The sequence below is a fragment of the Leopardus geoffroyi genome, chromosome C1 (genome assembly GCF_018350155.1).
Source record: "Leopardus geoffroyi isolate Oge1 chromosome C1, O.geoffroyi_Oge1_pat1.0, whole genome shotgun sequence".
NCBI lineage: Eukaryota > Metazoa > Chordata > Mammalia > Carnivora > Felidae > Leopardus > Leopardus geoffroyi.
In genome coordinates, this window is record NC_059328.1 from 89,351,076 (window position 1) to 89,423,164 (window position 72,089).

The window sequence follows — 72,089 nt, forward strand, 5'->3', positions numbered from 1 at the left end:
TGACATTCCCTGTGTTTCCTGCTATTACAATGGAGGATGGAAAAAGTGATCTTAAAGGCCAACTTCACCTGTTGGTTCTGGACCAGATCCCATTTAATTTATAAGAATTTCATTCTTGCGTGCATTGTGTATGCTATCATCAATTTTTCTAACTCTTCTGGATCATTCTGACTAGCATGAAAATAATCTTTATTATCCCTCAAATTAATAAGAATGTTCCCTTACCCTTTATCTTCTCCATCTACCAACTTGCTTATCTTCCCTCCTTGACAGCAAATTCATAGAAAGAGATTAGTTGTGGCAGATTACATATTCTTAAAATGTCTGTAGCAATATTTCTAGTTCCACTCCAAAATGTCATTGGTCCCATCGAAGAGATGGTTTGTTTCCCCTCTCTTTGAACTTAGGGGGATTTTGTTACTACCTCTATAAATAGAATGTAAGAAGTGATGTTACTCAGGCCATAGGTAATAAAAGATAATATGCGTTCACCTGACTCTCTTGGAATACTTACTTCTGTGGTCCAGTCATCCTGCAATGAAGAAGCCCTGGCTATATGAGAACGTCAGGTTTAGGCTCTCTGTTCAGCAGCTCCAACTAATATCAGTCTCCAACCAGCTTCATCCCCCAAACATGTGAATGAGTAAGTCTCTAGATAATTTCAGCCCCAACCTTTGGAATCTTCCAGTTCAAAGTCCCACATATTATGGAGCAGAGACAATCTACCCCTGTTATGATCTGTTCAAATTCCTGACCCACAAAATCCATGAGTACAATAAATAATTGTTTTACGCCACTGAGTCGTGGAATAATTTGTTATGCAGCTATAATAACTGGATCATTTGTTTATAATAAGAGAGTGACTACATTAGGGCTCAGCAATTTTCACAAAGAAATGCCAAATTGCTGGAGATAAGGAAATTATAAGAAAAATATTAAAATAAATGAAGAAATCATTCAGAAATTCTGAAATCCATCTAACAGAATTTCTAGGAAATGATTATGAAAAATGCAATTAAGAAATAAATAAATCAAAGAAGGAATCCTCTAAAGATGAAGAAAGACTCTTCATTTTCCTTGCACATACAGGTTTGTCCATTGTTATACTCCTAAATCAGCCAACTTATATAATCAGAAAATATATTGGTGATAATTTTCTTCTTCCTACTTTTTATTTAAACAGTTATTTTAAACTTTTTCAATATCAGGGTGTATTAAGCATATAAGATAAATTAAAATAAAAATTCAAAGCAAGCATAAAATGTTTTAAAACGGTTATGTCAGAGTTGTATATAAAATTTCTTTTCCTTGTAACATTGCCTTTTTAGATTGCTATGAATCTAAAAGAAACAATAAAACTAAACAACATTTCCTATAGGATTCATGACATTTGATATATTTATTATTTACATTGACAAGAAAATTAATTTTAGCTTTCAGAAAGTAGGATATTGTCTATTCATAATTTGAAAACACACTGTAATGCAATTTTTTTAAAGATTGCCCACCTTAGAGCAAATGTTGATGAATTGGTATAATTTTCTATTTTCTTTAAATAATACCTTTTTAACAAAATTTCACTTAACATTTTGGATGGGATGCTAGAAATTACATACTTTTCTGCTAGTTACAGATATGTGCTTAGTCATTACTTTTACCTCCATACAATTTTACAAATAAATGAAATTAGATACATCTTCCTACCTTGACATATGAACCATTTCAAGATTGGTATCATCCTAATCTTTGTCATTATCAACAAGAGCACCACCTACAGATTGGTGATTTTTAATATTCCTGTTTGTACACAGCTACATTTGTTTGTCCAGTTCCCTTTTGTTAATAACTATGTAACAATTCATTGACTTCCTGGGGACTTTCGATCCATCCACTTTGATCATGGTATTTTTTTTTCCCCTCTCATCCCTTCACACCCTTTGTTCTCTCTCATGTATTCATGTTTCATGAATATTGTCACTTTCTTGCATACTTTTACCTCTCCGGCTTCTTTATTCTTCCATTAATCACACCAGGCAAATACCTCCTACTTAGTAATTTGAAATCTGTGCCAACTTTATGTCTACACATGAAGAACAAGCTCAATATGGCTAGGAAAAAATCAAACACCCAAACATGATGGCTGATCTCATTTTATAAGTTAACCACATCAGGGGCACCTGGGTGGCTCAGTCAGTTAAGCATCCAACTTTGGCTCAGGTCATGATCTCAGGGTCCATGACTTCTAGTCCTACATCATGCTCTGTGCTGACAGCTCAGAGCCTGCAGCCTGCTTCAGATTCTGTCTCTCTCTCTGCCCCTCCCCCTCTCGTGCTCTGTCTCCTCTCTCTCTCTCTCCTTCAAAAAATAAATAAACATTAAAAAGAAAAAAAAAAATTTAAAGTTAACCACATCTCTCAGTGGCTCTCAGAAATTTCCACAAACCTTACTCCATTGCCCAATATAATCTATCATCAAATACTGTCAGCATTTTCACACATGTTCATCTTTACTCAAACTTCGATGTCCCCTCTCTTCTTTTCATTTTCAGTTATGATATAACTTACTTATTCACTGAAAACTTAGGCAGAGGATAAGATTCTCATCTTCACACCAACCGGTAATAACAACTGTTTGTATCTCTATTCAAAGTCTCCGTCTTCTCTCATATCACAATGAGCAGTCTCCTTCCCTTTTAGAAGTCAAGTTTTCCAACTATGTACTAAATTTCTCCTCTTTGCCCTCCCTACTTGTGGAATTTTTGTTCTGCACTCATTTCTTTTCTCTTCTGTTAGATTTCTGTACTGGATCATAATCACATAAACAAATATAAATCTCTTTTTTTTTCCTAAAAAAATCCCTTCTTTGGCCAGATGTAAAACCCCAACTATTGAAATGTTCCCCAGTTTCTTTATAGATCATAAACTTCAAAGTAGTTGGCTATATTTACAGTTTTCACTTCCTCATCTCTGTATTTATTTTGAATATACCACCAATTCCACAAAAATGACCCTTTCAAGATTGACAATAATGATTATGCTTCCTATATGGAAAATTCTCATTACTCACATAAGATGAGCAGCGGCTTTTGAAGAATTGGTTACATCCTCCTTCTAGACACACTTCTTTCACTTGATTGACAGGACACCAGCCTCTCCAAATGTTCTGTTTATTTGGCATATATTTAACAGCTCTGTGTATGAAATAAAGATAAGTTCAAACAAAAATATTTCCTATTCAATTAAAACATTTATAATCACTGCTTTCTTTTGCATTTTAGTTTACTCCTCTCAAGTTGTAAACTATTTACTAGATTATGAAATAATCTAGTCTTCTGCACAACACTATTCAAGAATATAAAATGTAAATTATGCTCATGTTTGAATATTTACAGTTTGATAATTGTTAAATTTGTCTGACTTTATTCTGACTTTAAAAAAATAATAACAATATGTCAAATAGTATGCTTTGTCATTGACGTTGTTGTTTTTATTATTTATTTTTGAAAGAAAATTGCATGTTTAACAAAGAAGATATAAGAGCATTTTTAAATTTCCAAATAAGGTTTCTACTCAAGCCCACTGTATTCAAATGATTTAGAATCCACTTGACTTTCATCTGTAATATGAAAGAGGCTTTTTTTTCTATAATTCAAACAAATTTGGCAAGCAGGCATGAAAGTCACATCCTTAGATTGCTCTCCACCTCTCCTTTTTTTCTTTTGCAAGGATTCAGATAGCAAGAAAATAATTCAATAGTGTCAAGAATCAATTTTTTTAAGTCTTCAGATTCAGTAGATTCTGCCAGATTTTCTGGTAGATTTATTCTCTCTGCTTCCTTTGTGCATAACCCTTATTACTCCTCAATGAAAATGTACTCGGCATGTATACACAATTCTGTTGCCTCTATGTTTATTATTATTATTACCAGTATTACATTTTTTTCTTTAGGATTGACTCATGAAACCACTTTGTAGATGTATATCCTTCTCAGGAGTTGGGGTAGGTGTCTTAAGAGGAACAAGAACCATGAATGGACACTAAAAATGTGAATATGAGAATAAACTAATAAAGAAGCATTCTACCTTAAGGATTTTGTATTTTAAAATAAGGAAAATCTGAAAATAAATGGGTTAATGATTCAACTTAGGAAAAAGTATCAAATAAAAAATAGAAGTCAGGAATTGATAATAAACAATCTGAATATAATGCATGAAAACAATAAAATCTTAGTTTAAAAACAGCAAAGAGATTTTCAAAATTTGTGTAACACTAAAACATACAAAAACCTAGAAAATATAAGTAAAAAATAAAAACATGGCATTTTAAATAAAAATGGGAAAAACTCAGATACTGAAAATATCTAAGACATTTAGTGTATCATTAATATTCCAGCCTGAACTTTGAAAATCTAGACAAATTAGATAATTTTCCAGCAAAGTATAAAATGTCAAAATTGGCCCAATTAAAAGTATTAAGTCTGAATAATAAAATAGTCTAAATAGATGGTCAAATGCAGAAGGCAGTAGATTCAGTTTCTAAACATTAAGTCAATGATATTTGATATTTCCTCAGATCTTAAAACAAAAGTTGACTTAAAAAATATGCAAACTTCTCCTAATATCTTTATTAAGATCACTTAACCTTAGCAGTGGAACCTGATCAAGATGGTAAAACATATATATATTCAAACTGGGGGATGATTTTTATGTGTAACTATAGAAGTTATAGTTCTAAATAAAAGAATAGCTAATTGAATTCAGCACTGTGTCAAAAGGATAATATATGGATGGTCAGAGAGATTATATTCTAGTATTATAAAGATTTTTCCACATTTAGAATTCTACAAGCATAATTTAAGAAACTATAATTTAGTTCAGAATTTACTTAGAACCAAAATCCTATAGGAAACTATAATTTAAACTATAAATCTAATTAAATAGCTTCAGAAGCTATAAAATTTCAATAAGGGACAGGAAACAAAACCTGGATATTGATTAAAAAAGTCAATCACCTCAGGGTGCCTCGGTGGCTCAGGCTCAGTCAGTTGAGCATCCAACTTTTGCTCAGGTCATGATCTCGCGGTCTATGGGATCGAGCCCCACATTGGGCTCTGTGCTGACAGCTCAGAGCCTGGAGCTTGCTTTGGGTTCTGTGTCTCCCTCTCTCTCTGCCCCTCCCCTGCTCATGCTTTGTCTCTCTCTGTGTCAAAAATAAATAAACATTAAAAAAAAATAAATCATCTCATTAAAATATCAATCACAAAAAAAACCATGATTTCAGTGCAACTTTTTTTTGGGTAAAATTATTTCAAATTTCTCATAGAAAGATAATTGTCTTAGTAGCTAAGAATTCATGGTTGAATTCCAAGAATTACATAGAGTGAACTGCACCAAATGAATTCCTAAATGCAGTGAACACCAGTAACAGCTAGACAGTCTTGGTTTTTTTGACAAATCACATACGCATATTCTACTGCAACACAGCATAAGGGTGGTGGCCTCCAAATAAAATTGTGGATGCTCTTTGGAAGAGGAAATTAGGAAAACCAATGGTTGATATACAACTACCAATGACCATTTGCCATGTTAAATGTTACATTTCCTTTTTTTTAATTTTTAATTAATTTTTTTTTCTCTTTTATTTTTTTATTTTTTATAATATATGAAATTTATTGTCCAAATTGGTTTCCATAAAACACCCAGTGCTCATCCCAAAAGGTGCCCTCCTCAATACCCATCACCCACCCTCTCCTCCCTCCCACCCCCCATCAACCCTCAGTTTGTTCTCAGTTTTTAACAGTCTCTTATGCTTTGGCTCTCTCCCACTCTAACCTCTTTTTTTTTTTTTTTTTTTTCCTTTTTTCCTCCCCCTCCCCCATGGGTTCCTGTTACGTTTCTCAGGATCCACATAAGAGTGAAACCATATGGTATCTGTCTTTCTCTGTATGGCTTATTTCACTTAGCATCACACTCTCCAGTTCCATCCACGTTGCTACAAAAGGCCATATTTCATTTTTTCTCATTGCCACGTAGTATTCCATTGTGTATATAAACCACAATTTCTTTATCCATTCATCAGTTGATGGACATTTAGGCTCTTTCCATAATTTGGCTATTGTTGAGAGTGCTGCTATGAACATTGGGGTACAAGTGCCCCTATGCATCAGTACTCCTGTATCCCTTGGATAAATTCCCAGCAGTGCTATTGCTGGGTCATAGGGTAGGTCTATTTTTAATTTTCTGAGGAACCTCCACACTGTTTTCCAGAGCGGCTGCACCAATTTGCATTCCCACCAACAGTGCAAGAGGGTTCCCGTTTCTCCACATCCTCGCCAGCATCTATAGTCTCCTGATTTGTTCATTTTGGCCACTCTGACTGGCGTGAGGTGATACCTGAGTGTGGTTTTGATTTGTATTTCCCTGATAAGGAGCGACGCTGAACATCTTTTCATGTGCCTGTTGGCCATCCGGATGTCTTCTTTAGAGAAGTGTCTATTCATGTTTTCTGCCCATTTCTTCACTGGGTTATTTGTTTTTCGGGTGTGGAGTTTGGTGAGCTCTTTATAGATTCTGGATACTAGCCCTTTGTCCGATATGTCATTTGCAAATATCTTTTCCCATTCCGTTGGTTGCCTTTTAGTTTTGTTGGTTGTTTCCTTTGCTGTGCAGAAGCTTTTTATCTTCATAAGGTCCCAGTAATTCACTTTTGCTTTTAATTCCCTTGCCTTTGGGGATGTGTCGAGTAAGAGATTGCTACGGCTGAGGTCAGAGAGGTCTTTTCCTGCTTTCTCCTCTAAGGTTTTGATGGTTTCCTGTCTCACATTCAGGTCCTTTATCCATTTTGAGTTTATTTTTGTGAATGGTGTGAGAAAGTGGTCTAGTTTCAACCTTCTGCATGTTGCTGTCCAGTTCTCCCAGCACCATTTGTTAAAGAGGCTGTCTTTTTTCCATTGGATGTTCTTTCCTGCTTTGTCAAAGATGAGTTGACCATATGTTTGTGGGTCTAGTTCTGGGGTTTCTATTCTATTCCATTGGTCTATGTGTCTGTTTTTGTGCCAATACCATGCTGTCTTGATGATGACAGCTTTGTAGTAGAGGCTAAAGTCTGGGATTGTGATGCCTCCTGCTTTGGTCTTCTTCTTCAAAATTCCTTTGGCTATTCGGGACCTTTTGTGGTTCCATATGAATTTTAGGATTGCTTGTTCTAGTTTCGAGAAGAATGCTGGTGCAATTTTGATTGGGATTGCATTGAATGTGTAGATAGCTTTGGGTAGTATTGACATTTTGACAATATTTATTTTTCCAATCCATGAGCAGGGAATGTCTTTCCATTTCTTTAAATCTTCTTCAATTTCCTTCGTAAGCTTTCTATAGTTTTCAGCATACAGATCCTTTACATCTTTGGTTAGATTTATTCCTAGGTATTTTATGCTTCTTGGTGCAATTGTGAATGGGATCAGTTTCTTTATTTGTCTTTCTGTTGCTTCATTGTTAGTGTATAAGAATGCAACTGATTTCTGTACATTGATTTTGTATCCTGCAACTTTGCTGAATTCATGTATCAATTCTAGCAGACTTTTGGTGGAGTCTATCGGATTTTCCATGTATAATATCATGTCATCTGCAAAGAGCGAAAGCTTGACTTCATCTTTGCCAATTTTGATGCCTTTGATTTCCTTTTGTTGTCTGATTGCTGATGCTAGAACTTCCAGCACTATGTTAAACAACAGCGGTGAGAGTGGGCATCCCTGTCATGTTCCTGATCTCAGGGGAAAAGTTCTCAGTTTTTCCCCGTTGAGGATGATGTTAGCTGTGGGCTTTTCATAAATGGCTTTTATGATCTTTAAGTATGTTCCTTCTATCCCGACTTTCTCAAGGGTTTTTATTAAGAAAGGGTGCTGGATTTTGTCAAAGGCCTTTTCTGCATCGATTGACAGGATCATATGGTTCTTCTCTTTTTTTTTGTTAATGTGATGGATCACGTTGATTGATTTGCGAATGTTGAACCAGCCCTGCATCCCAGGAATGAATCCCACTTGATCATGGTGAATAATTCTTTTTATATGCCGTTGAATTCGATTTGCTAGTATCTTATTGAGAATTTTTGCATCCGTATTCATCAGGGATATTGGCCGGTAGTTCTCTTTTTTTACTGGGTCTCTATCTGGTTTAGGAATCAAAGTAATACTGGCTTCATAGAATGAGTCTGGAAGTTTTCCTTCCCTTTCTATTTCTTGGAATAGCTTGAGAAGGATAGGTATTATCTCTGCTTTAAACGTCTGGTAGAACTCCCCTGGGAAGCCATCTGGTCCTGGACTCTTATTTGTTGGGAGATTTTTGATAACCGATTCAATTTCTTCGCTGGTTATGGGTCTGTTCAAGCTTTCTATTTCCTCCTGGTTGAGTTTTGGAAGAGTGTGGGTGTTCAGGAATTTGTCCATTTCTTCCAGGTTGTCCAATTTGTTGGCATATAATTTTTCATAGTATTCCCTGATAATTGTTTGTATCTCTGAGGGATTGGTTGTAATAATTCCATTTTCATTCATGATTTTATCTATTTGGGTCATCTCCCTTTTCTTTTTGAGAAGCCTGGCTAGAGGTTTGTCAATTTTGTTTATTTTTTCAAAAAACCAACTCTTGATTTCGTTGATCTGCTCTACAGTTTTTTTAGACTCTATATTGTTTATTTCTGCTCTGATCTTTATTATTTCTCTTCTTCTGCTGGGTTTAGGCTGCCTTTGCTGTTCTGCTTCCATTTCCTTTAGGTGTGCTGTTAGATTTTGTATTTGGGATTTTTCTTGTTTCTTGAGATAGGCCTGGATTGCAATGTATTTTCCTCTCAGGACTGCCTTCGCTGCGTCCCAAAGCGTTTGGATTGTTGTATTTTCATTTTCGTTTGTTTCCATATATTTTTTTATTTCTTCTCTAATTGCCTGGTTGACCCACTCATTCGTTAGTAGGGTGTTCTTTAACCTCCATGTTTTTGGAGGTTTTCCAGACTTTTTTCTGTGGTTGATTTCAAGCTTCATAGCATTGTGGTCTGAAAGTATGCATGGTATAATTTCAATTCTGGTAAACTTATGGAGGGCTGTTTTGTGACCCAGTATATGATCTATCTTGGAGAATGTTCCATGTGCACTCGAGAAGAAAGTATATTCTGTTGCTTTGGGATGCAGAGTTCTAAATATATCTGTCAAGTCCATCTGATCCAATGTCTCATTCAGGGCCCTTGTTTCTTTATTGACCGTGTGTCTAGATGATCTATCCATTTCTGTAAGTGGGGTGTTAAAGTCCCCTGCAATTACCACATTCTTATCAATAAGGTTGCTTATGTTTATGAGTAGTTGTTTTATATATTTGGGGGCTCCGGTATTCGGCGCATAGACATTTATAATTGTTAGCTCTTCCTGATGGATAGACCCTGTAACTATTATATAATGTCCTTCTTCATCTCTTGTTACAGCCTTTAATTTAAAGTCTAGTTTGTCTGATATAAGTATGGCTACTCCAGCTTTCTTTTGGCTTCCAGTAGCATGATAAATAGTTCTCCATCCCCTCACTCTCAATCTAAAGGTGTCCTCAGGTCTAAAATGAGTCTCTTGTAGACAGCAAATAGATGGGTCTTGTTTTTTTATCCATTCTGATACCCTATGTCTTTTGGTTGGCGCATTTAATCCATTTACATTCAGTGTTATTATAGAAAGATATGGGTTTAGAGTCATTGTGATGTCTGTATGTTTTATGCTTGTAGTGATGTCTCTGGTATTTTGTCTCACAGGGTCCCCCTTAGGATCTCTTGTAGGGCTGGTTTAGTGGTGACAAATTCCTTCAGTTTTTGTTTGTTTGGGAAGACCTTTATCTCTCCTTCTATTCTAAATGACAGACTTGCTGGATAAAGGATTCTCGGCTGCATATTTTTTCTGTCTAGCACACTGAAAATCTCGTGCCAATTCTTTCTGGCCTGCCAAGTTTCAAAAGAGAGATCCGTCACGAGTCTTATAGGTCTCCCTTTATATGTGAGGGCACGTTTACCCCTTGCTGCTTTCAGAATTTTCTCTTTATCCTTGTATTTTGCCAGTTTCACTATGATATGTCGTGCAGAAGATCGATTCAAGTTACGTCTGAAGGGAGTTCTCTGTGCCTCTTGGATTTCAATGCCTTTTTCTTTCCCCAGTTCAGGGAAGTTCTCAGCTATTATTTCTTCAAGTACCCCTTCAGCACCTTTCCCTCTCTCTTCCTCCTCTGGGATACCAATTATGCGTATATTATTTCTTTTTAGTGTATCACTTAGTTCTCTAATTTTCCCCTCATACTCCTGGATTTTTTTATCTCTCTTTTTCTCAGCTTCCTCTTTTTCCATAACTTTATCTTCTAGTTCACCTATTCTCTCCTCTGCCTCTTCAATCCGAGCCGTGGTGGTTTCCATTTTGTTTTGTATTTCATTTAAAGCGTTTTTCAGCTCCTCGTGACTGTTCCTTAGTCCCTTGATCTCTGTAGCAAGAGATTGTCTGCTGTCCTGTATACTGTTTTCAAGCCCGGCGATTAATTTTATGACTATTATTCTAAATTCACTTTCTGTTATATTATTTAAATCCTTTTTGATCAGCTCATTAGCTGTTGTTATTTCCTGGAGATTCTTCTGAGGGGAATTCTTCCGCTTGGTCATTTTGGATAGTCCCTGGAGTGGTGAGGACCTGCAGGGCACTTCCCCTGTGCTGTGGTGTATAACTGGAGTTGGTGGGCGGAGTCGCAGTCAGACCTGATGTCTGCCCCCGGCCCACCGCTGGGGCCACAGTCAAACTGGTGTGTGCCTTCTCTTCCCCTCTCCTAGGGGCGGGATTCACTGTGGGGTGGCGTGGCCCGTCTGGGCTACTTGCACACTGCCAGGCTTGTGATGCTGGGGATCTGGTGTATTAGCTGGGGTGGGTAGGCAAGGTGCACAGGGGCTGGAGGGGCAAGCTTAGCTCGCTTCTCCTTAGGTGATCCACTTCAGGAGGGGCCCTGTGGCAGCGGGAGGGAGTCAGATCCGCTGCCGGAGGTTTGGCTCCGCAGAAGCACAGAGTTGGGTGTTTGCGTGGAGCGAGCAAGTTCCCTGGCAGGAACTGGTTCTCTTTGGGATTTTGGCTGGGGGATGGGCGGGGGAGATGGCGCTGGCGAGCGCCTTTGTTCCCCACCAAACTGAGCTCTGTCGTCCGGGGGCTCAGCAGCTCTCCCTCCCTTTGTCCTCCAGCCTTCCCGCTTTCTGAGCAGAGCTGTTAACTTATGACCTCCCAGACGCTAAGTCGCGCTTGCTGTCGGAACACAGTCCGTCAGGCCCCTCCGCTTTTGCAGGCCAGACTCCGGGGCTCTGCTTGGCCGGCGAGCCGCCCCTCCGCCCAGGCTCCCTCCCGCCAGTCCGTGGAGCATGCACCGCCTCGCCGCCCTTCCTACTTCTTCTGTGGGCCTCTCGTCTGCGCTTTGCTCCGGCGACTCCGTTCTGCTAATCCTCTGGCGGTTTTCTGGGTTATTTAGGCAGGTGTAGGTGGAATCTAATTGATCAGCAGGACGCGCGGTGAGCCCAGCGTCCTCCTACGCCGCCATCTTCCTGGAATGTGCCCCTTAATTAATTTTTTTTAATTTACATACAAATTAGTTAGCATAGAGTGCAACAATGATTTCAGGAGTAGAATCCTTAGTGCCCCTTACCCATTTAGCCCATCCACCCTCCCATACCCCCTCCAGTAACCCTCTGTTTCTTCTCCATATTTATGAGTCTCTTCTGTTTTGTCCCCCTCCCTGTTTTTTATATTATTTTTGTTTCCCTTCCCTTATGTTCATCTGTTTTGCCTCTTAAAGTCCTCATATGAGTGAAGTCATATGATTTTTATTTTTCTCTGACTGACTAATTTCACTTAGCATCATACCCTCCAGTTCCATCCATGTAGTTGCAAATGGCAAGATTTCATTCTTTTTAATGGCTGAGTAATACTCCATTGTATATATATACCACATCTTCTTTATCCATTCATCCATTGATGGACATTTGGGCTCTTTCCATACTCTGGCTATTGTTGATAGTCTTGCTATAAACACGGGGGTGCATGTGTCCCTTCAAAACAGCATATCTGTATCCCTTGGATAAATACCTGGTAGTGCAATTGCTGGGTCGTAGGGTAGTTCTATTTTTAGTTTTTTGAGTAACCTCCACATTTCTATGGATTAAAAATCCACATATAAAATGTAAAACAAGAGAGTGATAAATACTAGGTATAAATGTAAGAGAGTTGTTGAATAAACTTGTGGTTTTAGAGATCTTCCTAGTATTTCTTTGCAATCACTTTTTTCTAGTTACACACTGAAAATACATAAATAATTCCTTTCTTACTTGCTGATTATGAATTTCACATTTAAATGTTTCTGTTGGATCATCATTATCTCTTTCAAGAAAAAAACATGAATGACAGTTGATTTCTTTTATCTGAAACAGACTAATTCTGTTAATATTTTTTATTGTGTGTATTTGGATATCTGGCTGGATATTTTGGTTACTGACAAATAATGAATTTAAAACAATTTAAAAATTAAAAAAGATAGCCCCCAAAATAAATGCATAAATATGCTGTATTATCAATTTTATCAATTTGTTTTTAAATTTTTAGCATTTTAAAAATCAGAATGGGTTTTTAATCAGTGATGTATCATATTTGAATTAGGAGAATGGTGTCCTTTCACTATAGAAGCCTAAATGGTATGTCCTACAATTGATAACATCTTTACTGATAGCTAAAATTTGGATATTTTGTAAAACATCAAGAAGACCATCAGAAGTTCTATAGAATGACACTCTGATTTGTAAAGATTAACATTTATTAAGAAATAAGTTAATTAAGGTAGACACAGAATTCCATATGCATGCATAAGTAAAGCTTGTTGATTTTATTGTTACTTTTTCTGCATATTTTCTGATTGTTTTCGGCTCAACTTATCAATAGATGAAAAAGTGTATTAAAGTGGTACACAATGATGCTGGATTTTTAGTTATTTCCTATAACATCCTATATCCTTATATTAATTAGTTTTATATTTTTAGATGTGTATACTTTAAAGTCATTAGAGCTCTTTGACAAATTCAATTTTTTCTCAAAAGATTCTTACCAGGTCCTTGTTGATGCTTTTTATCTAAGTTATTAGTTTAGAAGTTACACAGCTTTATCTATATTTATGCCTCAGTATATATTACAATACTGAGCTAATCATTAAAATTTCAGATATTTTTGCTAAAGAAAAATTTGACTTATTAGTTGTCTTTATTTTTTAATGTTTATTTATTTATTTATTTATTTTTAATTTTTTTTCAACGTTTTTTTATTTATTTTTGGGACAGAGAGAGACAGAGCATGAATGGGGGAGGGGCAGAGAGAGACGGAGACACAGAATCGGAAACAGGCTCCAGGCTCTGAGCCATCAGCCCAGAGCCTGATGCGGGGCTCGAACTCACGGACCGTGAGATCGTGACCTGGCTGAAGTCGGACGCCTAACCGACTGTGCCACCCAGGCGCCCCTGTTTATTTATTTTTGATAAAGGGAGAGACAGAGCGTGAGTGGAGGAGGGGAAAAAAGAGAGGGAGACACAGAATCTGAAGCAGGTTCCAGACGCTGAGCTGTCAGCACAGCTGAACTCAATATAAGATAACCACTATCTTTCAAGATGACATATCAAGGTGTCACAGTAATGAAACAGCCATTAGTAATTAGTCTGAATTATCTCTTTCTCTTTCCTTCTTTCTTTCTCTCTCTCTCTCGCTCTCTCTCTTTTTTTTAGAGAGAGAAAGAGAGGGAGCAAGAGAGAGGGAGCAGGAGAGAGGGGCAGAATGAGAGACAGAGAATCCCAAACAGGCTCCATACTGAGCAAGGAGCTGACACAGGGCTCGATCCCACAGCCCTGGGATCACTACCTAGGCTGAAATCAAGAGTCAGGTGCTCAACTGACTGAGCCACACAGGTGCTGCTGGATACCTTTAAACCTTACTATCTGCGATGTCAGGCACTATTATAGGATTTGGATTTTGATTTCTTGCTTTGTTATCAGCTTCTTTTCCTCTAGCCTCTGTAACTGATCTTTTGGGTGCTAACTTGATATATTTTTAGGATGTTCTATTTAAGGACTCCAAACTGAGATTTTCTAGATTGTCCACCATGATCTAATTTTGTCCTCTTGGCTCCACTCTACAACCTTGTACTGCTTCTTGTCTTGTCTACACATGCTTGTTTTGCTGGTAAATCCCCATACAGAGAAAATATCCAGTTAGTTCCCTGCTGCCATCTCTTGGATCCTGAACATTACAATTAGAGTAAGTTGAAGTGATTATATATATATATATATATATATATATATATATATATATATGTATATATGTATATATACTAGTTACAGACAGGTTACTCATTTGTAACCAAGACTTTAAAGTGGGCCACTATAAAATGAAAATGCTTGTTGGTAGCACAGGTTTTACTGGTAGCTAATATTTCTTGAAGTGTTGCTAAATTATCTTGTTGGCTATAAATGTGTGGAAGTTTAAAATTTTCCATTATATTCAAAATACATAAAGATTAAGTAATTATATCTTAGCCATAATTGAAATACAAAACTAACAACAGAAATGAAGTTTTCAGACTTTTTTTTATTATTTTTTTAATTTTTTTAACGTTTATTTATTTTTGAGACAGAGAGAGATAGAACATGAATTGGGGAGGGGCAGAGAGAGAGGGAGACACAGAATCTGAAACAGGCTCCAGGCTCTGAGCTGTCAGCACAGAGCCTGACGCGGGGCTCGAACCCACGAACTGCGAGATCGTGACCTGAGCTGAAGTCGGACACTTAACCGACTGAGCCACCCAGGTGCCCCTCAGACTTTTTTTTAAAATAAAGGATATTTCATGCCATATAGATTCTGTAGATATGTATCAAGTTTAACAGAAGTCAAATATATTTAGATTTTATATATTTTATCAAACTATAAACTTTAAATTAATGTTCAATTTATGCAAAATATGATTGCATCCTGTGAAAGGACAGAGGAAATTAGGGATGTGGAGGTTCACAAAATAATTATATTTTTAGTTAAATTAATTTTATTTATGTATAATTTATGTATCATAAATAGTACACATTTACATACACTGCCTGAAGATTTTTATCAAATCTTTTAGAAAAGATTTTGCATATATCTGTGAGGTCATTTTAGGGCAACCTGGATTTTATTAAAGACGTAGCACATTTCTTAGAACTGAAAATCAGAAGAAAATTTAATGGAGCTTAGGATATACCCACCACATAATCATTTTTAAGCATCATACAACTGCTTGAAACATGCTTTCTTTGCTAAGAATTAAGACCAATATGGGGTAGGTTATAAAATGGATATCAGTGTTTCATATTCAGCAGACCCAGGGCATATCACAATAAGAAAAGGTTAACTGAAGGAGTCATTTTACTTTTTAAATTAGAACCTATTTCATTTACACTTAAGATAAAATGAATTAACAAAGAAAGTAACGTTTGTACTACCTCACTAATTAAAGTTTGGAATCAATATGCTCTCAATGCAGAGTTGTTTAGAAGATTGGTTCTGATATTCTCTTTTGTTCACACATAAATTGTAAATAGAGGTAAATAGGCGGAGTCCAATAACTTCATCACCTGCTTCTGATTCAGTGGAGATGAAGCACATCTTTTTTTTTCTTTTAACTGAAAGTTTTCTATTTTTCAAGTAGCTTTCGTAGACAATGTGTTTGAAGTTTTAAAATTTATTTTTGAAAGAGAAAAAGGGATACAGCGCTACAGCGGGGGGAGGGACAGAGAGAGAGGGAAGCAGAGGATCTGAAGCCAGATCTGGGCTGAGAGCAGAGAGCTTGATGCAGGACTCAAACCCAGGAACCATGATCTAAGCCAAAGGAGGACGCTTAACTGACTGAGCCACCCAGGCATCCGAAGCACAGGTATCCTTAAATTAAATCTTGCCCAGGTAATAAAGATGCAGAGGGTTCCAAGACTATTCTTGAGAAATAAATAATAGGTAGAGAATGTTCTCCTATGAGTGGTCACATTTCAAAATTAGGTAAAACCTCAGAATTTAAATAATAAAAAGATATACACTAAGAAACGAGATAAATAGCAATTTAACGGAGTGAGCTTTGCTTCTTAATATTTTCAGACCATCGTGGTGATGCTGCTAGGTTTATTTTAATTTGCTTTGCTGGGCAATGAGCTTTGGATAAAAGCTTGCTTATTCTTAACTGATACAAATGTTTCACTTGAAAAATCTTTCAAAATAACTTTCACATAAGCAATGATAGCTAGTCACTATTTGTATGAGTCTGAGACTGATTTGCGACACTGTCCTAAATGTAAGTATCACTTATGTCCATCATCAATCCTCTAAGCTCTACAGGCCTTTGAGAAAATATTTTGCTTTTTCCAGTGTATGGTTAATAAGAAAAGGACAGCTATTGAATGTGTGTTTAACAGGATGAAGAGGAGATCTGGTATTAGAGAAAGTGTAATTGAAATGTAAGTAATTGAAGCATAACAAAAATTACTGTTGAAGGCTTTTTATCACTTCAGTGAAGAGTTCAGTCTAGCCTTCAATTGCTTCCTATAATTTCTGTATATAAGACTTCGCTTACTCTCTTGCTCTCTCCCAGGAAACATTTGTGATGTCAGAATTACAACCTGAGGTTATAGCACTGTGACACTTTCAAGCTCTTCAAGGTTTATCAAACACAGTTAATTATATTTACTAGAAGTCTCTCACCTCTCATACTCATGCACCTTAATCATACACACAGTGGAAATCTATAAAGACCTTAGAATAAAAGGAGCACGTTTAAACACTGCCTTTAGAACACAAAGATATATCTGTGATTTTGAAAATAAGGTAATTTGAACAGATAATTTTATGTCTTCATTTTCTTTTAAGCTAGCATGGAAACTAATAGTGTTTTTTTTTACCTAAATTGCTATAGTTCAAAAAATCTATTTAAAGGCTCTAATTATTAAACACATTTAAGTTGAATGACGAAAACTTTCTAAATCCCATTTTGAAATATTGTATATTTTCTGTAACTGAAACGATCAAAAAGATATTTATAGTGGTCACAAATAGAGAATTAGAAGTACTTCTAATTGAAATTTGTGAAGCTTCCAATGTAAAAGGTGCTGCTTAGAAATATTTTGAAACTTGTATCTCTGAAATTTTGTTGTGCCAATTAGAAAATAATATTTAATAAAATTTTATGGTTATTTTATTAAAAACTATATGTTTTGAATGATGTGCACATTGGGACTATAAAAATTTGAAGGCAATGTTGCATATGAATCTTCTGTTCATGACAAGAAAAATACGAGAATTTATAAAGCAAACATCAATTAAGTGACTATTTAGTCATTTTGTAAACATTACTTGCAAAAATACAATAAAATCATATACAAAGATATACAAAAATATAATTTAGAACTCAAGCATTTGGGAAAGCAATTCTAAACATTTATTTTATTGTATGCTTTATTTTAAGTGAACAAAGATAACACATAATGAAGATAAGAATCCACCAATATAGAATTATAATTTTAAAATGTTAATAATATAAAGTAAATATTTTTTGCTCTGTGAAAGACTGTTAAGAAAATGAAAAGACAAGGGGATCATGGGTGGCTCAGTCTGTTAAGCATCCAACTTTGGTTCAGGTCATGATCTCACGGTTTGTGAGTTCAAGCCCCACATCGGGCTCTGTGCTGAAAGCTCAGAGCCTAGAGCCCTGCCTTGGATTCTGTGTCTCCCCCTTTCTCTGCCTCTTCCATGCTCATGCTCTGTCCCTTTCTGTATCTCAATAATAAATAAACATTAAAAAAAAAAAAGAAAATGAAAAGACAAGGCACAGACTAAGAGATAATATTTGCAAAATATTTACAAAACATACATAAGTGATAAAGGATTGTATCCAAAATACACAAAGAATGCCTAAAACTCAACAAAGAAAAAAAAATACAATAAATAACAGTCAAAATGTCTGAAAAGATACTTTACCAAAGAAGATATACAGACGGAAAATAGGCATATGAGAAGATACTCAACATCATTTGTCATTACCAAGATCTCCTTCAGAGAATGGTAAACAAACTGATAACTGTAGTACATCCATACAATGGAGTATTATTAAGCCATAAAAAGAAGTGAACTTTCAAGGCACAAAAAGATACGCATGGATAAATTTTAAGTGCATAATGCTAAGCGAAAGGAGTCAGTATGAAAAGGTTATATGCTACATGGTTCAAGTTATATGGCATTCTGGAAAAGACAAAGTGATCAAGACAATTAATAGATTGTAGTTGGAGGGGTACAAGCTGGCCTCATCTGACACCTCAAGATGCCTTACTCACACCAACTGTTCTCTGTCCAGGAGACAAGCAGTTTTAAACTTTCAGGGTTTCCTTTCTCCTGTAAATTTTGGGCCAAAGTTTTGTTTCATGTCTGCATCTACTGCTGGGGCCCCAGAAAGTGGGACCCTGGCTCCTGAGTCTTAACTGTCTTCTGTATAATATCCTGCTCTCATGGGTCCAGAGGGCTCCCCTGAGAGCAGACCCCATGCTGGCCAGCTCCTCCCTCCTTTGGGCACAGACCCATGTTGGGGTGGAACAAGGATATAAAAATTTATAATTTTTTTGTGCTTGTTGTAAAACAAGGGGCAGCAAGTGTGTGTTTTTTTTTTTTTATAAAGATGACACAGATGTATATTTTGATAATTGCAATTACAGGTTCAGAATTGTGATGGGGAGCATGGCACATTTCACCGCCCATCCCAACAGTTTGTAATCCAGAAAGAACCGAATTAAAGCAATTTTAAAACAACAACAACAACAACAACAACAAAAATAGATCATAGTTGCCTAGGGTTGCAGGTGGGGTTTGAATAGATGAAGCATACATGATTTTTAGGGTGACAAAATGATTCTGTATAACACCATAATGATGGATTCATGAGGCTTTGCATGTCAAACCCATTGAATTTTACATCACAAAGAGTGAATCTTAATGTATGCAAATTTTAAAAATCATTTAAATGTATGGAATGCAGACTGTGATAGAGGAATTTAAATGTATTATAAATGCATGAAATAACCAAACTTAAGGGAGTAGTAACTGAAAATGAATGAAGACTATAAGACTTCAAATAAATGAAACTACACACAGTCATTGTATCATATTTGGTAAAGTTGTTTTACTATGGGGATTTGTGTTAATTGTTCTGAAACCATCATATCTACCATACATACATAGTAGAATTCGACAATGAAATAAATGGATGGCAGATGTTGGGAGCCAGGTTTCTCACCGTTGGAGTGGGAAGCTTCAGACAAGCAAGGTGAGAAAGCTAGAATGATCCATATGTTAATGGATTAGAGTTGAAGATAATGTGAACTCATGGTTAGCTTAGTGCCGACACAGATGGATACATACAGAAATATTTATTTCTACCTTGGAAACAACCCTGGCAGAGAAAACGATATTAGATAAAAAAAATTAAGGACATCTGAAAAAAGCATGAAGCTTAGTCAATAATAATGTATCAATACATTATTGTGCAATGTATCAATACATCAATTCATCAGTTGTGCCAAATTACCATAGTAATGTAATATGTTAATACAGAAAAAAGTAGATGTGGGATATATGTGAAATATGTGTACTATTATTATAATTTTTTCATAAAGATAAAACAAAAGGTTATTCTTAAAAAAAAATAATCTCTACTTCACCCTGCAAATGTCACTTCCTGTGAATAGCAGATGTTCAAATTTTGGTGCGTTCTTCCACACATTCTTTTTCCATTTCATATAAATTTAAGCAAATATCAATACTTAATTCTTTTCAGGAAAAAGTGCATTTTGAGACCATAAATATATCAATTGTGAAGTCGGTATTTTCACAGTCTAAGCAATTTCATACTGTTTTCTTAAATACGCTTAGGCACAGAGTGTTAGTGGATGCATTTCCCACACTCAAAATTTTATTAATTTTGTTTCAAAATTCGAGTATTTCAGTACTTTGGTGTAAAAGTTACACTGTTTTTGCATTATTTGCACAGGCGTTTTGCTTATTTGGCAATTGTGTACTCATTATTTTCAAGACATGAAACAGAGATAACTCCTTCACTTTGAGCTTTATGCTCAAAAACAGTAGAGCTCTACCTAACAGTAAATTTTTCACCTGGGATACAATTACTGGGAGCACAATCTAATATGACTCAGAGATCATCTACCTCCCCACAATAGTTGATACCGTCATTATGTTCGAAATTAGTTTATATTTGGTAGGTGAATAATATGCATAATGGCATCATTAGCTGAGGAGAAAATCAAGGTGAATTAGTTTGCTCAATTAAATTCAATCATTTATATGGGAACATGTAAGAAAGCCAAAAAAAATCAAAAGTCAAAGACATGACAGATATGAGAGACTGAAGAGAATCATAGCCAAAGGTATAAATAACACCTGATTCAAGACTAGAGGATAATGAAATATAGGGACACATATAATAGTTAAATTATCTAAATGGTATAGAAAGGCAGTTTGTACTTAAAATTTCCTTACCTGGGAAAAGAAAAATAAAACAAAACAAGCAAACCAAAAAGCATAAGCAGCCTAATTTTTTTTAACAAAAGGAGAAGGAAGAAGTTATTTAATCTTTAAGTAACTAGCACACATAAATGCTTCATTTATTCATCCCCCATTAAAGAAACTTTATTATACTCCTGCTTTCCCATTTAATAAAATTTCTAAATTTCTTAGCCGAATTTGTTTGTTAACATGTGATTGACATTTTTTTTTCCTGAAAATATTTCTGTCTGGATCCTGCCCTTCTCAGACATAAAGAGAAAAATATACTCCAAATGGAAAATTGTACGAAGTTGCAGATCCCACTTTTAGATGAATTTTAAGTCTATGAAAATGAGGAAATCATCCTCATAGACGCAAAACTCCCCAGAGAGACTGATATCCTATGCAAGGCTGTATAGAAATTGATACAACACTTTGCCAGTATTTGTATCACTTTATTTATTTTGTCATTGTAATAAATATAGACCACGGATACATGTCTTAACTACTGTGTTTACTGTTTTTGTTTGTTTTTTTTCCTGGTCAGTGATTAACTGGGACTGGGATGATAGTGGGATGTATTTCATTAGGATCTAAAAGGACCTTTGGGAACATTGAAAATATTCTCTATCTTGATTCTGGTAGTGGATGCCGTAATGTATACATCTGCCAAAACTAATCAGTGCATTTTTATATGTAAATTTTGTATGTAAATAAAGTTGATAAACAAAAATATTATAAAAATAGAATAATCATGCCATAAAGTGGTAATTATCATTAGCTGATAATTAGTAAAACTGAGGGAGGAGGAAGAAATTATGCTCTAGGTGCTGCTGAAATTCTTTCATGTGACTCTCTTAACTCGAATTGGAGTATAATTTAAGGATATACGAAAGTCTGTAAATTAGGGATCATCTATCACCTATTTTGTGTATGCCTACTGTTAATTAATCTCTAGTTTCCAGGAATAGTCATCAATGATGCTCTCTTGCTTTGATATTGGTTTTTTTCCCAAAGTGTGTTTTTTTATTAGATAAACAGATATGATGGTGACACCATATACTGTTTTTTGCTTGCTCATAAAGACAGAGATAGATCATGTATTCCACTGTCAAATAAACTTGGAAAATAATTATTTAAATTATTTATAATAGAATTTTCAACTGTGGAACTTAAGTCTTTAATATGCCCATATATCTCACGATTCATTTAAAAAAATAGACTATGCAGTGTTCCCATTTTTTTTTTAAATAATTTTTTATAGCATTTGGTTTTGTGTTTGGTAAAGTAAGTTTGGGCAAAACTTATATGAATATTTCCATTCCCCAAAGGCACAGTCATGTTTCTATTATTTTTCATTACTGCTGAGGAATGCAGTAAAATTGCCCAGTGGCAATTGCTTCTCCCACTTTAAACACTACTCTTTGGTTAAAGAGAACAAAATGTGGTAAGTGATTTATCAGCCTTAGAAGAGTTCCCACTCTGGTTTCACAAATGATAGTTTATATAAGTTAAAATAGCTTGCAGGCAAAGCCCCAGCTCTATTAACTACTCTTTAAAAGTAATTGTTAGGGGCACCTGGGTGGCTCAACTGGTTGAACATCCGACTCTTGATTTCCCCTCAAGTCGTGGTCCCAGGGTCGTGGGATCAAGCCTCATATCGGGATTGTGTTGAGCATGAAGTCTTCTTGAGATTCTCAATCTCTCTCTCTTTCTCTCTCCCTCTCTCTGTCTTTCTGCCCTTCTCCCCTACTTACATTCTCTCTCTCTCTATAAAATTAAAATAATAACAATAATAATAAAATGAAAAGTAATTGTTATATGTACTATAATTATCCTTCTAGGTGAACTTCTCCCTTTCCCTATGCATGCAAGCAATAACTTCCTGCTTCCTCCTGCTTCTCATCTTTCTATAGGCAAGGCTATCTCCGTTTTCTCTGAACTAAGACACAGAAGCACTGTTGTTTTAGTTTAATAGGATCAGTACTTTTATATGTTTTTCTGGATACATGTGTTTCTATCTAACCTTTGTATATTATTATAAGTCCTTCCAAGAGCATTACCATGAGTAACACCTATTTATTCTATTATCGTTTGTTTCTCTATCATTAGCACCCTACCACAATGTCTCACTACATACTAAACACATATGTGCTTCAAAAAATACTTGCATTGTTAGAAACTGTGTTATTAATCCTTTTGTGTTTTAGTAAGTGTGGGGTAGGTCATTGAGAAACATGACCACCAGTTGACCCAGGAGCTGGACTGACTCATTCTATTTCATTTTTTTTAATTCCCCAAAATCTGATGTTTTGGCATAATGTTATCAGTCATAATTTAAAAAGGTATGTTGCAGAAATAACCAAATTCCCTTGTCAACTGCATTTTAATAAACTCTCATAGTATCTTTAGTACCTTTGTAGACAGCTATTATCTTACTCTGATGCTTTGGCAAAAAGTTTCTGCCAAAGTGGTTCATCTTCAACAAGAATCATGAAAAAGACTTTGACCAGTACTGGTTTCTAATAACTAAGATCAATCTGCCATCTTGTGGGAGGGACAATAATGAACCTTTTAAGTGATTCCCCTAGACTACCTGCACAGTGCCACAATATACCAGGGGATGGTAGCCTGAGATCTGTCCCTATTCTCCTTCCCCACATCAGTAAAATGGGTCCCTTACACTGATGACATAATGTTAACATGTGAAGACTTGGCATCTGCTGCAGGACACTCTGCAGATTTTGTTGGAACATCTGTGAAGAATCATATGGGCAGGGAACCCACAGAAAATTTAAGGCCCAGACATTGCCATAAGGTTTGGGGAGTCATTCTGTCAGGCAAGACATATGTTGTCCCAGAAGCTGTATTGGATAAATGTAAGCTTATCCAACCTCAAAAATGTAACGAAATACAAGCCTTTGTGGAGATTCTGGGGGTTTTAGAGAATTTTTATCCTCCACCTGGCATGGTGCCTCCACCCGTATGCTGCCTGGTAAAGAGAGGGCATTTGTGGGACTGGGGATGAGAACAGCAAGCCACCTTTGAGAAGGCAAAATTACTAGTAAAAGAGATTCAAGCTCTAGACATCTCAAGCAGGGCTACCATTTGAATGAGTTGTGTCTGTGACTCTGGGAGGCATGGGTTGGGCACTGTGGCAGAGACAACAGAAGGGGAGAGTGACCCTAGGACTTTGGCCCCAGCTCTGGAAGGAAGCAGAAATGTGATATACTATCATTGAACAACAGTTCCTAGCAATGTACAGTGCTCCTCTAGATGGACCCTGTCAGGAAGGAATGAACCACAGCAGCCAAAGGGATGAACGCAGAGCAGTCTGGTTGGTGATCACTTATGATTTCTGGCCATTAACCGTTTGCACTGACAGTTGGGTTGTTCTAATGAGATTAACCTGAAGTCCTGGACAATTAGAAGCTGAGGGGTATATAATTCATGAGTGGGCCCTTGTGGGGTCAGGATGTATGAAGGGACATTGGGTTCATCTGCAAGAGCCTGAGGTAATCCTCACTGTCTTCTACATCCTGCCTCATAAGGCATTGATACCCCCTGACAATCAGGAAGTTGCTGTTCTAGCTCAGATACAATCCCTAGCAACTGGCCTGTCAGTAGATAAAGCAGATTGGGTGCATTTAAAAAAGCGGCCACCACAGTACCCTGGAGAGATGGCATATTGCCAAGGATGACAGATTGCCTTTGAAATACAGTAACTTGGTTAATGCAGTAATAGCAGGTTATAGGTTATGTGTGTTCTAAACAAATACCCAAGGTAACTATCAAAAGAGTTAGGGCTATGCATTAAAGTTCCCAACTAGGGAGGGATTGGTAAATTGATTATATTCACCTTCTCCCTCTGAATGAGGGTTCTAAATATGGATGGATACCCTTGTTAAATGGAGAGTGATCTAGGGTCACATTTCAAAAGTCATGATATGTAAGACTAGTCAAAAAAATGTGACATTTGAATGGAGGTTCCATCTTCCCTTTAATCCACAAGCACCAGGGTTGGTATAAAGGAAAAACTAAATTACTAATAGGTAAAACCATGTTGGCCAGATGGACTAAAGTACAGTCCCAGATTTTAATATATTTGAATGCTCAGCCAACAGAACCTGTTGCCTCATATACCAAATTGGGGACCCCTGCTGAGGCACCCAACACCATAAAGGTACAGAAGTTGCAGGAAACACCCTTTTCTCAGACGTTCACCAAGGATCAACATTCTATGCTGCTGAGAACACCAAGCCCTATCATGTAAGGGAAAGGCATTATCTACTGGAATTTACAATGGGATATTTGACTGGGATGGGTGAACTACTTCACACCCTGTGGTGAGGGGGCACTACTCAATCTCCACTGAGATCCTATTGTCCTGCTACAAGTCTGACCTGTTAAAATGCACTATGCCTACAATGGAGCATGCACCATTAAAAGAGGGGAGAAAGTGAAGGTTCTGGTCTGCCATATCTTGCCCCATCTCCTCATACCTGCCAGTGCCACTTCCCCAGCCAACATGCATGGTATGTACAACCAGATCAGGGTTCCTAAAGCTGCCAGCCTTCCTCTCCTCTTCAGGAGGATGGGCATGTTGCATTTCTCACTGGTACAATCATTTAGCTGCTCTCTCTGTTCCATCCATCGGTCTAGAGGACCTTACTAAATTCACCCCGCAAGCATTGAGTAACAGCCAACAGAGTCTATCCTCACTGAACACAGAAATGTCTCTAATAAGAAAAGCTGTCCTCCAATATAGAATGGCCTTGGCCATTATTACAGCCTGTCAAGGAGGCACCTATGCTTTATCCAATCAGAATGGTGTGTGTTCATACATGATGAGTCTGTTAATGTGTGGTCACATTAAATTGCATGAGGGCACAAGTGAGTGCCCTGAGTGATCCAACTCCCAGCTTAAGGGACATAGTAAATGAACATTTCCAGTAATTTTCCATTTTTTGTGGAAAAAGTTGTCACTAATTTAACTAATTATTATTATTTTTATTTTTTTTAAGTTTATTTATTTTTGAGAGAGAGAAAGAGAGAGACAGAGCATAAGCAGGGGAGGGGCAGAGAGAGAGGGAGACAGAATCCGAAGCAGGCTCGAGTCTCTAAGCTGTCAGCACAGAGCCCAATGCGGGGCTTGAACTTGCAAACCATGAGATCATGACCTGAGCCAAAGTTGGATGCTCAACTGACTGAGCCACCCGGGTGCCCCTAATTTGGCTAATTATTGTCTTAACCCGTGTTTCCTCTTGCATGTGTCTTTTGTTGTTGTGGCATCTGTCTCTAGTGTAGCTACAGAGCAGCCAAAGGTGCCTCCTCCATGCTAGTGCAACCCCTTACTGATTGCTCAGGGCACACAGCAGAAAAAAGGGAGAGCCTGTGAGACTGTAAGAGCCTGTCACACTGGGTGCAGTGGGTGGAGTGTGGGAGGAGGTCATCAGGAGGTTGTTGGAGGAACCTAGGAAATGGGAGGCTCCTCATCCTCTCTCCTGTCCTTGAATTATGTTCTCTGCTTGCCTTCCCTGCTCCCAGAAGCTGCCACAAGGACAGAGCCTTGAAATGGAAATGTGGTGTCGAGACCCTCTGGACAGTGTACATAACGGTCTCGACTAAGGCCTCAGTATAAACTTTTAGGATTTGGCAGGTGGGTGTGGAAATGTACTGGACTTGCAGACCCCCAAGACAAGCCTTGTAAATTCCCGTGTTCATTATAACTGCCACCTACCAATCTGCAGTGTCCTGCCTCTTTCTTCCATCTCTATCCTCCCTCTGCATACAATAGCAGGTTTCAGATTATACCAGGGAGGCTCCCAAGGAGTTTGTAAACCAACAGTGAGGGAATTATACACAACTAATGAGGTTTTTCTCCTTGTATTTATTCTCTCAAAGGACATTTTGTTCTTTGAGGATGATAAAATTATATGTTTGGGTTTGGAAAATGTTTGCTTGAAATTTAGCTATGTAGTGTAATACCTTTCATGATTTTAGTTTCATATATATAATGAAATATATACATTGAAAAGAGGAAAAGGACAAGTATTAAGTATTTTAATCATAGGAGTAGGACACAAGCAAGAAATAACGGATGTGACAACATTTTGACGGTGAGAGTCAAATGGTTCTATCATTTTCTACTTTAAAAAAAAAAAATGAAAGAAAAAGAATTCATCCTCCCACATGGTCAGTGACCCATTATTCTCCAGATTCCTAAACCTACTGATTTAAAAAAATAAAAGGAAAAAGCCTAACCAATGATCAAAATATAGCTGCTTTAGTTTAGCATATTTGCAGTAATAAGATAAAGGCTGCAAAGTTAAATATTCATGGGAATTTGAGATTAATATATATATATATGTACTGCAATGGCATGCTGGACACCTGAAACAATATGACTTACGCTTTTAAAAAAGAGGTCAAAAAATCTCATTGCTCTTTTGAGCATATTCAGACAGTATGTAGAAAGGTATTACTGTTTTAGATTAATATTTGCATTTCCATATAATGAACTATGTAGAAAGTAAATGATACATGCCTTTTACCTATCTCCAAAAATTAATGTAAATTTGTCCTTTATCACCATATGCACTTGGGAATAAACCCATTTATACCATATTAATTTTTTTCAATAAGAAGCTCTTTATATGCATTGTGTAGAAATATTCTCAAAGTAATTTCTCTAGTTAAATATGTTCCCATGAGCTTAAGTAAAAATGTCTAGCTCTTATTTATGAGAAGAAATGGATCTCCTTAGCAAGGTTAACTGATTATAATGTGATTGCAATTCTAGAATGTACAATGTTACATTTATACGTGTATATGTATGGGCGTTTTGCCCTTAAAATATTTCATTCGTGAATAAGGCAAATTTTAAAATAATACTAACATATAAAAACGAAAATGTACTGCTAATTATTTGACTACATATTTAAGATAAAATCTTTCCCAAGGAAGCTTGCAATAGGCTATAGAATTTACTTGCAATAAATTAAATAAAATTTGTCATATAATCATATATTATAATATGATTTAAGACTTTATATTTTCATAACACTTATATGTGCATGGATGTAAATATATTTGGGTTTTATTTATTATCCATTGAGATGAATATTGTTAACATTGCTTTACAGAAGCAATGAAACTAACTTACGAAAGGTGTGGGTAGTTGTCCCTGCTAAGTGCACATAGGTTCCACTCCATTGTGTGTTTTCCATATATTTTCATTTGTAGAATTTAAAGTGTTTATGCTGTGATATAATATTAATATTGGTTACTGAGTGCTTATTCTGTTCCAGGAACTATTCTAAATTCTCTTCCAGGTAGCAACATTATGGAGTAGGAACTATTATTTCCATATCATGGATGAGATAATTGATGGCTAAAAGGATTAAATAATTTGCTGAAATTCTCACAACAGCTCACTAATAGAATAAGGATTTCCCCCACACATCCTACACTTGGAAGTGAGTCTAGATAATACTACAATTCTGCTTCAGAATGATTTCTAGACTGGTGTGAGGACTTTGTTCACCTACCTCATACTTGCAAGTTGAGAATTTATACTTCGTGGTGTTTAGTTTTATGTTTCAACGTGGCGACTTATAGTTGCAGAGATAGTACAGACAATTACCCAATATCCTGTACCAGTGTCTTCTATAGTTAACATCTTACAATGCCACAGAAGACTTGTCAAAAGTAAGAAATTGAAATTGGTATATGCACCAGCTAGGTGGCAATCGCAAGGCTTTGGAACACTCTCCATATGCATAAGCTCTAAACATGTATCCTATATACGGTGCTCGTTTTTCCATAGCCAGGGTTTTGTGACCCAGTACTCAAGAGGTGAAAATGGGAGCGGTGATGCTCGCCATTATTTCTTGTGAACCACTAGCAAAAATTTTGTTTCTTGTCCCTGCAACCTTTTATTCTTCTGGTCGAGAGGTCTTAGTTTCAATGGAAAGAATGCTTCCATCAAGAGACACACAATGACTCCGCTGAACTGGTGATTAAGATAGCCACCTGGCCACTTTGGGCTCCTCATGTCTCTGAATCAGGATTAGAAGGGAGTGACACTGTCTTGGGTGATTGGCCTTGACTATCAAGATGAAATTGGGCTGCTACTACACAACGGATGTAAAGAGGAGTAAGTCTGGTATATAAGAGATCACTTAGGGCATGTCTTAGTACTACCATGCTCTCTAATGAGAGGCAATGGAAAACTCTGGCAATCCAATCCAGGCGGGACAACTAATGCCCCACACCCTTCAGAAATGAAGGTTTAGGTCCCTATACTAAGCAAAGAGCCATGATCAGCTGAGTGGCTTGTTGGGGACAAAGTAAATATGGGATGGGTAGTAGAAGAAGGTAGTTATAAATACCAGCTACAATGTTGTGACCAATAGAAGAAACATGGATTGTCATTCTGTAATTGTTATAAGTAGGTCTTCTTTATTTTATTATGGATACGTGGGTGTATAATATTTATTTACCAAATATTTTTATTCCATCTCTTTTCTCCTTATCATTAAAATAGTATGTATTAATAACAATTTCATATCGCATTTTTTAAGTTATGGAATTATCCAGGAGAAGAGCAAATATTATCCAATGACTTTTGTCTTTTTCTGGAGAAAAAGTTAACAGTTTTTGGCTGTATACAGGATAAGTATGTCATAGTAAGTACAAGTGTGACTTTGTCATTGTCTTTGGAGATTAAGTATGTTTTAAGGACATGTGTATGAGTGCCAAGTTGACAAGGAGTGAAATGTGGTGGATAGTTTCATGTGTCAACTTGGTTAAACTATAGTATGAGGTTATTTAACTAAACATTAATCTAGTTGTTGTGAAGAAATTTGGGAACGTAAATGATATCTACAATTGATTAGCTTCAAGTAGATTATCTTCGATAACTCTTGTGGGCCTCATCTAATCAGTTGAAAGCACTTAGAACAAAACAGGGGTTTCCCTGGGGAAGAATAGAACTGATTTTTCCTCATTGAAGAACTCACCAGGATGGGAAAATATTCAGCTATTAGAATTCCCAAGGCCTTGGTCAAATTTGTGACCACTTACAGACCATTTTGGCTCATAGCAAATGAGAGACATGAAAGAGAAAGAGAAGGAATGTGAGAAGAAACTACTAATGAGGGAAATTTTTGGCAACATTAACAAAGCTTACTGTACCACATTCATAATCTAGTAACACTCCCTATCCAGCCCTGGAGTCCTGAATATCCCTTTGGAAGGTTTTTGCTTTTTTGTGTTTTTTTTTTTTTTTTTTTTTTTTTTTTTTAGTTTACTTATTTAAGTAATCTCTACACCTAATGTGGGCCTCGAACTCATGACCCTGAGATCAAGAATCACATGCTCCTCCAACTGAGCCAGCCAGGCACCCCTGAAAAGTATTGATACATATTTGAATTAAACTCAAAATTTTTAAAAATAAGCCCTAATTAAAAATAATTTCTTCTTCCTTAAGACTGAAATAGCAGCTCCTGGCCAAGAATCTAGCTTGCCTTATAGATTGTGGACTTGCCACCCCTGAACCCTTAACCCCCACAATTCTATATCCCTCTGCTACTGTTTCTCTGAAGAATTGTAACTTCAAGTTTAATGTACACTTGAAGGAAAAAAAAAAAAGCAATAGGAAGACGATTAGTTTATTAGTTGGGTCTCATGGCAAAAATGGAGAAGAAATAAGTTGCCAGTTTCCCTTCCTTCTAACCCTTATTCCCTATTAGAATTTAATCATGTTTCAGATGTTCTTGTTCAGTGTATATTTCCTTGGACTATAGCATGACCATACCCATTTTTAGTTTATTTATAGGTTATTTCAAGGAAAACCTCTGGGTACAGCTTATTATCAAAAAGCAGTATCTAAATAAGCAAAATATTGTCTATAGCTCTCCCTCTACAGACTAGGTCTTAGATGTGTGTGTGTGTGTGTGTGTGTGTGTGTGTGTGTGTGTGTATCTCCTCTTCTGTGAATCAGAATCACACTGTTTCTGACTGGTGCATCTCCAGTAAAGCTGTTAATAGTAGACATTCAGCTGACTTTTCACTGACTAATTTACTCCCAGGTTGGAGACCAACTCAACTAATTATGTCTTTTATAAGAATCAAATATTCTTTTTGAACAGGACTCACTCAGTGAACAACAGAATGGTATGTTAGCTATTGTACCATTTCATTCAGAAACTGACTAAATAGCCTCTATTTTTCTTAGAAAATGAATCATATCATTAATCTCTAGCAACTTTTTAGACCACAGACTAACACCTAACTTCTTGTACTTGTGCACCTTCTAGCAAACAAAAATTCTCTATTACAAGCTACAATTCTCAGTTTTCTTATCTTAAAGGTTGTAATAATATTTTTGAAATTGACTGCTATTAATAGTAGTAATGTTATTGGTAAAGTGTTTTAAAAATGCCTTCCTTATATACCAATAACTATCATGAAGGGAAATTATTTTTTTTTTTTTTTTATAAATTTTTTTTTTTTTTCAACGTTTATTTATTTTTGGGACAGAGAGAGACAGAGCATGAACGGGGGAGGGGCAGAGAGAGAGGGAGACACAGAATCGGAAACAGGCTCCAGGCTCTGAGCCATCAGCCCAGAGCCCGACGCGGGGCTCGAACTCCCGGACCGCGAGATCGTGACCTGGCTGAAGTCGGACGCTTAACCGACTGCGCCACCCAGGCGCCCTGAAGGGAAATTATATAAACAAGCATAACAATACAGCACTACATGAAATAATAGTTGACTGAATAATGCTAATGAAGCATGATGCATTTGAGCTGTATTTAGCAAAGTTTAATAGCAAATAGTAACAATAACAATAGAAAAGACAAATTTTAAGATACTTCAAAATATTTTATAAATACAGCCTCACAGTAGTAAGTTAATTATTTAAAGCTATGTAAGTGGATTAATTAGGAAGGAGAGTATCAGGACATAAGTGTCAAAGAGAGTGACTGGAGACATGTGCATTGAGTTGCCAAAAGACAACTGGCTAAAACTCGAAGGACTAATTAAAATTTCAGCCCTATATAAAAATGAGACTACAGTGGAACATTAGTCAACCATGGTGAGACCCTCCAAAAACAAACATAGATAAACAAAAAAATAGAGTGCCCTTGGCCTCTTGTTCTTCACTTAACTAAGAATAAAGTGTTCCTAAGGGAAATGTATTGACTAAATATGACCCAACCTTTTCATAAGTCAATCTTTCTATGATGTTAATCTACCAGAACAAGATAAAATAAACACATGTATGTCTTTGTAAATGAACACTAATGCTGATGAATATAGTGAAAATTGTAAGCTTTTCTCTCAAAGGAATGGTGCTTGTGGAAATAATATTCACCAATATTATTTGTAACTGAAACATGGCAGAAAGGTCAGATTGTGATTAATATAATACCAACAGGTCATTTATCTGAGGAAAATGCAGTATTTTGAAATACTGTAAGTCAAATTAATTGTTGAGAGAAAGAGAGAATGGGGGAGAGGAGCAGAGAGGGAGAGAAGGAATCTCAAGCAGGCTCCATGCCCAGCATGGAGCCCGACATGGGGCTGGATCCTACAACCCTGGGATCATGACCTGAACCGAAATCAAGAGTCAGATGCTTGAATGACTGATTAAATATTTTGGGGAAGATAATTTGGAAATAAAATGTGTTTGTAATACACAGAATTACATAAAAATGGCCACAAATAATGGTCATGTCTTTGCATTTTTATATAGCTTTTGTAGTGCACATAATTCAAGTGATGCATACAGTTCTTAAAAATAAGCAACCCATGGGGCACCTGGGTGGTTCAGTGGGTTAAGCATCTGACTGTGTTTTGGCTCAGGTGATGATATCACGGTTAGTGAGTTCAAGCCCCATGTCAGGATCTGTGCTGACAGCACAGAGCCTGCTTGGGATTCTCTCTCCCTCTCTCTCTCTTTCTCTTTCTCTGCCCCTGCCTTGCTCATATTCTCTCTCTCCCTCTCTCTCTCTCTCAAAATAAATACATAAACTTCATAAAAAAAGAACTAAAAAAAAATAAGCAATCTACAAACTCGTTTAGGAAGAATTTACATAAAGCTGATTTGTGGTGACAATTCTAGTGCTACTAGTGACAATTAACTAAGGGGTTGAATATTGTGAAGTTTAATTAATTTAATAGCATTAAAATTTGAAAGGTGACTGGTGACTAGGACCAAAGAAAAAAAGGCATAATTAAAGCAGTTAGAGGTTTTGGTTATGGTCAATGATCATATATTTACCTGATTGATAGAAGGATACTTGTAATCAAATTATGTGCACACAACATATTGATTTCTAATTTCATATCTATTTAGAAAGAATATGTCTCTTTCCTAAAGTATTAAATGTCATTAAAATAAGCTAGGCAAAGAAAGAATACAAATCTGATCTGGGTAGGTACAGTTATACTTAATGATGACAAGGTTCAGCTTATGCTATTAGAGAAAACATTGTTATATATTATGGAATCTATAATATTATCTATTTTAAGACATTTTTAGTACCATTAATAAAGGGAAAAAAGTTTTCAATTAAAATTACACATATTCACAAGTTTTTGTTGTTTTTTTTTTTATTTTTTTTTTTAACGTTTTTATTTATGTTTGAGACAGAGAGAGACAGAGCATGAACGGGGGAGGGTCAGAGAGAGAGGGAGATACAGAATCGGAAGCAGGCTCCAGGCTCTGAGCCATCAGCCCAGAGCCTGACGCGGGGCTCGAACTCACGGACAGCGAGATCGTGACCTGGCTGAAGTCGGACGCTTAACCGACTGCGCCACCCAGGCGCCCCTATTCACAAGTTTTAATATGCATCATGATTAAGATATTTTAAAATGTGAAAAAAGTGTGTCTTAGAATTGATAAAATGCTGTTTTTGTATCACAAATAAATTACATATATTTTTTACAAATGAATTAGTAATAGATCTTTATAAAGAAATTTGAGAGTCATTGGGGCCCATAAGCCCCCATAATCTAACGAGTATGTTTGTGTTTCTTTTCCTATTTATTTTCTCACAGTTCGTACACATTCACTTTTACTATTGGTGTCAAAGTCCCTACGTGTTACAGGTTGAATTGCGTCCACCTAAAGACATTGACATTCCAGCCCACCAATATCTATGAGCGTGACCTTTTCTTGAAATAAGGTCTTTGCACGTGATCAAGTTAAGATGAAGTCACTAGGGTGGGCCCTAATCGAACATGACTGCATCTTTGTAAAAAAAGAGGAAAACTTGGACACTAAAATATATGCACGCAGAAAGAACGCCAGGTGAAGATAAGATTGGACTGACGTATCTACATATCAAGGAGTGACACAGATTCCCAGCAAACCACCAAAACTAAGAGAAAGGCATGGAACTAATTCTACCACACAGCTCTCAGAAGTAAGCAACCCTGCTGACACTGATTTCAGACATCTGTCCTCCAGAACTCTCAGTCAATTGTTTAAGCCACCCAGTTGTGGTGCTTTGTTATGGCAGCCCTAGAAAATGAGCACATTAGCAATGAAAGAATGAAATCTGGCCATTTGCAGCAACGTGGATGGAACTGGAAGGTATTATGCTAAGTGAAATAAGTCAGTCACAGAAAGACAGATACCATATGTTTTCACCCATAGGTGGATCTTAAGAAACTTTACAGAAGACCATGGGGAGGAAAAAAAGTTACAGAGAAGGAGGGAGGCAAACCATAAGAGACTCTTGGATACTGAAAACAAACTGAGGGTTGATGGGGGGTGGGGGAGAGGGGAAGGTGGGTGATGGGCGTTTAGGAGGGCACTTGTTGGGATGAGCACTGGGTGTTGTATGGAAACCAATTTGTCAATAAATTATATTTTAAAAAAAGAAAGAAAATGAGCACATTAGGATAATTTCTGGATACTTTAGCAAAATATTTTTCAGTGTTGTAACAAATGACAGGAATGATTACAATTTGTTTCTTATTATTCTTCAGTTAGGCAAGTAACTTAATCAGAACCCCATTACCAGCATTTTTGTATTTTGCCCACTATTGACTGCTATTTTCCTCCTGTAGTGAGATTATGTATTTAAAAAGTTGTGAATAAAGAATATGAGAATGAAATATTTGCTACTTTGAAGCAGATAAAACTCTAAAATCAAGTGTTTTCTTAAATTTACTATTTGTTGTAGTGAAGTTTTTCAGAGATACCTCATGCTACACACTGGAATAATCTTATTTCTTTTAATATGTACGTGTCTGTGTACACATGTGCCTGAAACCATGTGTGTGTTTATGACTGTGTGTGTCGAAGAGGGTGGGGAGGGCTAGATTTTCACATATCCTTCCAACGCATCTTTCTGTTTGGTTTGATTTGGTTTTGGCTTTAGTTTCCTTCACAGGGTCTACTCTTCAGATCTTCCTAATAGTTAGTGTTTAAGAAAATCACATGTAGATTAGTAATTGTTAGACACTTGTGCATCTAAAAAGAACAGCTATGATTTAACCTGAGCATTAATCTTCATACACAGAGGGTGCAGGGGAGGAAAGACTTCCTCTACCCTCTTAGCTTCTGTAAGGGAGGGAAAACGATTTCCCTCTACCTTTTGGAGTTTTTCCTGAAACTCATAACAAAAGATAGGTGACCAAGAGGAAAACAAACAAGTTCATTAGCATGTTTACTCCAAGTATATGTGGGAGATACCCAGGGAAAATGAGCAACTCAGAGATGGCTTAGAATTCCAGATTACATAGCATCTTCAACAAAGAATAATACACTTGTGGAGAAAGGACAGGACACAGGAAATCTGTTTGGGGCCTCCAAGGAATGAGCTAGAGGCAAATTAGTAAAGTTTGTTGTATAGATTCCTTTGATACCTTCTTCAGGCTGATAGTGTCTAACTTTTGGGGTGATTAACTTTTTTTCTTCCTGGTAGAGAGGGGTGGAGGGAGATCTTTGAAAATTTATGTCTTGCTTTTAAGCTAATAAGGAGAGGGGCATTTCTTATATCTTCTCAATTGCCTTCAGTGCAAAGTATCTGTACCCCAAAATCACATATTTTGGGGTGGCATATTCTGTTTTCCTTCAGTTTAATAACTGGGTCTATGAAACTAGCGAAAAAGCAAATTAACAGGAGAAAAGATACACAAATTGATTAATTTTTAGTATTACATGCATGGGGTATCACAGGAAAAAACAGTGAATACCCAAAATAATGGTGAGATTTGAGAGCTTATATATCATCTCAATAAGGGAAGAGGAAGAGGAATGTAACCAACTTAGAAGACAGTGAAGGGTGTTTAGGTAAAATGAATGGGCCTTTTCTAAGGCTTTTTTTTTTTTTTCTTTTTTTTTTTTTTCTTTTCTTCAGAAAGTTTTATTGTTTTCATTTGACCCAGGTCTTGAGCAAGGGCTTCAGGGAGAGGCTCAGACAGAAGACCGGACACCACAGGGGATGATGCCAGAGGGCCCCTCAAAATCTTGTGGGCTCCCGAGGCTCCTAGTCACGCTTGAGGGTGAACCTTCCGGGGAGACCCTCCTCTAGCCCAGCCCGAAAAGTCTCACCTCCTCCTCTAGGAAGTGGTTCTCCAGGAAGTCACAGAGATGGCTCTCTCCACGCGCACGCAGATCCCGAAGGGCTTGGTTCAGGATCTTCCCCAGAACCTTGGCGGCTTCCTTGGCCTCCGGGGTTTTACCCCCACTCCTCTCGCGACGGCTTCTGTACTTTCCCGAAAAGGGCACGCAGCCGCCCCCTCCCCCACGCTGTTTTTGCATTTTTAAGGGACGCTGGGTGATCTCGCTTCTCCTCGCCAACGGGCAGAAGTGGCCCACGCCCTGCAGAGCCACACCCTCCAGGCCAGATAGAAGCCCAGAGAAAGGTAAGTATAGGAGGCCTACAAATGCAGGTTGGCCAGCTAGTTGAGTGCAGGTAGTTCTGAGAAATCTGGGAGCTCCTGGTTGGTGGGCAGCAAAAAATTAAGCGCAAATAAACAAAGTGGTTTGGTCAACGGCAGATGATAGCAGAAAAGATGGTCTGGGAGGCTGTGACTGGACAGGAGGTTAGAGGTTGGTCAGAGGCTAGAAGAAGGGGAGTCTCGGCCTCTGTTACCTGGGAGCATTGCCGGAGCAAGAGGGAGCATTGTCGAAGCAAGAGACAAACCCCCGGCTGGCGGAGTGCTGCGGGTTTTTTTTTTTGTTTGTTTGTTTTTTTTGTTTTTTTTTTTTTTTAACAAACCATTTTATTAAGCTGGGTGGACGAGAGCCTGTAAGGAGAGTGGGGGACAGGTGGCAGTGCGGCATTGGAGCGCCCAGAGGGGTGAAGGGAGGAATCAGCCGTGGCTCTGTGTGCCAGACCGGGGAGGGCCAGCTTGGGGCTCTCTTTTGGGGGAATGGGAAAAGGAGGAAGAGGCCAGACAGCCACTTTCCTCTCCTGTCACACACACCCGCGGCATTAAGTAAGAAGCAACTCCATACGGCGCAGAATATATGGGGAAGTCCTTCCCCTGAGCCCTGGACGCTGCAGGGCGGGAGGGGCCGTTCTGGAGGACTGTGTTGAGGCCTCCAGCTTTGGACTGCTCCTCAAACCCCTCCCCAACACCGTTCGGTCAGGCAGCTTTGAAAAGGAAACTAAACCCTAACTTCCCCTGAAATCCTAGGCAGACAAGTACATCTGTGTGAGGGACTCCTGGGTTCAAATATTTTCTGGTCCTCTCACATATGGACCTTTGTCAAGGATAGCTGCCCTGAGCTTCTCCAGCAGATGGAAGGTATGATGGTTTGTGACTAAGTTTGTCTGGGTGCTGTGTGCGCTTCTAGTCCCCTCTCCTGAGAGAAGGGGTTCATCTGGCTAGATGATACTCTTGGGGAGGGGATTTCAGACAATTGAGTTCCCTTTGGAGGATCTGGTTTTCAGGCAGATCAGGGGAGTTCAGAGAAAGGCTCTTCCTGCATTTACTGCTTTTCAAGTGTGTTTAGCTCCAAATTACCAACCTATCACAGGGGCATATTTGGGGATGGCATGTTGAACTACTTCAGGGTGATACAATTCTAGAGAAAGTACCTGTGATAAACTAAGTCAAATCAACATGTGGAAAATAACAAGAATGTTATAGAAGACCATTTCCATCATATAGGACTACTATCATAATCCCAACAGGTGTTGTGTTTTTTTTAATATTAACATCAATATTTTCAAAGCCCATACTAAAAATATCAAGATTTTGGTGCAAGTAGTTCATTTCAGAAATGAATTTGAAGCAATAGAAATGCCTGTCAGATGCCTCACTGATTAATTGAAAGATTATGTTTCTTTTTTCCTTGATAAGCACACTCATATATGTTTATACTATGCGTTCAAAATGTGCCATGTCAAAAAATATACTATAATTTGAGCCATATTTTTGAGCATTTAAATTTTTGTTATAAAACTTAGAAACTCTTTCAAACTTTGTGGTATTTTTCAGAATTACAAATAATTAGTGTCCTGTGATAAAAATGGCTTTGGAGGGAGCTCTACTCCAGAACAGCTGTGTGAGGAGCTCTATGGCCTTTATCTTAGCAGAATAACCATAACAGATAAAAATTACAAAATAAGTGACCTTGTAAAGTTTCTGCAAATTTTCCTAAGAACATGGAAAAAAATGAAGAAACTGTTTTCCAAAAAAAAAAAAAAAAAAATCTACTAGACCTCATGGCCCTTGGGGCCTATGTCTTCTCCCAGCTCCTAGTTAAGGGCTGTGGTATCTCTCTGAGACGGTCAGATATTTTCCATCCTTCCCCACCGTTGGCTAACTGCAGAAGGATGAAATTGCACAGGGTGAACTTCAGTCAACTGCAGCTGATAAATTGGGGGCCACTTTCTCCCGCCCTACCCCAATTTGTAGGGTGAGCGTCTTACCCAGGTGTGGCAGGGGCAAATACTTTGGCCCCAATTTCCCTCACCCCAGCTCACTTACAGTGTACAGGTTCCACCTTGAGAGATGCAGGAGGAGAAGACCAGGCTTAACCACCTCTGTATAACACCCAATCATTCCAAGAGAAGTGAGCCACTGTCCCTACCCTCAGCTCCAGAACAGAAACTCAGAGATTTTTTTTGCTCAGAGAAAGAGGCAAGCTAGAAGAACAGAGAACACCAGAACTCTCCTCCAGGGAACTGTATTTTTGGGACATAGTTTGGGAAAGTTCAAGCATAAGGATGTTATAAAGAAAAGGGGGAAAAACGTGTAGATTTTGACGATAAGCCATGAAGATAAAGCTGCTAGTTTCATGACAGCAACAAATTAATCACAAGCTACTAGTGTACCAAAAGAGAACTAGGAAAAGAGACAGCTAAAAAGACGCCCCCTGTGGTCAGAAGAAAAATTGACCTCAAAATACACATGCAAAGGCACCTATTTTAACCTGAGTCCAAATTATGTCAAAAACAGTAGAGTGCTCAGCTGGCAATTAGCGGAGTCTTAACAGTTGGATGTGATACCAACAGAAGTAGACAACATAACAGAAAGATCAAGGAAAGAGACAACACTCTGCTAAAAACACTATCCATTCCATGGTTAGTGTGAAAAGACTGTCCTCTGTGACGATTGGCATCAGAGGTTTCACACCGTGGGGAAAAATAGACTTCACTAAATTAAGTTCATCCAAGTCAATAAATAAATAACAAGCACCAACCACAGCAACTGCCAAAGAGAAAGGGATCGGTATCCAGAGTCAGAAACTAGTCATTGCAACTGCTCATATGAGACATTTGATTCCCACTTGGCACTAGACTGCTAATGCCCGACCCCCAGTGATGCTGCCACACTTAAATACCATGCTTCCATTATGAATAATTTCTGCACCCAGTTTTTACCTACCTGTTTCCTAAGGTACTAGAGTTGGTCAAACATGTTTTAAATGTCATAATATGTTTAAAATATGTATTTATCAAGTGATCTATTACCTATGATAAATTTATCAACTTGAGGTTGAAGATAAGCAAAACATTTCAATATATTAACCATTATTCCCTCATTTAAATATAACAAGTTCTTTATAAGCACTGCTGATGATGGAACATGTCTCTTTTCATTAAAAAAATATAATTTTAGGGGTGCCTGGGTGGCTCAGTCGGTTGGGCGTCTGACTCCTGATTTTGGCTCAGGTCATGATCTCACGGTTCGTGGGTTTGAGCCCCGTGTCCCACACTGACAGTGCTAACCCTGTTTGGGATTCTCTCCCTCCCTCTCTTTCTGCCCCTCCCCTACTCACTGTTGATCTCAAAAAAAAAAAAAAACACAACAAACTTTAATGTATATATATTATATATGTATATACATTATGTATGTATATATATAATATATCTAATTTTAATATTTAATTATATTAATATTATTATACATTATACATTAATTATATATAATTTTAATATTTAGTTACAAACTCTAAAATGTTGCTAGCTACTACATCATGCAGCAAAAGGATGGCACAGTCCGTAGAAACTATGAAAAAAAAGGTTTAAGAACACAATAGGAAACTTTGCATTTACATTCAGTATCTCAATACCTAAAGACAATTGTGAGAGTAGAAGACAGCAACTGCATATTGGAACTATGATTTGTAGCCATAAGAGAATTGGGAGTATTTAAAGATATCAAATCTTTGGGAGAATCTTTTATTTTTTATCATTTTATTTTTGAAGCTCTTTCTTCAGGCACCAATACCAAAGGATAAAGAAACACAGTTCAGATGACAGCCACTTCACAAGGCTTTGTAAAACGTGTGAAAAATACATTTCAAAAGAAAGAAAAACTCAAGTTTTTCCCAAAAGTATATACCACTGGGTTCTGTTGTTATTTTTCTTGTTTCCTCAAGTGAGAAATTTAAGAAGGGAGCCTGACAGAGGTACTAGCTTGGGTATAATTCAAGGGGATTTATAACAAAAATTAAATGGGATTAGAATTTTTAAGTACAAGTTATAAGGCTCTCAAGCAAATGCCTGTATTACTAAAGTAGAAATTTTAAAAATGATTACTGTTTCTAACACTCAAAATGTAAACCCTTTTTTCTTTTATATCATTTCATCTTCTTAACCTCAAATGAGTAAGATATTTTGAGATTTTTTTTGTTATACATATTTTTTCATGTACAACTTTATTATTTGATAATTTTCTTCTTTTTATAAGTGTTGCCATAAGTATCATATGGCAACATATAAACTTTTAAGTGTATTTATTCTAGAAATTAATGAAAGCAATAAGGATCTTGTTTTTAGGATTATAAGAAAACAGTAAATTTAATCCCAACACATTAGAAAGGACATTAGCTTGATTAATTCATTTTATAAAATTGAAAATATCTACTGAGATTAAATATTATTTTTTCCAAGTTCAGTTTTTATTTTAGCTCCCATTGTGGATTTTCATTTATTAAACAGCTTTAACTCTCAGTCAGATGTTTTGGTTTTCTAATATTTGTTCCAAAATCTTGCAAACATACCTTTATTAATTATAGTTGGGCAGTCTAAAGTGAGTAAAATGGGTTAAATTATTCCCTTTTCAGCCATGACCTGTTATGTATTTATAACAGATACCCTGTAGTTTCAGTTTAAGCTAATCTTAACCAATGATGAAAGATGTGTTCACTTCCCTGTAATGTTGGCTTAGTTTAGTGTCAAAAGCACCAGGACAGCAAATTCTCAAGTCTTCACATATCAGAAAGAGAGAAACTTTTGAAATAGTTTTCAGAAGTCAGACAGGACATCTATATAACCTTGCCCTATATACTTGGCTTGCATACCAAACACTGAGTGAAAGATTTGACTTGTGTTTTTCAATTCCTTCAATTCTTTTGCATAACAGCCCTTGTCACTAGTAATATAACAAAGACTTCCAAAATGAATCTGTTTAAACTACATAGTCTCACATAAGAAATAACTTTTAAAAAGTTACAGTACGTGTTCTTTCTAATGAGTTTTTCATAGGACCAGACTATATACCTTTGTTTTTTAAAGTAACAAGTTGTGAACTACTTTATATTTTTTGAAGTGACAATATGTAACAGGTGTTCACCATATGTAGAAAGGTGATCAAAATGAATTAAGATAGTTAGGTGTTAAAAAACATGATAGTGTTACATATCTTACTTTTTTCCACTCTACTGAAATATAATTGACATATAATGTTGTGTAAATTTAAGGTGTATGACATAATGATTTGATATAGGTATATAGTGCTAAATGATTACCTAACATAGTTAACGGTTTTTTTTTTCCTTGTGACAAGAATTTCAAGATCTACTGTCTTAGCAACTTTCAAACATACAACATAGTATTGTTAACTATAGTCATATGTTTTACTGTATTACATACACAGAATTAATTTATCTTATAACTGGAAGTTTGTACCTATTCACCACTTTCAACTAGTTCTCTCATCCCCCTGTCCCCACCTCTGGCAACCACAAATATGAGCTCTGTCTCTATGATTTTGTTGGTGATATTTTTTTCAGATTCCACATAACTCTGTATACTAATACTCAAGGAATGAGGTACCCAAAAACAGTGATAGGTAAGAATTAGCCCTAGGAAAAATTGGGATATTAGTCAAGTGTTTGTTTCTTCTTTCCTTTTATCTTTTTTCAGTTCATCTCTTCCATGACATCTGTTTTGCCATTTTGCTCCATAGCTATTCAAGACTTTCAAGCACTGCTCTGTATGGTGGGTGGATATAATTTTGCCTTTTTTGCAATAACCCCCATAAATACATACCTACCTGGCATCTATTTCCTCAGGTCCCTTAATGTTTCTAAAGTTCATTAATATAAAAAAATAGTCTGGAAAAATATGTTAATGGATATTAATGGCTTACAATTTCCTCTTCCAAAACAATACAGTTGCTTTTTAAATAGGTTCTCCTATGAATACGTAGCATTAAATATAAAGAATAATTATAGCAGCAAAAATTTAACACAGTTAGATAAATGGAATTTATTTTTGGTAAGCTGAGCCTTTTAGCACCTACTCTGATGACACATACTTTGGAAAGTCCTATAAAATACACCTCTGGTATTCAAAATGTAACCTGATGATTTTTCAATCATATCTCAAACTTGGAGACAGTATTTTAAAACTTTGGTCTATATCAGATGAATGTTCTGGGTTAGGGACCCAGAGATCTGTAGCAATATAATGAAAGTTCTCTTTCATATAGAAAGTAGAGGAAGACTTGAGATTTATTGCATACATATAAGAGAATTATATACAGTTTTCCCCCATCTTAAGCTTAATGCTATATAACACATTAATATCATATGTGCTGAGTTTCTTATATTTTATAATTTATTCTCAACATAATTAAATACTTAAACAGTGGTGCCAAAAGTAAGTTTATTGTCCTTTTCTACTCTCATTTTTTGGTGTCTCTTAAACTTGTTTCTAGACTTTTTTCTGCATTTTTAAAATTAAAATGGTTCCTTTATTGTGTCATGTCTTTTTTATTAGTTCACTTTAGTCACATCCTTCTATTCTGAATTCAAAGATCAAGCTTTTAAAATATAGCCATTGTTAATTTATTTGTATAATTTTCTTTAGCTCTTCCTAGAGATTTCCTCTGCTTCAGATGCAGTGATGAGAATGTCTGCCTCTGTGCTTCTTCAGTGACAATGACACACCCATAACACCCCCTGAGCTCCACCCTGCTTTCAGTAGCTGCCTCTGCATGTTACCTCACTTCTGTGTTCTTCCATAGTTTTTCTGATGATGAAACAGTGGAGTGATTACTTTCCATCCTATACATCTCAATTAGGTCTTGGTTAAAAATAGATTTTCCCTTGCAAGAAACATGAATGTAATGGTGCCTTTTGTGTCACACTATTAAATATCTTCCCTGGAAGAACCATCTCAGGCATCTATGCTTTAACATTTTCATGGTCACAGTTATTCATGCTATCCTTGTCTTTTAGAGATATAAAGAGGCATTTTAAATGCAATAAGCATCAGTGAATTTCAGATTCAGTCTGTCCAGTTAACGCTAAAACAATTAAGTAAAAATATATACATATGTACATTTATACATACATAAAAATAACTAAAATATAACAAGAAAACCCATATAGAAGATCACATGGCTATGAATTATTCTTTTTCACTCTCCCAGTAATTGTCAAGATTTTCAAAAAGAAAACATGCTCCAAACATTTCCATATACTTTAATATGAAATATAATTTATAAATACCCTGATATATGTAGCTATGGACAGTACAGATACAGACACAGATATAGATCAGTCAAGGTTTCTTCAAGAATGCAGAAGACTATATATTACAAAAATAGCAAAGGTGAGAGGAGTCACTTACCAACAATTTCAGCCAGCGGTATGAAGACAGGTGGTTCTTAATAACTCTCTAAAAAGTTGCTGCAATTTACAAGGGTCTTTGGGAAGTCTTCACAAATTTTGTGGTTTGGGCCACAAAAGTGAACAGTTATCCAGATAACCAACTGTGAACTTAATATCGGTATCTGCCTGAGACACCTCTTTCTTCCTCGTGTACAAATCTTGTTAGATTACTTCTCATTGATAAATTCTGGAAGAGCGCAAAGTGATGGTGAACTTCCAAGAGACCACCCAGGACAAACACACATACAGAAAAATCGAAGAAAATTGAAATGTCCATACAGCTGAGCAGTAAATTATAAAGCAACCACCAATGGAAGTACCGATCAGATAAAAAAAATAAAACAAAAGTGACATTGCCAGCATCCATGAAGGTGATCTCATTCTTCTTCCTAACTATCTTCTTTGTACCCAAGAAGTGATCTCACTTACAATATTTATAATCATTTTTCCTTACATTTCTTTATTGTTTTACAACAGACACAGTAATTTTTAAATACAATAGTTTACATTGCCTACTTTGATCATTATATAATTGGAATCTTTATGTGTTGCTGGCTTGCTTAATTTACTAAGCAGTAAGTTTGTGAGGTTTATTCATGTTGCTTTGGGTAGAAGATATTCCAGACAAACTTTTTTTGTTGTAAACACACACATCACCTAAAATATACCATCTTGACCATTTTTTAAAATGTTTATTTATTTTGAAAGAGAGAGAGAGCACATGAGAGAGAGCAAGGGAGAGACAGAGAGAGGGAGACAGAGAATCCCAAGCAGCCTCTGCGCTGTCAACACAGAGCCCGTCGCGGGCTCAAACCCATGAACCCATGAACTGTGGGATCATAACCTGAGCCTAAAGCAGGAGTCAGCGCTTAACCAACTGAACCACCTAGGTGCGTCCCCCACCACCATCTTGACCATTTTTAAGTGTACAGTCAATGGTACTATGCATTCACAGTGTTGTGCTACCAACACCACCACCCATTTCCATAGTATTTTTACCTTATAAAATTGAACCTCTGTACCATTAAACAATAACTCCCTATTTCTCCTCTCCCTAGTCTCTGGAAACGACCCTTATATTTTCTGTCTCTATGATTCTGACTACTCTTAAGTACCTCATATAGTGGAATCATATAGTGTTTGCCTTTTTGTGACTGGCTTATTTCCCTTAGCATTATGTCCTCAAGTTTCATCCATGTTGTAACATATTGCAGAACATTCTTCATTTTCAAAGCTGAATAATATTCCACTGTGGAATAATATTCCATTGTGGAATAATATTCCATTCCATACATATATACATGTGTGTATATACACACATATATGTACATATACATATATACATATATATGTGTACATATATATGTATTATGTGTATATATATGTGTGTGTATATATATCTATGTAATATGTATGTATATATATAGCATTCTCTTATAGAACCATCCACCAATGGACACGTGGGTTGCTTCCACATTTTAGCTTTCGTGAATAATGGTCCTATAAACACGAGTATACATATATCTCTTTGAGATCCCACTTTCAATTCTATTTGGTACATACCCTAAGGTGGAAATGCTGAATCATATGGCTATTCTATTTTAATTCTTGAGGAACTACCATACTGTTTTCCACAGTGGTTGTACCATTGTACATCCTACCAACAGTGCACAGGGGTTTCAATTTCTACACATCCTCACCAATATTTGTTGTTCTTTGTTTTGTTTTGTTTTTGTTTGTTTTCCCAGGAACTATCTTATTGGGTGTGAGGTAATAATCTCATTCTAGTTTTGACTTGCATTTCCTTATATTCAGTGATGTTGAACATCCTATTGTGCTTATTGGCCTCTTTCGAGAAGTTTTTATTCAATTTCTTTGCCATTTTTTTAATAGAGTGATCTGTTTTTTGTTTGTTTGTTTGGTTGGTTGGTTGGTTGGTTTTTGGTATTGCTGAGTTTTGGTAGTTCTCTATATATCCTGGATTTTAATCCTTTACCAAATATACGATTTGCAAATATTTTCTACCCTTGTGGGGTCTGCCTTTTTATTTTGTAGATAGTGTATTTTAATGCATAATTAAAAAAATTTTTCATAAAGTTCAATCTATTTTATTTTAATGCTTATGCCTTTTATGTCATATCCAAGAAAGCAATGCCAATACCAATCTCATGAAATTTTGCCCTATATTTTCTTCTAAGAGTTTATAGTTTTAGGTCTTATGTCTTTGACCCACTTGGAGTTTATTTTTGTATGTGTTGTTAGATAAGAGTACTGCTTCATTTTTTTGCATGTGGATATCCAGTATTCCCAGAACCATTTATTGAAAAAACTGTCCTTTCCTCATTGAATGGTCTTAGCATCCTTGTCAAAACTCATTTCACTGTATATTTGAGAGTTTATTTCTGGGTTTTCTATTCTGTTCTATTGGTAATTATGTATATGTTTATGCCAGTACCACACTGTTTTGGTTACTATAGTTTTGTAGTAAGTTTTGAAATCAAGAAGCGTGGGCCCTCCAGGTTTGTTCTTTTTTAAGATAGTTTAGGCCATGCAGGATCACTTGAGATTCCATATGAATTTTATGGTAGGAGTTTTTATTTCTGAAAAAATCATCATTGGGATTTTGATAGGGATTGTATTGAATTTGCAGATTGTTTTAGTAGTATTGACATCTTAGTAATATTAAGTCTTCCAATCCGTGAACATGAGATATGTTTCCATTTATTTGGGTCTTCAGTCTCTTTTAGCAATGTTTGGTGGTTATCACTGTACAAGTCTTTTACCTCCTTGATAAATTCTTAAGTACTTATTCTTTTTGATACTATTCTGAATTGAGCTTTTTTTAAATTTTTTTTTCAAATTGTTTATTCTTGGTGTATAGAAATGCAACTAGTTTTTTGTGTTGATTTTGAGTCCTGCTACTTTACTACTTCACTGAATTCATTTGTTCTGACAGTTTTCTTTTTTTTTTTTGGTGAAATCTTTAAGGGTTTCAACATATAATACCTACAATACTCTGCAAACAGAGATAATTGTATATCTTTCCTTTCAATTTTGATGTCTTTTATTTCTTTTTCTTGCCAAATTGCTCAGGATAGAACTTGTAGAACTGTATTGAATAGAAGCAGTGACAGTGGGCATCCTTATCTTATCCTTGCCTTATATAAAAGCTTTCAGTTCTTCAGCATTAAAGTTCTTCAGCTTTTCATGTATGGCTTTTATTATATTGACCTAGTTTTCTTCTATTCCTAGTCTATTGAGTGTTTTTATTATAAAAGGATGTTAAATTTTGTTAAATACTTTTTCTGTATCAATTGAGATGGTATGTGTGTATACACACACACACACACACACACATATATGTATATATGTACGTATATATATGTACATATATATACGTACATATATACATATGTACGTATATATATACACATATATACATATATGTATGTACATATATGTGTATATATGTATACACGCATATATACATATATGTATACACACATATATACACACATATGTACGTATATATACACACATATATACATATACATGTATATATACACACATATACGTGTATATATACACACATATGTGTGCATATATATACATATATACATATATACACATATATATGTGTATACATATATATATACACATATATATGTACATACATATATGTATATATGTGTATATGTGTGTATACATATGTGTATATGTGTGTATACATATGTGTATACATATGTGTGTATATGTGTGTATACATGTGTGTATATGTGTATACATATATGTGTATATATGTATATATACATATATACACATATATACATATACGTGTATATATACACACATACGTGTATATATACACACATATATACACACATATATGTGTGTATATACACACATATATACACACATATGTACGTATATATATACACATATATACATATATGTATGTACATATATGTATACACACATATACATATATGTATACACACATATATACACACATATATACATATGTGTACATATGTGTATATATACATATATGTATATGTACATATATGTATATATGTACATGTATGTATATATGTATATATGTACATATATGTATATATATGTATATGTGTGTGTGTGTGTGTGTGTATATATATATATATATATATATATATATATATGAAGAGGAAGTGGAGGAGGGGCAGAGAAAGAGGGAGACAGAGGATCCAAAGCAGGCTCTGTGCTGACAGCTGCGAGCCTGATGTGGGGCTCAAACTCACAAACTGAAATCATGACCTGAGTTGAAGTCAGATGCTTGACTGACTCAGCCACCCAGGTGTCCTGAGATGGTTTATTCTAAGATCATTGTAGATACACATACAATTTGTAGGGAATAAGAGATCTTGCATATCTTCTACCTAGTTTACTCTAACAGTAATATCTTGCAACTTGAATAATATTTTAAATATATCATTGTGTTTTTATCTTCCATATTTTGTGTACATATTTTTGCCATTAATTAAGATGTCTGTCTGCTTTGGAATCAGGGAGAGAGAAATGGAGGGAGGTAGAGAAGCCAGTAGAATTGTTAAACTGGAAATAAAAAGAAGTAATAAAAAGTAATTAACACAGCACTAACTTTATAAATAGAACTATGAAGCAAGACATGATCTTTAAAGTTTTTACCTGAAAGATGAATTTAATCACTAATTGTGATTAATATATTAGGGTCAACTTTGATGACCTAACATGAAATTAATACAAGAAAGTTCCTCAGAATACGGGAACTGGGAGGGAGCTATTGTGCCCATTCTCACCAAAGGAACTGTGGGGGGAAAAACAGATAGAGAACTAGTAAAGACAGATTGATGTGTTTTGTCTCTTCACTCTCTTGCTTTTGGTTGAAGGAAAGTTTTAGGTGAAATGATGGGAATATAGAGAACATGAAAATTTTGCCTCAGTGTAATTTGACTCTATGAAGAAATAACATTTCATTCTTACTGGTGACCTGGGATAGGTTCTTTATAGTTATCTCAAAGTTAACTTGGCAGTATAGAATCATTATGTAGAGTGAAGGCAACTACTAAATCATTTTTAGGAATCACCATCAAATTCTTTGGCATGAATAAGACCCAAAGTTTCCCAAATGCTTCCAATTAATAATACAGAAAATAGCAGAAATCAAAACCACCAGAAGTGCATGAGGCCAGCTAAGACAAGGATCATATGAAGGAGCCTAGGCTAGGAGACCGGAAGCAGTGACTGCCTACAACATGGGAAAGAGCTGGCTAATGCCTAGAACATGTGACAACTAAAGCAAGACCCAGTCAGCCATGGATTGCATTAGTCCTGTGTAAAGTTACAAACCCACAGATTTCAATATTCACAGATTCAGCAGAAAACCCCTGGAAAGGGCTTGTGATCAAGACCATTTATGTCTTAGTGGCTACCAGTTCACAGAGTAGATCAGACCAGTGACTCCACAGCAGAGATCAGGCAACAAAGACTCTGTGAGGTTTTCAGGTACTCTTTCTCTTCTGCTGTTAATAGCACAGAGAAGTCAATATTCCACATCACCTTGGAGAGGAGCAGAGAGAGATAGAACTCAAGAGAATACACATTGCTTTGACCAACCTTTAAAATAAATGTATTTAAGGCACTAGAGTAAAATTACATATTCCCACTGCCTTGAAGTTGTCCTTAAAGATCAAACCAGTTACACATAATATAAAGGTACTTTTTATCTGCAGATGTATTACTTCATGAGTACATCTTTAATCCCATTATGTGCCTATTGATCTTTATTTTCTCTACTCCACAGCTCATATGTCCCAAACTAGTTCCTTCACTGACTTCCTCATGTACCCATTAATTATTTTCTACATTTACTGATACAGTACTTCCCTGATCTTTACTTATGCAAATCACCATATGTTCTACAAAATCAAATGCCTCTCTGCTCCACAAAGATGTCGCCACTGACTTCAATCCATAAAAATTTTCCACTTCTCTAAAATTGTTTGTGATTACTATCACTCAGTTTAACATACAATTATAAAAAGCCTCATATATTTCATTGTTCTTTCTTTCCTCCTGTTTATCTCATATAAAGTATATGTAATCTGGTAACTGGTAAGGAAACAACAATTTTAGAAAGAAGTATTTCCTCATGAAAGACAGTGTCCATTGTCATGTCTCTGAGATTTTCTGAGTTTTCCATTATGTCTATTAGGCTCACTCTACCTAAATTAAGTAAACATCTTTATGTCTTATATATTTTTCATAAGTTAATTTTTACCTAATTTCACAGCATTTTGGAGAACTGTGACATGTATACAACGTGTGAAAAGTCTAAAACTAGGAATTGCTACACAAAACCTGACATGCTGTTACATTTATTTACTGTTGTAACATTAATATTGTCATTATGAACACTCAAAAGATGCATGTTATTTGATTACACAGCCATATTATAAAATTATTCCTTTAAAAATATTACAAAGTAAGCAAAAGGAAAGATAATTAACAAATAATTGAAAAACTCAACCAATTAATGATTTTTTTTTTTTACTTCATCAACTTGATACCAAAGTAGTTAATATAAGCCTTGGCTTTTTTGTCTGTCTGATGTATTGTTGGAGTGTTTAAGTACTGTCTGGTTTCTTTGTGTAACTGAAAAACCTACAACTGTGGTTAATTCACTGTCAATCTTGTGTGTTTCTGCAAAATTAATCATAACAGCAGAAAAGATATGTGTGATTGAGAAGAGGCAGAAAATGAGGATAATGAAATTTATGATCCTTAAAATAATGCACATTTACCACATCAGTCTTTCTCCTATGTGCCTTATATTCACCTTGAAAACCAAAAATATAAAAAGATACATATTACAGCTTCATTACATACACTCTCCTTTAATACATAGAGGCACAATAACATTAGCTGAAATCATTCTATAAATGTTTACAAATGTTCTTATTACTTTTACGCCATTTTTTAAGTCAGATAATATTTTACAAGTTAAAAAAATAGAACATATGTCTTTTGAATTCTACCTTAATTACCTCACATGGGAACCATGAATTTAAAAAAGTAAAAAATTTATTGGCATGCTTTGATATGAGTCACATTCATTTTGGTTTCATTTTTAAGTAATCACACAACTTTTCTTATTTTTCACAGACATACTCATAAGAGTGAATAATATGTGCTTTCTAGGAAATACAATATTAAATTTGAATCTGCTCATATTACCATGCTGAAGAATATATTATTTAGTGTCAATTAAAACTCAAAATATTGATTTAGGCCCCAAAGTAAGGATTTTATTTCTTTATTTTTTTTAATTTATTTATTTTGAGGGAGGGAGAGAGAGAGAGAGAGAGAGAGAGAACCAGTGGGAGAGGGGCAAAGGGACAGGAGGACAGAAGATTCAAAGGGGGCTCCATGTTGACAGCAGAAAGCTCAATGTGGGGCTCGAACTTACAAACCATGAGTTCGTGACCTGAGCCAAAGTTGGACACTTAACAGACTGAGCCACGCAGGCACCACCCAAAGTAAGGATTTTAAATTAGATGCTATTATAAAATGCAAGATAGGGGCGCCTGGGTGGCGCAGTCGGTTAAGCATCCGACTTCAGCCAGGTCACGATCTCGCAGTCCGTGAGTTCGAGCCCCGCGTCGGGCTCTGGGCTGATGGCTCAGAGCCTGGAGCCTGTTTCCGATTCTGTGTCTCCCTCTCTCTCTGCCCCTCCCCCGTTCATGCTCTGTCTCTCCCTGTCCCAAAAATAAATAAACGTTGAAAAAAAAAATTAAAAAAAATAAATAAAAATAAATAAATAAATAAAATGCAAGATAATTTGCCTTCAATCAACATTTCCTTTTTTTTTTTTACCACTTTAAGTTTCATAAGAGATATATATATGTGTCATAAAATATATGCAGTATAGATATATTACATATTATATTAAGTGTCCATAATGTGTAATATATATGCACATATACACTATATTACTCTGTGGTTAGAAATATATGTATACAACTCTGGAGTTAGAAATTGGTCCCCCAAAATGAAACCCCATTGCTACCCAAGAAAAAAAGGTAAGACCTAAAAAAATCTCTATATAGTCAAAAAGCGTATCTTATTTTATGGTATTTGTTAAGCTTAATATGTCTCTTGCCATTTTATCAGCAAAACAGAATGATAATGGAAATAATCTCACTTGATGATTTCCTTGTTTTTTCCCTTTGGAAATGAGACAATATTTAAAATAGGTTTTCTTAAAGAAGGACTATAAATATTTTTAAGATAAAAATATCAGTATCTTAAATACCTCTGAGACTGTTCCGTTCAGAGAGATTAGTTCATCATAGTTGTGCATGTTCATTTACCTACACAATAATTTTTAAGAAATATGATTAGAATTTACCCAGCATAAATTATTTGTACTCACCTCATTACTTGCTACTTTTGGTGGCTGACATATCTCAATAAATCAAGTTATGTAGCTCTACAATTTCTAGTGTTTTGATTGCATGCACATGATTAATATATTTTGATTTATACACAATATTTAGATTAAATATAAACCATCTTGATTAGATATGTTTTATTAAAATAAGATGAGAAATATTAATAAGGAAGCTTAAGGAAATGCATTTGGAAAGCATGCTCACTGACATTTAAAAAGGATGTTTCCTAATATAAACACAAATAGCAGAGAATTTTAAATGCTTTTTTGGAAAGCAATACTAATAATCTGAGCTTTAATTTCTTCACCTCTGGGGCTCATGCTTTTTTGTGGAGAATACAGAGTTGATTTGAGAAAACTATTAATCCAAGTAAACAGTATGTAGAGCTGTTTTATTGTTCTTGTTTTTTTATTATGTAAAAACCAAACACTTTGGAAAACTAGGAGAAGGACGAGTCTCTGCATAATATTTTTTGGGAGTACGAAATATTACCTGACCACATTTGAATTATGCATCAGAAACCTTTATTTAGCCTTAACTACCTAATCAAGACTTTTCCCTGGAAGTAATGCTAGAAATAATCAGGGATACAAGCTAAAGTGTGTTTTAAAGGTTGTTCATCAGAGTGATATTTATGCAAAAAAAAATTCCAAAGGAAAAATAAAACTAATAGTGAACAATGTGGAAATGTTTGACTAATGTGCTGCATATATGAACTGTTACCTATTAAGTAGAAATCAAGTTTTGGTTAATATTTAATGATGAGTAAAATATTGAAGGCACAAATCAGATGAAAATGCAAAGATACAAAACTATATATATCTTCTTATTCTCAATTACATAAATAGAAATGTATTTATATAAGCATAAATATGCATATAATATGCATGTACATATATACACATGTACATATGCATTAAGGAAAACAATTCTTGGAAAGAAACATACAAAATGTTAATGGTGACCAAAATTGCTTTTTAAATTTAAAATAATCAAATGTATTAAGTGCTCATTATAGCCAGTGAATAAATTCACATTGTTTATAAACTTCTGTTATCCTGTCTATACCTGTAGCTCAATTTACATTCTTAAGATATTTATAAAGGATGCTTTAAAAGTGCTCACTATTTTAAATTCAGGTATTATTCGATTATAGTACCAACCTAGAAATTGAGGTTAAATAAATTTATATATGAAAATATAATAAGACCTATGTGATGGGGAGTTTTAATTTGAAAAGGAGATATCCACCACTTGGATTCAGAGTTCAGAAAAAAATTCTAAGACCAGCTTTTCAGAAATTAATTGATGAAGAAATTCATGGGAGAGGACTTACCATAAAAAATAGATGAACTGAGGCACAAACAAAAATTTTGGCCTTGGACAAAATGATTTTGAGGACAGGCTGTATCTTTTGTACCTGAAGGCATGCAGTGGACCTGAGGACGGAATGTAATGATGCTCATCGGTACATAATGAAGCACATTTGAAGAGCTGACATCCTGAGTTGTTATGGAGGAGGTGTCCAATAAGGTAAGTTCCAGAGAAGAAAACAAAACACATGGCTTATTCTTAATTGTTTATAATATATAAAGCATTCGTATATCTACACATTACACATTTTCTATTTTTTAGTTTGTTTCTTATTTTCAATTATATGTTTGCCTGATCCAAAATAAGGTATCTAGAAACTGTGGATATATACAAATCTGTATATTTAATCATAGCATGATTCACAGCACAGAATGGCAAAAAAGTAGAAGGCGTCACAGGAACAGTTTTGTGGAGAGGAGATTAAAGATTTTCTATTTCTTCTGATTCTTTCAATGGTACACAAAAGGAAACTGAATACATAAAAATGTGCTGAGAAAAAAAATCCCTAAAATGATTAAAAAAAATTTTTTTCCCTACGAACACACTATTCCTGTATCTCAATTCTTAGGATAGATGACTTTATGCTTATTTAGTTATCTCTAAAATCACTTCTTTTTTTTTTTTTTAGCTAAAAATCACTTTTTTTTTTAAGCTAAATCTGTGTTTGTTTTTGAAAAACTGTTCAGAGGGAGCCAAGATGTTAGGCTTAGCAGGAAACCAAAGCATCTATTATAAATATGTTCAAAGTACAAATAATATAGTACTAGTGTAATACAAAATCCTATAAATATATTCAAAGAAAACCATGTTTAAGATTTAAAGGAAAATTTGTTGACAGTGACTCAAGAAATTAATGATATCAGCAAGGGACAAAAATTATGTTAAAAAGAACCAAATGAAAATTCTAAAGTTGAAATGTTCAATACCTTAAATTAAAAAAAAATCACTATAGGGGTTCAACAGCTGATTTCAGCTGGCAAAGGAATAATGTAAACTTGAGGACAGACAAGAAGCAGTTATGCAATCTGAAGAACAGGGAAATAATTAAGCTGAATAGTTTCTCAGAAACTATGGGACACCAGGAAGCATGGCAACACACCCATAATGGATAGACTGGAAGAGGAGAAGGAGAAGGGCACAGAAATATTTGAAGAAATGATGATGGAAAACTTTCTAAATTTGAAGAAAACATTAATGTACACATCCAAGAAAATCAACAGACACCATAGAGGATGACATAAGACATCCACAGCTGGACAGCCCAAACTGTTGAAAGACAGAGACAGAAAATTTTGAAAGCAACAAAAGCAAAACAATTTGTGCTGCAGCTGACTTCTTAGAAATACTGTGGAACTTCTTTAAGTTTACTCATCTTAAATACTAAAGTAGGCATACAGATTTTGTGGTCTTCATTTAGGATAGCCCTTCAGCCAAATCTATAGAAGAAGAATGACTTGTCTGGATCTGGGTGTGAGCCAAAACTTCAGAAAATAAACAATCCAAGAATACCAAGGTTGATAACCCAAAAGGTATGGCTTGAAATGTAGCTGGTGAGCCAGAGTACCAAGGCATGGAAATAATAGGGAGGCAGAAACATGTTCTAGCACTTGGAACAAATGAATGATAAGATCATCTGGAAAGATGTGGAAAGAGCACAAATGGCCCATGATTGGATATATTTTACTAAAAATAAAGCCAGATAAACTGGCTCGTTTCTTTTTTTTTTTATTTTTTTACATTTAATATTTATTTTTTCTTTTTCTTTTTTTTAATATATGAAATTTATTGTCAGATTGGTTTCCATACAACACCCAGTGCTCATCCCAAAAGATGCCCTCTTCAATACCCATCACCTACCCTCCCCTCCCTCCCACCCCCCATCAAACCTCAGTTTGTTCTCAGTTTTTAAGAGTCTATTATGCTTTGGCTCTCTCCCACTCTAACCTCTTTTTTTTTTCCCTTCCCCTCCTCCATGGGTTTCTGTTAAGTTTCTCAGGATCCACATAAGAGTGAAAACATATGGTATCTGTCTTTCTCTGTATGGCTTATTTCACTTAGCATCACACTCTCCAGTTCCATCCACGTTGCTACAAAGGGCTATACTTCATTCTTTCTCATTGCCACGTAGTACTCCATTGTGTATATAAACACAATTTCTTTATCCATTCATCAGTTGATGGACATTTAGGCTCTTTCCACAATTTGGCTATTGTTGAGAGTGCTGCTATAAACATTAAGGTACAAGTGCCCCTATGCATCAGCACTCCTGTATCCCTTGGGTAAATTCCTAGCAGTACTACTGCTGGGTCATAGGGTAGGTCTATTTTTAATTTTTTGAGGAACCTCCACACTGTTTTCCAGAGTGGCTGCACCATAAACTGGCTCATTTCAGTGATCAGAGTTGGAGTGGTAATAAGGACCCAATCCTTTCCTAATAATAAATGCAGGGAATCAACCTAAAGGACTGGAGAATCCACATCATGTAGAGGAAAGGCAGAAGGGCAAAATAAATATTATTTTTGAAAGACTGAGATGTGCCTGCAATATCATTAAATATCAAGAAAAAGCTAAAGAATGTGAATTTTTTTTTAAATGTTGTCCATGACAAGGCGTAACCATCAAGAAAGCAATCAAAGTGCTAGGAATACAACCAAGTTTTTGAAAGAGACAGTTTTGAAAGTATAGTGAGGAGACATAGACCAAGAGTAGATAGATTTTTGATAAATTTTGGAAGACCTAAATCAATTGTAAAAGACTTACTGAAGAAGATCTTGTATGTAAGCACTTCTATGGGCTGTAAAGATGTGAGAGAGGGAAATAATTCATTGGAAGAAAATCATGAGTGAAATAGAATGCTTCTAAAAATAGTTCCAAAATATTTTTGGATTATATGGAAATGTGTTTCTTAGGAATAAGAATCTGAGACAGTAAAGTTCTGGCATGTGGTGTTATGATTTATAATACCTCCCAAAATGTACATTAATGGCTGAAAATTTTCCTCTGTATCTTATTGTTATTTTTTTTTTAATTTTTTTTTTCAACGTTTATTTATTTTTGGGGCAGAGAGAGACAGAGCATGAACGGGGGAGGGGCAGAGAGAGAGGGAGACACAGAATCAGAAACAGGCTCCAGGCTCTGAGCCATCAGCCCAGAGCCCGACGCGGGGCTCGAACTCACGGACGGCGAGATCGTGACCTGGCTGAAGTCGGACGCTTAACCGACTGCGCCACCCAGGCGCCCCTATCTTATTGTTATTTAAATTGCATTTTTCCATTCTGTAAATTATGGGCATTTACTTACGGTCTACATTCAGGTACACCCAACTTGTATTCTTTGGCCTAGAACTTTCAAATATACCATCAGAGTGGTCTTGTACTTTTGAAGTGGTGATGGGTAAGCAGGTGGAAGACTTCTGTCAAATCAAAAATCATTCCTTGGACACAGCTTCTCTGTGACACCTGCACAAAGAAGCTCAAGTGCCAGATTTGGGTCTTGAACACTGAGATGCACACTTTGCATTTCACCATCTCATTATTTTGACAGGGTGTCTGGGAGAGCTGGGATATACCAGCTGTAACGGGAGTTGTGAATGTTGGCAGCATAAGCACCCAAACACATAACTCCAGAAAACTTTCTTGGATCATATGAGTCTGAGAATTCTAGCAGGTTATGACTCATCAATTAGAGAGTTTTCCTTATAAGTAAGGAAAACAAGGTGCCAGTATGATATTGCTATTTTGGGGTAACTCTCATTATAAGCCTTATGGCTACTCATAGTTAAATATTTATGTGTGTGTGTGTGTGTGTGTGTGCGTGTGTGTAACTTCCCTTTAACAACTTACTGTGATAATATAAGCAAAAGCTGAAACCAGAGGTTGTGCCTATTTTCCCTGTTTCTTCTCTCCCAGCCCCGTGAATATAAGAATACATACCTACATAATATTTATATATTCATGTGTAGCATATAAATGTAGGTAACCACTAGAGCAAACTTGACCTTGAATACCTGAACTCCTGTGAGCACTCTGCAACTCTTAGATTTAGCCCTGTAGTAACTGGCATTTTGCAGCCATATTATTTGCTACAAACAAGGTGGGGACTATTAAAATTGTAGAGTAATGAATTCCCTTTGATTTCTGCCTCCTCTCCATGCATGCTTCCTATGCTTTGCTTGCTACCCCTTGACTTTTCTCCAAATAACAGCGGTCAAGTGCTGACTCCCTTGCCACTCTTCATCCAATGCCAGCTTTCCACAATCACCCAGCTTTATATCCAGATATAAAGCTCTTCTCCTCACCAGACTATAGTTCTAATCCTTTATCTTAACTAGTATTCATTTGATTAAACATGTCTTCACATTAAATAAAGTGAAGGCCAGTTATACACATTTTAGTAAGACCAACCTCACTGAAATAATCACAATGAAGAGCATCTTTATTCAAGGAAGGGATAAATATCTTTATAGAAACATTTCAAGTCACAGGTCAGAAAATCCATGGAGACTGTGTAATCTGCATTGGAGCAGAAGAGAAGAAGTCTGCATTTGATTTTTTTACCCATGTATGACAGCGTCGGTTTCCTGTGCAAAACATGAATGTGCAAAACATTATCTGGGTAAAAGTATCCCAATCACAATTATGAAACAGCACTGTATTCCTTTTACTGTTAATCCGACTTTCCTTCTTTGTTACATTTTCTTGGATAAGTTGTCGCCAGGGTTTATAAGCATACCCTCCTTTGTGAGGTCTTTTCTCCACTTTTCTCCACTTTCCCAAGTTGGGAAAACTGGCTTTTCCAATTCCCAAGTAGGGATATAGCCGCCTTCTATTTTGTGGCCCAGCACTTAGCAGGGTGCAGGCCACAGGAGGTGCTCTATAAATAAATATCTGCTCAGTGAAAACAGAAAACTTACAAGAGTGATACTTTTAGAATGACTTTTTAAAACCTCTGAAGAATATGTGTATAACTTTGTGAGATGCTTTGCTGAGCTGAAAAGAGCTGAATTCTCAGGTGTTCAGGTGGCTGATCAGAGAAAGAAATCTAAAATGAAAGTAACAAGCAAACCTTTAATCAATTACTTTGATAGTATAAGCAAAAGCTAAAGCCAGAGATTGTGCCTACTTGCCCTGTCCGATCTCCCCCACCCCATGAACATGAACCAGTGCACAGGTGAAAGTCAGGTGGGTCAGCACAGCTGTAGGGGTCCTCTCACTGACCAGGGAATTCTGAACAAAAGACTCCTGTAGTTTTATGGATCCTGGGATGGGGCTAAGGGACAGGAGAGGCCTTGGAGAGGGAAAGTACAGAGTACTGAATCAGAGAAGAGAACGGTATCTTCAACATTTCCTCCCCTCCCTGCATCTCACAAAGAGGCCTCTAAAGGACCCAGATAAAGAGACATAGGAATGAAACTGCATGGGTGAGGAGTGCAAATATGTGGATGTGCAAATTCACAGAAGGGCTTGTGTCCTTGATTGTGACTCTAAGAGACTCGAGTGGGTGACTGTGCACCAGATCTGGTGTGGTGATGTGCAGCTTCCCCTTGGGAAGCCTGTTTGGAAAGCCTTTGTACCAGTCTGTGGTCAGGCCTGAGAAACCTCGCATAGATTTTTAACTAGATAATCAGTCTCCTTACACTCAAAGTGAACTATTAAAAATCTGCATACGTTTCCAGGGCCTGTTTGGGGGTGTTCTTTGTTTGGGACTCATTAACTTGAGTTTCATTTGTCTTTAACCTTTCTTAGGGGTAGAAAAAATTATAATACACTGTATTTGTTGACTGTGAACAATTTCTCTACAAATACACAAGGAAGAAGACATACATCATTCTAACAAACAGTGCATATGTTTTTTGCTTATGAAACAGCTTACATAAATAGAATCCACAATCTTTTAAGATGCTTTAAGGAACCAGAGAAAACCTTGCTTAAAATAATGCAACATTCAGTGTTTTGTAGCAAACCATTTTCTTTTTTAATGGCCCTTATTTATACTAAAACACAAGCGTAGTGTTTATTTATCTAGACCTGACACGTCTCATAATAATCTCTTCTCCCTAATTTTGAAAATATAATCTTTTCTCCTTAAAAGTTAATTATATCAAAAAATAGTCCTGCAGGCCTGAAGACTAGAAGAAAGTAATTAGACAGACATGCAGTGCTTTAAATATTTTGTGGCGCATCTGGAATAAGAGATGGCTTAGTCACTCTTCACACTTTTCTGACACTCGAGATGATGGTTAGTGTGCACCTAATAAATAGTCAAGGATGCATAAATGAATGAATGAGCTTCTTCGTTTTGCTGGGCTTTGTGCCCATCATGAATCTCTCCAGGGAATGACTTTGCTCTGACATCCAGTGCCTTTATCACATAACTCTGCATGTTCTTCTCCCATTTTCTACCAGGTTGTAGTGGCAAATACAGTATTCTGGAAAAAGGAGAAAAAAAACTTGGCAGTTATACAAAAAGCTGAGAGTGTTTCTACTTAGGAGGAAGCTATTTTATAGTTGTTAAAAACATGTAAATAGAAGAAGATGGCTCTAGATTTGAGTCTCAGCTACACAGTTTCGGTTTTCCTACCAAAAAAAAAAAAGCAAAAAAAAAAAAAAAAAGGTAAACCACATATTTTTCTCCTCAAATCTTTTTGAGATGATTAAATAATTAATGAAAACAGAACTTCTGGTGAGGTCAGAATATGACATAGGTACATTCTAGTCAAAACCTCAATATGTACAGCATAGTTACTAGAGTTAATAATACTCCACTTTGTACTTGAAATTTGCCAAGAGAGTAGATCTTAAGCATTTTTACACACACAAAAAGGTAACTGTGTGAACTAATAAATGTGTTAATTTACTTGTGGTTATCATTTCACAACGAATACATAGTATATCAAATCTTCACTTGTAAGTGTTAAATACAATTTTATTTGTCAATTGTATCCCATAAAAGTTCCAAAACATAATAAGGGAATCTGGATGTATGCATGGTATTTGATAACTCTTTTTTTTTAATTTTTTTTTAATGTTTATTTATTTTTGAGCTAGGGAGAGAGACAGAGTGTGAGTGGGGGAGGGGCAGAGAGAGAGGGAGACAGAATCTGAAGCAGACTCCAGGCTCTGAGCTGTCAGCACAGAGCCCAACGCAGGGCTCGAACTCACAGACCTTGACATCATGACCTGAGCCGGAGTCAGACACTTAACCGACTGAGCCACCCAGGCGCCCCTATGATAACTCTTTTACCTCTACTTCCATGCTGATTCATCTGACTAGTGCTTGACTAGTGCAAAGTTCCATGGGGAAAAATGGCATAGGAGGAGCCTGTTCTTTGGTTTAAGGGTCTTGCCTACACCATGGCAGGAAGTGAGTAAAGGCTTAACTCTCATTTTGGCATGTTGGTTTTTTTTAAATTTTTTTTAATGTTTATTTATTTCTGAGACAGAGAGAGACAGAGCATGAACGGGGGAGGGTCAGAGAGAGAGGGAGGCACAGAATCCTAAGCAGGCTCCAGGCTCTGAGCCATCAGCCCAGAGCCTGACGCGGGGCTCGAACTCACGGACCGTGAGATCGTGACCTGAGCCAAAGTCGGACGCCTAACTGACTGAGCCAGTCAGGCGCCCCTTTGGCATGTTGTTTTAACTGACTCCTTTGATACCTGGCAATCCAGCTCTTCCAGCTCAGCTTGACTTGAATTAGAAATTGTATTGAAAACCTCCTTTGTGCCAAGTCAAAAAATATTTTATCTCATTTGATACATCTTCCTACAGAATAAGCAAGCTTTACAAGATTTATTTTACAGTTAAATCTACTGAACACCACAGGATACCCCCTAAATTCAGGACACCTGACCAATACTGGTTTTAAGACCATGTCTGTGTTATTGTACCCTCCCTAAATTGTAGCATTATAGAATCCGTAATCCTAGGCTATGGTCACAGCTTCGTTCAGCCTCTTGTTATTGCACAGGAGTCCTGTCCCAGTTTCTTGCAGTGAACCTTCATCACCTATATGCATTTCTTATTTCTTTGACAATGAAGCCATCTAGCTCTTAGCTACCTCTGTTTGCTTTGGGGCCTCAAGCTTCATTCTACTTAATTTTTGTTTTGTTTTGTTTTGTTTTGTCTGGTGAATATCTTTTTCTTGATTTTGAAAATGGTTATGTCTCTTTTTTTGTCTTTTGTGTTTTGTTTTCCTTTGGAATATATTTATATTTATTTGTCAGTATTTTTCTTAATCTTTTTGTATTTAACAGTGATGATTTTGGGGCTGCAGTTATCAGAACTGTAACCTCCATTTAATTAAAGTTTTGCTGAATTGAGAATTAGAAGCAACCAATATGCTTTACTCATAATTTTTAATGAAGAACAATTAACCAATATTTTTGACTAAAACAATTATGCCTTTTTTTCTTTTTTATTGAAGTATAATTGACACACAATATCCTATTAGTTTCAGGTGTACATCATAGTGATCTGATTTTTTTGTACATTACAAAATGATCCCCATGGAAAGTTTAGTTACCATCTGTCACCATACAAAGTTATTATAATATTGTTGACTATAATCCTTATGTTATACATCATATCACCATGAATTACTTATTGTATAACTGGAAGTTTGTACCTCTTAATCCCCTTCATCTATTTTGCTCACCCCAATTGCTCCCCACTCTGGTAACCAATAGTTCCCTGTATCTATGAATCTGTTTCAGTTTCGTTTTGTTTGTTCACTTGTTTTGTTATTTAGAGTCCACATATATGTTAAATCATAGGGCATTTGTCTTTTTCTGTTTTCTTTTACATATATCTCACATTTCCTTTATCTGTTCATTTATCAATGGACACTAGGCTTGCTTCCATATCTTGTCTGTTGTAAATAATGCTATAGTGAACATAGAGCTGCAAATACCTCTTTAAATTTGTGTTTTCATTTTCTTTGGCTAAGTACTCAGAAGCAGAATTGCTGGATCAAATGGTAGCTCTATTTGTAATTTTTTGAAGAGCCTCCATACTGTTTTCCATAGTGTCTACACCAGTTTACATTCTCATCAACAGTGCATGAGGGTTCCCTTTTCTCTGCATCCTGGCCAATACTTGTTATTTCTTATCTTTTTGATAATAGCCATTGTGACAGATGTAGTCATATCTCATTATGGTTTCAATTTGTATTTTTCTGATGATTAGTGATGTTGGGCATGTTTTCATGTGTCTATTGGACACCTGTATGTTTTTTTTTGGGGGGGGGATATATTTTGAATTCATCTACCCATATTTTAATTGGGTTATTTGGGTTTTTTGATATTAAGTTGTATAAGTTGTTTATATATTTTGGAATGCTAACCCTTTACTGTATATATGATTCATAAGTATCTTCTTTCATTTAATATGTTGCTTTCATTTTGTGTATGGTTTCCTTCACTGTACAAAAGGTTTTTAGTGTGATATAATTTCATTTGTTTATCTTTTTTGCCTTTCCTTGAGGAGATTGGTCCAAAAAACATTGCTAAGACCAATGTCAAAGAGCTTATTGCCTATGTTTTCTTCTAAGATTTTAATCATTTCAGGTCTTTAATCCATTTTGAATTTATTTGTGTATGTGGTATGAAAAGTGGCCCATTTCTTTTGCATGTAGCTGTCCAGTTTTCCCAATACCATTAATTGGAGAGACTGTCTTTTTCCTATTGTATATTCTTGCCTCCTTTATCATAGATTAATTGACAATATATGTATGGGTTTATTTCTGGGTTCTCTATTCTATTCCATTGATCTATGTGTCTGTTTTCGTGCCAGTACCATACTGTTTTGATTACTGTATCTTTGTAGTATAGTTTGAAATCAAGGATTGTGATACCAGCCTGCTTTGTTCTTTGTTTTCAAGATTGCTTTGACATTTGTGCTTTTTTTCTTACTACATAACTATAAATGCCAATTTCTCAATACCACCCACCTTCATTGTTTTCAGTCCCACCCACATACATTTCAAATAAATTAATGTTAAAAGATACCTTTTTAGGTTTTGTAACTTTAAGAGCTTACATAACAAAAGAGGAATATTTTAAGGAAATACATAATTTTATAATTAGAAGGAAACTTTATATATGTTATGGTAATAAGAACATAAGGATTATTTTATCTAATTTCTGCTCATTCTATCCTATTGATTCTCATTTTCCTAGGTTTCATTGGTCTCTAGTACACTTCAATCAAGTGTCTTAACAGCTAACTATGACTATAAGAATGTAATTAGAGAAAAAATGCATAAACTCTATTTTTAAATTTTAATGCTACACATTATTTTAAATCCCTAGAGAGATAAAACTGCATACATAAAGGATTGTAACTTTAATGTTTCTGAACTCAGTTTTTGAATATTGCTGTATGAGATATTTAAGCACAGATAATAAAAGTAAATTAACCTTCAAAAACTCTTAGAGCACTATGCTCAGTGAAAGAAGTCAGACATGAAAGAATGTATATTGCATGATTTTATTTATATGAACTGACCAGGAAAGGCAAGTCTATAGAGATAGAAAATACATGGTTACCTAGGAAGAGGAGTAGAGATGAACAAGATTTCTTTTTAGGATGATGGAGATGTTCTAAAATTTGATTTTGGTAATATGTGGTGATGCCTTTAGAATTCTATAAATACACCAAATTCAAATACGTCAAAACATGGCTATTTTGATAGAAGAAAATTGATATAAAATAGTTTGACATAAAAAGAGAACACGTGCTTTATGGCTTTAGAGTGAGGTGGACTTGAGTTCCAGTCACAGCTGCACCATCAACTGGGATCTGACCTTGAACGATTTATTTCATTTCTCTATACCTTAGTTTTCTCATCTCTAAAATCGAGGTGAGGGGAACCTGGATGGCTCAATGGGTTAAGCGTCCAACTTCAGCTCAGGTTGTGATCTCACAGTTTGGTGGGTTTGAGCCCCTTGTCGGGCTCTGTGCTGACAGCTCAGGGCCTGCAGTCTGCTTCAAATTCTGTGTCTTCCTCTCTCCCTGCCCTCCCCTGCTCACACTCTGTCTCTCTCTCTCTCTGTCAAAAATAAAATAAACATTAAAAATTAAAAAAAAACAAAACAAAATAAAATAAAATAAATAAAATAAATAAAATGTAGGTAATTGTACATACCTGCCCTGAAATGATGAATTAGAGCCCATGGAGATAAAGTAGGTAAACAGGTTGTATCTTTTCTAGCAAATAGTAACGATTCAGTTAATGGTATCAAATCTGCTTGAGATATTTGGTATGTCTTTCTCTAGGAAAATAAAACTGGCCTCTTGAACCTGCATCGTTTTTTTTTTCTGTAATAAACAAAAGGAGCTTCATCTAACTCTGCCTGTCAGATCTTGTATATTTTTCTCACTCAACACTAGAAAGTTGCCAGCATTGTTTTCTAAGTTAAAAAAAAAAAAAAGTTCTGCCCTGTGAGGATTCAATCTGTACACCAGATTGAATATTAATGAAAGAGGGGTTGAGTTTAATGTTGTTGTCCTTGTTGGCTACTGTTGAAATCTTACTTACAGAAAGGAGACAGCAATAGTATCCTATTAAAACTTGACTGCAATTTGAACCTCTCAATGCCTTCTATACCTCTTTATGAATATGTTTGATGTAAACGCTCCATGAGAAATGAAAAGTGCTGAGGCTCTAATTTAAAAAAATGTGTTTCTCTTGGGCTAACAGGCACTACAGTTAATTTCAACTATTGGCAGTAAACAACTCCAATGTGAGGGCTATGAAGTTGCAATCATTTTAAGAAAGCTTCCAGGGTGACAGAGACTATATGGTGCCAGCAACTCACTGAAAAGACTGAAGCCACAAATACTAAAAAAGCACAACTGATCTCCATGGTTTAATAATCATGCAATTCAGAGGAATGGAGCTTCATATCCTGTTTTACTGGATGTGATTTTGTTAAATATGCCATTAAATTTGAAAGCAAGGCACTAGCTAGTCTTTGTCCCTGTATCTATGTGTTTCTGAATTAAAAAAAAAAAAAAACATATTCAGTTGTAAACTCTCAGGATTTTCTAATGTGAAAAAAAAGTGATACTCTTTTCCCTTGATGTTTCCACTACTGTTTCTCTTATAAAAACCCAAAGAGATTTTGTAATACAGACACTAAATTGATTCAGATATGGTAATGCTGCATTTCAATACTTTTTATCTTTTGTGTACTCAGAAATATTAAAAATCAAACACTTCTAAGCACTTTTTTCCCCATACTCCCACAACAATACTTTAAACTGTTTGGTGGTTTCTAGGGGAGGTAATGTTGTGGCTGCTTCGTGCCATAGCCTTAGGCTGCAAATGCTCTGGGTCCTCCAATTCTATCCTTCAAAATTGTTCATACTGTCTCAGTGCTTTGTGGAACAGCAGCACTGACTTTCACATTCAGACTCAACCATGTGAGCATCCTCAAATAATTAGCAATCTTTTAACTTTTAAACAGCACGTTGCCTAGGACACTTATGATATGCAGATCTTATTTTGGGTTAAGTACAAACACTTCTGCTAAGGTTTTTCCAAAGACTGTAATGAGTCAGAAGCCAAATAACAGACAGTAAGAAGGAAATAAAGTCAAGACTGAATTCCTATCCTCAGGGATGATAGATATTATTGATTATACATTCATATGATCCTAGCAGTAACTGGTATCTGTTTGATAAATTGAAATTATCTACATTTGATCATTATTGAGATATTTTTCTGAACATATTTTGCAGAGTTCACTTTTTAGAGCATAGTTCTGGAGTATTACCTTTTGGATTTTTCTATTTCTGAGATCATTTAGAATACTGGGTTTGCATATGTACCTTAAAATAAACTCATAAGTTAGAGTTAGAAGGATTGCCTCTAACTAGGTGTGAGTATGATGGTGGCAATAAGATGATAATAGTGAGGATTTATGGTTCATTTTTAATTATATTTTAAAGACTTTATTTTTCTAGAGCAGTTTTAGGTTTATAAACAAAATTAAGAGGAAGGTACAGATTTTTCCTTTACAGCTTCTGCCCCCACAGAAGCATAGCCTCCTCTTGTTATCAACATCGTTTACCAGAATGGTACATTATTATATTTTTTTTACTGAGGATAGACCTAGATTTACATCATAATCACACCAAGCCTATAGTTTACCTTAAGGTTCACTCTTGGTGTTATATATTTTATGGATTGAACAAATGTATAATGAAACGTTATTATAATTCTATACAGAGTATTTCCACTGCTCTAAAAATCCTATTCTTTCTCTATTCATTTTCCACCCTCATCCCCAATGTTTACTTTTTACCAGACAGCAAACTATGAATTTTCGATGAACTATCTTGTTTACACCTTACGGCAAACTCCCTAGCTGCAATTCATTGGGCATGGAAGTTATCTCATCTGAGCCAGTCCAAATCAGATTCTTTCTTTTGGAAATTTGGAATTGGTTTGGGATAGATTGCAGAAATAGATGATAAAAACTAGTGGGACTGTTACCAGACACTATATTCTGCTTACATTTTTCCCATGTATAAGGGGAAGAATTACATCATAAATGCTGGGAGAAATAATAAAGTAGCAATAAAAACATAATCCTTAAAGAGAAAAAAGCTTGGGTTCTGGCTTTCTGATGATTTTCTAGTTCTTGTCATTTGTGAGACTCTATTATATTTGAATTATGAGAGATATTTCTTTTTTTTATTTATTTATTTATTTTTGAGACAGAGAGAGACAGAGAGAGACAGAGCATGAACGGGGGAGGGGCAGAGAGAGAGGGAGACACAGAATCGGAAACAGGCTCCAGGCTCTGAGCCCTCAGCCCAGAGCCCAACGCGGGGCTCGAACTCACGGACCGCGAGATCGTGACCTAGCTGAAGTCGGACGCTTAACCGACTGCGCCACCCAGGCGCCCCTATGAGAGATATTTCAATATGTTTTCCTTCCTTACCTTTGCTTGAATTCTGTTACTTATGGTCCACAAACCTTGCCTGAAGCTAATATTTTGATTATATATACATACATAACATTTCTCACATCATTTCAGATGATTGAGATTAGTATTCCAAAGTAGACTGCAGGTAATTAGTTCAACCAAGAACTATATAAAGATAACAGCAACAAAACCAGAATGGTCAATATGCCTAGAATGTATATATCATTCATTTGTTATTGCATTTGGGATCTTGAATAAGTTAACTTACTACCTTTTGTATATTAGTTTCCTAAACTACCCAAGTAGATATCAAATTATGTAAGTAGTTTCAATTGTGTTTAGACTTGTTAAAAGGTTATACAAAAGAATCTCCAGACTTGACTGAAAGGACTAAGTGGATAAGGAGAGTGAGTGGATGGAGCTCTTTTGTCATCTGAAGGGTCCTGTTTTTATACACAGACACACACACACACACACACACACACACACACACACATACACACACACACACACTACCACACAAACTTAAAATACTTACACATAAACATGTATTTGTAAATTCTATGTGAAAATAAGTGACTCCCCTGCTTCAAAATTTTTGAGCTTGTAATTTCTAGAATATTTTCTGTTATTAGCTTTTTGTGATATTCTAAGATGCAAGCAAGTGCAATATTCACATAACCCATATGATTGGGAAGAAAAGTCTCTAAGGAACTAAACAGAGGCCAGTCCTCACCAGTGGGAATCTTTTAAGTCTAAATCTCTTTGCTTCAGTTGGGAGCAGGCTTTGAAATTAGATACAGAAATCCAGGAATAGCTGGAGGGCTTGTTCAGGTCTTGAAGAAGTGTAAACTATATAAGACCAGTGACCAGGAGCAGTTCTGAAAATAAAAAGTGCCCTTTTTCTTTTCTTCAATTGGCTCCGATGCATTTTTCTTCCAACTAAGACCCAGAGTTGTTTCCCAGTCATGAAAAGGTATAATTAACTTTTTTTTCATAGGTTTTAAGAGGCAATACAAACAGTGATAAAATAAAGAACAGTAGCTGCAGAGAGTGTTTTGCAGCTAAGATAGCAAGTGTTTCTATAAAATAATTGGATACTAAACAAATAGCTAAGTGTCTTTTTTTCCCCAAACTTCATACTATTAAAAATAATTAATACAAGTAGGACAATGAGAATGGTATAGACCATTAAAAAAAATGAGTTTTTCATTAGCAAAGAAAGAAAATGAGAATATGGGAAGATAACATTGTGAAAGACAACAAATAGGAAGCCCCAGGAATCAATTCCTTCACCAAAACTATTGAGCTGGCAAGAACTGCCTGAAGAGAATTAAGAGAATGAGAAGACAAGCCACAAACTGGAAGAACATATTTGCTAAAGATGCATCTGCTACAGGACTATTAACCAAAATATACAAAAAAACTCTTACAACTCAACAATAAGAAGACAAACAACCTAATAAAAAATGGACCAAAGACCTTAACAGACACCCCACCAAAAAAAAAAGTTATACAGATATCATATAAGCATATGTAAAAATACTCTATACCATATGACATTAGAGAAATGCAAATTAGAACTAGAGATACTTACTACTACATACTGAGTAGAATGACCAAAATCTGGAACACTGACAACACCAAATGCTGGTAAGGATGTGGAGCAACAGGAATTTTGATGGAATGCAAAATGATACAACCACTTTGAAAGATAGTTTAGTAGTTTCTTAGAACACCAAATGGACTCATACCATATGATCTAATAAACACTGCCCTTGATGTTTTTATCCAAAGGACTTGAAAACATGTCCACACAGAAACCTAAACATGGATGTTTTATAGCAGGTTTATTTATAATTGCCAAAACTTGGCATTAACTGAAAGGTTATTCAGTAGGTAAAAGGAGAAATAATCTACAATGAATCCAGATGATGGAATATTACTCAGTGTTAAAAACAAAGCTGTCAATCCATAAAAATACATGGAGAAACTTTAAATGCATATTACTAAAAGAAAAAAGCAAATCTGAAAAGGCTGCCATACGACTCCAACTATATGACAGTCTGGAAAAGGCAAAAGTATGGAGACAGTAAAAAGACCAGTGGTAGCCAGGGGTTGGGGCTGTGTATGGGGGGAGGATAATAGGCAGAGCACAGAGATTTTTTAGGGCAGTGATAATATGAGTCATTGGTATGAGTCATACCATAATACATTATGGTATGATACACATACCATAATGATGGATACATGTCTTTATACATTTGTCCAAACTCATGGAATGTACAACATCAAGAATGAACCCTAATATAAACTATGGACTTTAGGTGATTATAATGTGTTAATATAGGTTCATCAGTTGTAACAATGTACTGTTCTTTTGGGAAATGTTGATCGTGAAAATGAACAAGTCTTTAGCCAAATTCACTAATGGAAAAAGAAAGAAAGAAAGAAAGAAAGAAAGAAAGAAAGAAAGAAAGAAAGAAAAGAAAGAAAAGACCCAAATAACTAAAACCAGAAATAAAAAAGGGAAAATTACTCTCCACCTTATAGAAACTAAAAGGATCATAAGAGAATATTATAATCAATTGTGAAACAGCAAATTATATATGCCAGATAAAATGGACACAAATCTCGATATACATCCCAGTTGCCTTTTAACAGAAATGGAAAACCCAGTAGTCAAATTCATGTGAAACTTCAATGGGCCCCAAATAGCTGAAATAATATTGAAAAAAACAAAAACAAATTTGGAGAAATTACACTTCCCAATTGCAAAACTCACAACAAAGCTGCAGTAATCAGAACAGTGTGGTACTGGCATAAGGATAGATATATAAACCAATTGAAAGGACTTGAGAGTACAGAAATAAACCCAAATACGTATGGCCAATTGATGAATACCAAGCCCATTCAATGGAGGAAGAATAGACTTATCAACATATGATGCTAGGGAAACTGGATACCTGCATGCAGAAAAATGAAGTTGAGTGCTTACCTCATTCCATATATAATAATTAATTCAAAATGCATCAACAATCTAGTATAAGAGGAAAAATTTATAAGGCTATTTGAAAGAAAAGACAAGTAAATCTTCACGACCTCAAATTTGGCAGTGAATTCTTGATTTCATAGCAAAGGCATGAGCAACAAAAGAAAAAAAAATGGATCATTTAGGCATCAAAGGATTGATAGCATTTAGAGAGATGGGCAAGGAAACAAGAGAAGTCAGAGTTGACCCCAAGACTTCAAGGGGTTCACTCTGTGTTGTAAATTCTATGTGTTTTGACATAGACATAATGACATGTATCCACCATTACAATATCATACAGAATACTTTCATTGCCCTAAAATTCCCCTGCACTCCACTTATTCATTCCTCCCTCCCTCCTCTGAAGCCCTGACAGCCTCTGTTATTTTTACTATCTCCATAGTTTTGCCCTTTCCAGAATGTCATATAACTGGAATCACACAGTATGTAGCTGTTTTGGATTCACTTTTTTCGGTTAACAGTATGCATTTAAGGTAACTCTGTATCTTCTTGGTCAATTTTAAGAGCTCTTTCTAATATTATAGTTTTAGTTCAGTGACTGTCTTTAGTACTTCAAATAATTATGTCTGTATTTTACTGATTATTTATTGGTTTTGTTTTAGTTACCTTTGGTATCTAATATATTTCAAAATATTTTTAGAGTCTGTCAGATCATGTTAACATCTAGAGTTGTCAATTTGATTAAGATTCCCAAACAATTATGTGAAATGTCTTGGAGTTTTCTAAAATTATTGTTTTTTAGCATTTGTTTAATCTAATTGAAAATTTATAAATGTAGCGACATAGAGATTGAAATTCATATTTTTCTAAATGTGGCAGGTTATCTATCACTGAATTTACTTTCTTTTTTTTTTATTTAAAAATTTTTTTTTCAACGTTTATTTATTTTTGGGACAGAGAGAGACAGAGCATGAACGGGGGGGGGGGGGCAGAGAGAGAGGGAGACACAGAATCGGAAACAGGCTCCAGGCTCTGAGCCATCAGCCCAGAGCCCGACGCGGGGCTCGAACTCACGGACCGCGAGATCGTGACCTGGCTGAAGTCGGACGCTTAACCGACTGCGCCACCCAGGCGCCCCTGAATTTACTTTCTCATTGAATTATGCCCAGCTTTATCAAATACCAAATTTATAAAAATGCAGTAAGTTATTTAAGTTATTTATGTAATTTCAATAAAAGATAAAGGCTAAACAATAAATAGCTGAAAAATACGTGGACAATTAAAAGTCAAAGAAAGGTAGAA

The 72,089-nt window shown here is 35.8% G+C and overlaps 1 long non-coding RNA gene across 1 annotated transcript; it reads left to right on the plus strand.

The window, feature by feature from the left end:
• The first annotated feature begins 16,789 nt into the window (after positions 1 to 16,789).
• On the plus strand, positions 16,790 to 43,463 carry LOC123600039. Its single transcript, XR_006713437.1, has 5 exons — positions 16,790 to 16,914; positions 36,018 to 36,525; positions 37,303 to 37,413; positions 42,267 to 42,341; positions 43,215 to 43,463. It is a non-coding gene; the product is annotated as an uncharacterized LOC123600039 (long non-coding RNA).
• The last annotated feature ends 28,626 nt before the right edge of the window (positions 43,464 to 72,089 follow it).